The following is a 72,089-nucleotide window of genomic DNA, read 5'->3' as shown; positions in this document are numbered from 1 at the left end:
GACCTTGAATCACTTGTGTGTAGCAGTCATTGCCTTAGTGCCTGCTTCACACCAGGCAGGTGGCATGGATCACTCGGCCCCACCCTTCCATCTGAAAGGTGAAAAAATTGAGAGCCAGAGACATTCAGTTGGCCAGGATCATTCAGCAGACAGGCATAGAAGTCTTGAGCCCGTGAGTTCTGGGAGCGGTGATGGTACATTTCAATGAGCACAAGCACAAATTGGAAGGGTGGAGAAGGGTTCAATTTTGCTTGGATTAGAATCATGAGCTGCCTAGCAGGAGGAAATCCACACTCCCGAAGCTCCTTGGTCTCTGATTTCACAAGCACTCTCATGTAGGCTTGGAAATAGAGCACATATACTCTACTCTGATTTCCTTGCTAGAGTGTTAACGTATGCATATCTCTCTGTCCTGGGACACCAGCAGCACCCACATAAATCTGTCTGCTCTGCTAACAGTGCAGCGCTGGGTCTGTTTGTCTTCCAGACTTTATGTCTCCCAGTTCTTTCTGTCCCATGGTGACAGTACATCTTCTGCAGTCCTCCTGTGTACCCTGCAGCACCAAGCAGTGATTTTTGTCTAGCTTTTGCATTTCCATGTTGGCTATAAAGATGTGCATGACCCGTTGACTTGGGTCTTTTGACCTTTGACACATGCGCAGCCTTGAATATTTCGAAAGAATAAGAAACATTTCCAGTTCCCCATTAACAGGCAGAAGCTGAGTAAAAATGAAATGCCCGAGAACCCTGTTATTATCATTATTGGTTAGCCCATGCATGACTTTCTTCCCACCCCAAAGCTATTTGGACCTACCCATCCAAAATTTGAATGTCCATGCTTGTTTTGAACTGGAAGCTTTAAAAAGTACACCCAGGCCAGGCATGGTGGCTCTGTAATCCCAGCACTTTGGGAGACCGAGGCAGGTGGATCATTTGAGGTCAGGAGTTTGAGACCAACTGGCCAACATGGTGAAATCCATTTCTACTAAAAACACACACACACACAAAATTAGCTGGGTGTGGTGGCACATGCCTATAATCTCAGCTACTTGGGAGGCTGAAGCAGGAGAATCACTTGAACCCAGGAGGCAGAAGTTGCAGTGAGCCGAAATTGCACCACTGCACTCCAGCCTGGGTGACAGAGTGGGACTCCATCTCAAAAAAAAAAAAAAACAAGAAAAGAAAAAAGAAAGGAAAGGAGAGGAGAGGAGAGGAGAGGAGAGGAGAGGAGACCCAGCCCAGCCTCTAACTCTCTAAGGCTCTTTAAATAAGATACTTGCCCTCATTTTCTCACCTTTGTAGTAGGGATATTAAACCTGCCCTGCTAATATTCACAGTGATGGTGGTGATAAAGATGAAGATGGTGGCTAGCACCTATTGGGTGTTTATGTTTATATTGTGCTACTTCAGTCTTTACATATTTACATGTAATTCTCATCATTACCCTATGAGGTAGAACTTCAGCTTACAGAAGAGGAAACTGAATCACAGAGAAGTCAAGTCACAGAGCCTACAAAGGGCAAAAGCCGTAGATTTGATTCTAGGTGGGTCTTACTCTGAGCCTTTGTGGGTCAAATCAGAGAGTATATGCAGAAATGCTTTGGCAGACTGGAAAAATGCAACCAAGCACTGAGGGTTATAAAACATGTTTACTTTTTTGTTGCTAAGTTAAAATGTGACACTTTGGTTTGACCTGGGGAGCTGACTGAGCTTTGTCTCAAGTTACCACTGTGGGTCTTGTGAATTAGAAATCTCCAAGTTCCTTTCACCTCTGAGGTTCTAAGCTTTTGTATAAGAAAATGCTGTTATTGGTCCCTCAGTAACAGGGAGGGCAGAAAGAGGGTTGGAAAAAACTGAAATTCTCTTTCAGACCGTAAAGGACTTATTTGGGGCATTGATGCTAGAGTTTACTAACTATATTGGGAACCCTCATGCTGCTTCCAAAAATGTCTTTCTGGCTCCCAGGAGTCAAATGCCAATTTCTGAAACAGCACAGCTCTGCCTCGGCACTGACTGTGACATCGTAGCCACAGTGACCTTGGACAAGGACATGTCACCTCTCTCCCCTTAGCCTCAGACCCCTTATCTCTAAAGTGGAAATCTAAAATCACCCATCATGCCAACCTTACCGGATTGGATTCAGGACCGGGTGAAGTAGCAGATGGGAGAGGACTCGCCAAACCAGAGAGCATCCGAAACATTTGAGAGATTCATATGTTCGTTATTTGTTCTCGGCCTGTCTTTGGGCTGTCTTCACATTCCCATTGTCCTCCTTTCTTTGGTTCTCTATGAATTTCTTTTAGATTCTAGATGCCAAAAAGAAGGGTTTATGTTTGGACAGAGGATTTTTTTTTTTAATTTAAGGATACCTTCATCCTCTTGCTCTCTGTTGATGTTGGTCAGGTCATTCTTAAAATTGAGTCCTGCCCCTATCTCTCCTCACTTCCTATTAATAGTACACCTGCTAACCACCCCACCACTGCTACCCTCTGTCTTTGCACGTTTCAGAACAGAGCTGGAATTAGAAAAGTTCCAAAAGACAAGAGTGCATGCTTTCTTTCAGTGGCTAGTTTTGTATTCCTGATTACAATCCCACTGTGTTTCCGTGAAAAACAGCATTATCAGCCATCTGCACAGGGGAAAAAAAACTGAGTAGTCTATCACTTTTAGGTTTTAGGGTAATAGCGGCTTTTACCTTCTTACTTTGATTCATTACCTTTGCAAAAGCGTAAATCTGTCATTTTGGCACTAACTTCTATCATATGCATATTAATAAGAATAATAATCACAACATCAGTGATTTGGGATTTTATAACTGAGTTATTTTCTTTAAGTGCCAGGGCAGAGTTGGCTAGAAAGTAGCACAAATATTGCAAAGGATTTTTCCTTAGAAATGGATTTCTGAACTTTACAAATATTATTTTTGGGTAAAAGGGAGCTTGCGTCAAAGAAGCGGCCTTTTCTAAACCCAAAATTGTTTCTGCTAATAATTCTGTTTCCCCCTTTTCTGGTAGCCTTTATGAACCCAAGAACTTTCTGCTTAGGATGGAAGCAGTTCTTCTCCAGAACATAATTAGCCAGACACTGACTACAGGTCATATTTTGCAAAACAGGTCTGTTTCTTTTCATTTAACATGTTTACTAGGTGCCTATAATGTGCCCTGCAATAAACTAAGATTTATGGAGGCAAAGCTCTTGCTTCTGGTATGTTATGGTGCAAAATCATTTCAAGAGTATCACTCTTAAAATTTGTTTAATAATATGTATGAGTCTTTTTCTCAGGGCAATAAAACAATGTTTCATTAATGATAGAGACAAATTAGTGTGTGTGATCCCAGTAATTTTCACTTTAAACATTAGGCCTTCTCTTACAGAACATTTTCACAGCAAGTTGATCACAATTTGACATGCATACAATTTAGTAAGATTGATTCATTATACAATTTTAAAAATTCTTGAATTGCAATTGTCAAATAATGATTGTTCAGCTAAGGAGTTCTGATGTTCTGAGAGTAGCCTTGTAAATCTTCCCTACTGAATAAACTTGCAAAAATTTCAAAGCAAAACAAAGAAAACATTTGGCCCTGAGAAGCAATGGTGATTGTGGGGAGTTAATATAAACTCAGCATGAAGGAGTTACATTGAATACTGATCCCACTCGTCATGAAAACCAAAAAATATGAATTTGTCTTTCATGCATAAAGGGGTGATGAAAGGATAGAGTCAGGGCAAAATAAATTAATATTTGTTGAATGTCTGCTATGTACATTTGGGATGAAGCATTTTCATTATTTGTCAGCTATTTACCAAGCAAATAACCATTTCCCTGTTATATAAAGGAAAGGAATACTGACTCAGAGAGGTTCAGCTACTTGTTTGAGGTCACACAGCATTCAGCAGCCAAGTTGTTCATCAGACATGAATCAGTCTGACCCCAAAGCTTATGGTTATCCTCCCCTTTTCACCCCATGCTGCTGCTTATCCTAAATCAACTTTATTTTACTTTTCTAGTTATGATCACAGTAACATCAACGCATGATTGTAGTAGAAAACTGACCAAAAAAAAAAAAAAAGTCAAAAGGCAAAAAAGTTCACCCACAACCCCAATAGCCATCAATAGTCACATGTCTTTACAGTCTTTCTTTGATGCACTGTTATCATCATAATCATAGTACATGGAAGAATGAGGGTGAATTTACTCACAAAGCCTCCAGATAACCATAGTTGTCTGTTGTCTATGATTTTCAATAAAGAATTGTACATGTTAAGTTTTAAATCTCCAGACTTAATGGAGCAGCAGAGTCTAAAGCCCATTTGAAATCCTAGAACAGGTGGGCTCTGAAGGGCTGCAGCAGCTCTGTCTCCATGGCCTGGGCCATGCGGTTTTTTCTGGGTCTCTCTCCTGCTCATCCTATTCTATTTTTTTCACCATGCACCACCTACACCCCTAACATTTCACTGACAATCCTCTGCCTTTTCTCCCCCAAACACAATGGAAAGTTAATTGAATGTTTTATGCCTTCGAACTATCAAAGAAATGAAAAGAACGTAGGTTTCAACTATATTTCAATAATAACTGCATTAATTTTTACCTTTTAACTGACACTTGTACTAATTTCCTTAAATGCTCTCTCTGGTTCTTTTTTGATCTGTCTGGCTTTGTTGGGCTGATGATGAAGGCTTACTTCAAATGCAAAAAGATTAGGTCTCTTTTCCTTAATAGCACAATTACAGATTGTATGATGTCTCCATCATGAAAGAGAACAGGGACAGACTTATAAAGTCACACGAGTTTATTACAAAAGTGGCAGTAATAATTTTAATTACTATACTCTACAAAGGATATCAAAATTGCCCTAATTGTCTAATGTCATTTAGGAATTGTTGTGGGTAAAATGGGAGAAAAGCATTTAGTAGGGGTTCCCCCCACCTTTAATTTGATTTGGGTCATTGTTTTAGAAAAGTATTGTGATACATTATAACCTTGAACCCAAATTTTATAGAACCCAGGTATATGAAAGTCTGTGGGAATGCAGAATAAGTTTCTCCACATAATATTCAAAATTAACTAGAAACAATAACTCTAAGTACTATTTGTGGCTTACTATTTAAAGCCCAGGAGAAACAAAGAATAAGCTCCTTTAATTTTGTCAAACACGTATAATGTTTAAATTCAGCAGTGACTACAGTTCAAAAGACCAGATGTTCTTGTATATTTATATAATTATTTTGTACAATAGTTTACCACTGGCAAAAAAAAAAAAAAAATCAAAGTATATTGTTGTATTTGGCATTTCTATGATTGAAAAAAAGAAATCTAGAAATTGCATATATTGAATTAATTCTAATTTTATTAAAACCAAAGAGAGAGAGAGAAATAAATGGAGAGATAGTCATATTAGTCTTACACTAAATTAAGTCGAAGAATAAGAAGCAACATTGATCTGAGTATAAAAAGCCTCAACTCTAATGCATTTAGGTTAACTAAGGAGAAGCTGAAGCAGTTTGACCCACTGTCAGTCTATTTTAAGAAGAACATTTGTTAAATTGCAATGAAAAATGTTGCACTTAAACTCTGGCAAAGAGACAATTAGTACCTCCCCCCAACTCTACCACGACAAAAAAAAAAAAAAAAAAAAAAAAAAAAAAAACCTCAATTGAAAAGTAAAAGAAAAAAAAACTTTGAGGAATATACACTTTAAAAATACACTTTAAAAATATCAAAAATAATCTTCTGGAAGATGCTATATTGTAGTAAAATTAGGAGCTTCCAAGAAAATTACCTAAAAGTAAGGAGTTCCTGGTTTATATTACATCCCAGGTAGGAAATTACGCAGGTTCCCATAATGAAGGGCTTTTCTGACAGTAAATTTATTAACTAAAAAATATATATATAGACCCTTTCAATAAAAGCTACTCACCTAAAAGGAATGATTCGAGAATATAATAATAGAATGAATGTTGTATAATACAGTGCCTTTAAAAGATTCTGACATTTATATCTTTCTAATTCTTGGTTCACATTGATGATGAGTGTGGAAAATTTTATTGAGAGGTGGAGATTGATATAAATGAATATTACATCATGAAAGGAGAGTGAAAACTTCTTCTCATTTAATATTATACAGACTTTGTAACTATTTTTTCTCATAGAACCAGAAAAGACACATTTACTTTTGCTTAAGAGATATTAATATAAGAAATAAAGGCTCAAAGCAGCTATTTAATTGAAATAATAGCAACAGAAAATTGCCCTTCTCTTGGGTCCATCGTGCCCATGTGAAGGAGTAGACGGGCGGGGGTGCTGGTTCGGCCATGGAAGAAAGCTCCCTGTTGAGGAAGTGAGCATTTGGACCACGGTCTGGTAAGTTGGACATTCCCCTCGCCAGTTCTGCGTAACGGTTTCGGAACGGGCTCTTTCTCTCTGCCGTTTTGGTTCTTAGGTGCTGATTTTAGCTTCCATCAATGCTGCGTGGCGATCACTGTCATCCTCATACACTGCAGATGGTGATGCCACCCCATCAAGACCGGGATTACGTGATCCTCGGCCACTGCCGTGACCTACGTGCTGGGTACAAAGGAGGCTCAGTAAATAGTTGCCAATTAAATAACTGTAGGCACTACAAGGAAAGAGGTGAGCTATACATCATCCTATCTAGAAAATGTAATTCTCTAAAAATACTATGCATAAAATTAAAAGAGATGCGCTCCCTGGGATAGGTGAAATGAAATTCCATTTGAAAACCGTTTCAGCGTTTCAGTACAATTAAGAAGAAACTGGCCTTCTTCCCCGGCCTCATGAAGCCTCGCATGGGTCCCCCAGAGACGGTGTAACCCTGCAAGCATTTTGGTGACCCTGGACACTCAGTGGATCACCCTTTCCTGAATTAATAACTGCTCCAGCGACGTGCCTGTTCACACGAGCGCACTGTTCCGTTAGCAGTTTGCGCTTGGTGGGAAAAGATGGTGAGGCAACTTAGTCCTTGCCAAAATTTCAAATGTGTGACACCGCAAGAAAGACACCGTCAGGAGCAGTTGCTAATTTATTTTAAGTGCCCCCTGAGTTTTTAATTTATCTGGAAAAATAAATAGATAAATCCGAGGCTCTCCCTGCCAACCCAGCCCAGCACCGGGTCTGCCAGTGGCGGTGGAGGTTTGCGGGTGACAGCTACTGCCGCCAGGGAGAGGTGTCAGAGTGTTCAGCCAATAACGCAGGGTGAGCGTTGACTATTCTTGGTTGCATCAGAATCGGATAGATCACATTTGTATAGAGCTGACCTTTCCTTTTCCTGAATTGGCTGCCGACACACATGCTAAATATTTTTTTTTTTTCTCCAGATAGTCTGCAATTCCAAACAGTGCTGCAGACTTCTCCAAGCCCGGAGTCAGTGTAAGTTTGGAATGCAATCAGTCTAGTTTAGAAATTCATTATCCAAAGTGAGGAGCCCAGCGAATATTATAGTTTCATAAATATGCAGATTTTGTTTATTTAAACATTTTTTTATTACACTTTGTGTTTTCCTAAATTGGGTCATCATTTTAATATAATTGGAATCCGATGTGTGTCCTGTTTTCCTTAAAAGCCATCTGGTTCATTTTCGACTTTCAGAAACCAGATTATTTGTGGTAATATCAGGCCTTGCTCATGGCTCCTTTTGAGTCAACACGTGGCTTTGGGGTGCTGGACCAAGGAAGTCCAAGTATGCTTTGGGAAGGCTCCCAGCTCCTCACTTTCAGGACAGGTTTCCAAGCTGGGCAGCTAAGATGGGACTCATGCCAGGAAAATCTATGGGGAACTAGAGAAGGCAGCATTCAACTGAAGAGAATAAATGAATACAGTCCTCTTCATCTTGGATGAAGAGCAGCTGACCAAAAGTTAGACTGTGGTTAAGAACACAAAGTCCAGTTCTGACATCTTACTCTCTAACCAGATCGAATGCTCCCTGAGGGCAGGAAGCTTATACTCTGAATAGCTCCACTTTTCATAGGACTGAGCACCAAGTAGGTGCTGAAGATGTATTTGTTGATTGATGAGGATTCCAGAAACCCAAATCATAACAAAGTAGTGTGTTGTAATCATTATCTATTGCTGCATAACAAATTATTCCAAAACTGAGCAACTGGAAACAACACTTGTGTTATCTATAATACACTTGTATTTCTATAGGATCAGAAATGCAGGCATGGCTTGGCTGGATCCCCCCACTCAGGGCCTCTGCAAATGTTATGGGTCTCCCTCAGCCCCTTGCTACATGGGCCTTTCTGTAGGGTGATCACGATATGGCACTCACTTCATGTGAACGAGCAAGTGGCAGTCAGGAGAAAGTGTGAGCAAGACAGATGAGATAGTCTTCTGCAATGCACTCTCAAACATAATATCCCAGCACCTTCTCTGTATGATATTGGTGAGATAAGAGTCACTAGTGCCAACCCACACTCCACCGGAGGGCATCACTCAGGAACAGCAGTCATTGGGAGGCATGTCTGAAGCTCCTGGTCTAGCATCTGTGTGTATATTTCCATGCAGGAGGTCAGGTTTTGATAATGAATTCATCAAAATAGCCGAGCCTATATTGGTAATGAGAAATTAAACTGAAATGATTTTCTACATTGTATCCCCTTCAAAATGGTCATTGGTATCATTCCCTTATTCAGAGATGTGGTGGAAAACGAGGCCAACATTTCTTCCAAAGCCCACCAGCAAGAATTTTTTAAAAATTACAAATATAATTTGTGCAGCATTCCTTTGACCAACAAACATTTATTAAACTCCTCTCAGGAGAGGAGCAGAATTTTGTCTTAGTTAACTGCCACTGGCTCTGCTTCTAGGCTGACTTAGGTCAAACCCACTCTGATGCCAGCCAGTCACACGTCCCCAGGCAAGTTTCTTCCTCTGTTCCTCAGTTTGCTCACTTGTAAATGAAGATCACAATAGTACCTCCTTTAAAGGGCGATTGTCAAAATGAGATGAGCAAATATAGTGTTTTTCAAACCATACGTCACAACTCATTCATGAATCTAAAGTCAGTTTAATGCAAGTTTTGGCAAACTCTTTTTGTAAATGGCCAGATAGTATTTTAGACTTTGCATCCATGATGGTCTCTGTTGCAACTCTGCTTTTGTAATGCAAAAGCACCCATAGCTAATGCATAAACAAATGAGTATGGTATGGCTGTATTCCAATAAAACTTTATTAACAGAAACAGGTGGTAGACTGGATTTTGTCCAAGGGCCATAGTTTGATGACCCCTGGTTTGCTGGATTGCAATTAGCATTTTTTAAAAAAAAAATTAAATAGAATAAAAAATAGCAATGTGCACTGCGCATAGGAAAGATGAGAATATTGTCTTAAAATTTTGGTTTCAGCATTAGTATAGCTATAGATATGGCTATGGATATATATATATATATATATATATATATATATATATATATATATACACACACACACACATTTATATACACATACAGATACATGCATATCATTTACCAGATTGAAATGTAAAATGTATTTGTTTTCAGTTTATCTTTTTTAAAAAAAAAGGAACAAGAAAACCACTAATTTAATGCATGTAATGCATTTTATATGGCACCTGGCCCATAGCAAATGCTAAATAAATGCGAACTACCATTAAAACTTCATGCTAGATACAACAGGGATCATACAGAAATGAGCTGCAGCCATGTCTACACAGAAACATAATCAGAAAGAAATCAATACCTCTAGGTAGACCAACCCCCCAGGAGGCTAATTGTAAAGCAGTCCAATGGAAGAGTGGGATGGGAACATTTGTAGCACTGAGATGGCATAAATAGTGGTGACTGTCTATCACAGCTAGAGAGTGTCTTAAAGAAGGACCAGGTTTTCCTGACTGAGAAAGAGGTAGACTCCAAATTGGGTTTGAAAGATTGGAAGGATTTGGATGTTTAGACCTGGAAATGTGGTAAAATTAGTTGGCTGAAGTCAGTTTAATTCTCTCTGGGAATGATGCTTGTCAAAGCATTTACACATTCATCAACAAATATTTATTGAGCAACTAATATGTGCCAGGCACTCTTCTAACACTAGAGATATGGTAGTAACTGCAACAAAATCCTGACACCATGGAGTTTACATCCCAGTGGGAGAGACATAAAAAAAGAAGCGTGTGTGTGTGTGTGTGTGTGTAAATAGGGTCAGAAAAGAGTGGTGGGGACACGGGGGGACATTTGAGAGAGATGTGATTGAAGCAAAGGAGTTAACCTCAGAATTCCTGGAGGGACAGGATTTCAGGTAGGGAACAGCCCATGCAAAGGCTCTGAGGCGGGTACATATTTGATGTGAATGGAAACAGCAGGGTTCTGCCACCCAGTCCTGGGTGAAAACTCAAAGGTGGGAGTTAGGGCCTTTGACTTCCAGAATCAGGCAGTCTGCCCCAGAACAATGGCTTGTCACCTCTCTCTGTTCTTAGTCAAAGCTAATGTTCTTAGTCAAGGTCAAGGATTTACGCCCATTGTCTGGACAGCTGGATAGGCAGTCTCAAGAAAGGGAAGAAATGTAGACCAGATCAACAACCTTACTTTTCCTTTGCTTCTACTCTAGGAACCATAATGATAGATGATTAAATAAGTAAACATGGGAACACTGGCTATAGATTTTAGACCAATACATCCCTCCCTGCAGAAGCAGATTGAGAGTATCTCGGAAGTAGCTTTTCTGTATCCCAGTGGACATCTCAAAATTATGTGATTTTCTTTTTCTTTCTGCTTTTTGGGATGATTTACGGAAGCTTCTTTTTTCTTAAAATAAAATAAATGTGTGTCTTGATAATTAACACTTACACCATACGTGTTGTTCATGTTTTTTTCCTCATCCACTTCATTAATATCAGAATACGCTTTAACTTGAATGATACACTTTGAGAATTTCAGGGAGAGCTGGAGTTCTATTTGGAATCTCCTCTTCTCATGTTGCTTTTCCCTAGCACCATGCTCAAACACACATGTACACACATGTGCATCCAGGCCCATGTACTCATGTATGTATACACATGTCTGGTCATAAGGCCTCTCTTTGCACGCATCTTTGTCCTACTAAGTGATACACAGGGGAGAGTCACATAATGCCTAAAAGGAAACAAAGTATTTTGTCTGTCAGTCAACCAACTATGACCCAGGGTCTACCAAGTGCCAGGAAAAAACCCCTACTTTTAGGAAATTCACAACCTGACCGGGCAGTCCAGGCTAGAAGGGATATTGGACAGTCTTCCTTGGGCTTCAGCAGTTTATATGTCTCTTGGGAAGTGTGTTAGCATGTGGGACTCTTGAGTAACATCACAGTATGTGGCAGGGTGTTAAAAATCTGAAACTTCTGTTTATTGAGCATCTACTATGTTCAGTCAAGGTCTCAGATACAGCCAGGCACGGTGGCTCATGCCTGTAATCCCAGCACTTTGGGAGGCCAAGGTGGGTGGATCACAAGGTCAGAAGATCAAGACGATCCTGGCTAACATGGTGAAATCCCGTCTCTACTAAAAATACAAAACATTAGCCGGGCATGGTGGCGGGCACTTGTAGTCCCAGCTCCTAGGGAGGCTGAGGCAGGAGAATGGCGTGAACCCGGGAGGTGGGGCTTGCAGTGAGCCGAGATCCCGCCACTGCACTCCAGCCTGGACAACAGAGTGAGACTCTGTCTCAAAAAAAAAAGAGGTCTCAGATACTTCCTATTCATTATCTCAGTTAACCCTCCACAGCCCATGATGCAAGCACTCTTATCCCATTCTACACATGGGAAGTCAAGGAGTCAAAGCTGGATTTTTTGACTACCCATTGTCCTGTGTTTATGGAGCACACAGATTAGGATTTGGAGCTCCGGATCCAGCCTGATTTTGAATTTTAACTCTTGAACTTTAGATGACCTTAACAAGTTGCTTAACTTAGTTTCTTCATCTGTAAAGTTAGTATAAAAGTACCTTACTATGGCAGAAACTACTAGTTACCTATACAATATCCGCCCCCTCTTCATTCTCACTGAATGAACTCTGGCATTACTGAGAGCATCAATGTGCCCAGCCAAATACTGCTTTTCTCAGCCTCTCTTTCAGACAGGGATGGCCAAAGAGATTTAGATGGACATCATCCAAAGGAGTTTCTGGGAAAAACTTTTAAAGAGAGTCAACTAGTCTAGGAGGCTGACCTCTATGCCTCAGTCCTATTTTCTCTTTTGCTGCTTAGAATGTAGGCATGATGGCTAAGGGATGCAGCAGCCAATTTGCAACCATGAGGCAACCTTGAAGATGGAAGCAATGAGCTAAGGATGGCAGAGTAGAAAGTGGGAATGAATGATTTTGGGTCACTGATTCAATGTACAGTCACCATAGCAGCTGTGTGGAGGTTCATGTCATGTAAAAGAAAAATAACATCTAAATTATCTAAGCCACTGTTATTTTGGTTACTAACAATGAGCAAATTTCCTAGCTGATGAACCACTTTATGGATTTGTTGAGATAATGTATAAAAAATGCAGTTTTTTGTACCTGTGCTACACACTCCATAAACCTGAGATATAATTGTTGTTGTTATTGGGTACTTATATATGTGTAGAGTCTATTTAAGAAGCCTCTCAATAAATTATGTTTCACTTACTAATATTCCAACTTTACAAGTGAAACAAATAAGATATGGAGAGGTGAAGGGATTTGCCCAAGGACGCACAGCTAGAAAACTGATGTGAAACTGGTGCAAAACAGGATAAGGAAGGGTAGACTTTGATGCCAGTTTCTCAACCCCAGTGCAATGACTTTCTCGTCATATAGCTTCACCTTCATTTCTCCCCAATCCAAAAAGAAGAAGGACGTTGAGCTCAACTGTGGTGAAAAACTCGCTACACTGCAGAGCCATGACCTTCATCCATGCCATCAACCATGCCCTTTTCCTCTTGCAGTGTTGTGAGAAGCCAAAAAGTTCAGACTTGTGCAGAGCTGACAGGAAGGGGCCTGTGAGGGTGACGGATTTTGCTGCTATACAGTTATGGCTGTAGATTACAGTGCGGGGAATGAGAGCTCAAACTGGAGTGAAGAATTAATAGTTGAGTTCTCTGGCTTGTAAATTGGCATCTGTGGCATGCTGTGAGATCTGGAGTTGACATTGAGTGGCACAAATGAGAGGTGGAAGGCAAGTCCCTAGACACAGCCAAGAGACTGGTTAATTTTGGAAAGGCGAGGAATGGATAAAGGATGAAAGACAAAAACTGGGAACATGTCGGTTTTTCAAAAGGAGAACGTTAACTTGCTTAAGTTAATTTCATCTTTGTAGGAAAACAAAAACCAAAAACCCACAAACACCAGTCATATCACTAACTCCAAACTTACTAATTTAAAATTTAAACCAAAAAATACCTACAAACTAGTAATATTTGCATAACACATTACATTTACAAAAGTGTTTTATAAGATTTCATGCAGGCAGGGTAACAACATTACCCGCATTCTGCAAATGAGAAAAATTACCATCAGAGACCCCAGATGATTTTCTCCAGGTCTCCCAGATAGTAAGGGATGTAGACCTAGGTCTCTTAACTCACTGCTTGGCCTTGACAGTAGAAAAGGTTGTCCCAGAAACTGGCTTAAGACAATGATAACATCAAATAGGCAGAGAGGTCCCAAATAGTGCTGCAACGTCTGGCGACTGGATAAGGTGCAGAATAGTATGGAGGTATAAGATAGTGTAAGATTAGTCAAGTAAGGGAAGGCAATGGAGGGGAGGCAAGGTTTGCTTAAGGGATGGATGGCTTATTGTTTGGAGTAAAATGTCCTGTGGCAACTGTAATAAAGTGCAAGGAGGGTCAAAGTGTGACTTCATTGGCAATAAAACATGTGGAGTAAAGCTTTCCTTTCTGTGCACAGAGTTAACCCACTGTCATGGCGTGACTCAGTCCCCCACAGCTGAATGTTACAGTACATATCGCTCTTATTCCCTGAAGTAATCACACAATGATACCCATTTTATTACTTAATTGTGGGTGTCTTTCTCCATTGTGCAAGTTGCTATTAGGTCAATTGCCATCCTATGAGAAAGGACATAAATTTGAGTCTACCATGTTGGAGTTCCAACTCTGTTTCTTCCCCTTTGTGATCATGAGCTTGCACCTTGTTTGGTCTGTAACACGGCGATTTTTAAAGTTCAGCTAATGGAAACATTGTGGTCATTACATTAGAAAATAGAAAGTTCCCAACACTGCACCTCACAGGGAGCCAGCACTTGGAAATCGGTTCCATTCTTTAAGCCTCTTTCACTAGATACTTGTAAGGGCAAAATAAAAAATTGGTGTTTTAAAAATATCAGCTCCAACAAAAGGGTCTTACTGAAGGGAACCCTTGGAGACTTTTTTGCCAATTCTCAGCATCTGATAAGTTGTTTGTGATTTAATTCACTCACTTATTCATTCTTCAAAACGAACATTTTCCTTTAAAGATGTTATTAGTCAAGTGCCTTAAAATGTCTGTAAAATGTGATTTCATGATATTCCTCCTCAGACTCTAGCCCACTGAAAAACTGTAAGTGCCTTAAATAATTCTAAGTTTCTTAAAGTCTACTGAAGTATTATTTATGCTGGTAGAAGATTGGAAACTACCAAAATGGCAAAAAGATTAAGTATACTATTTAATATGCACAATAAAATACTAGATTCTCCATTGGAAACTTCATTTAGAGACAGTTTATAATCATACAGACAAATATGTATGCAATAATGTATGAAAATAAGTGAATGTACATACGTGTGTGTACATATTTTTATGTATGTACATGCACACATATTTAATCACAAAATATAAATAGAAAAAACTTAAATATAAAATAATTAGGAAATTGTGTAAAAACATAAGATGAAATACTGTGTGTGGTATATAAGAATACTTAACACTCTAAAAAACGGTACATGATATATTAAGTAGGAATAGTGGATTACAAAGCAGGAAGTACAATATGGTCCAAATATTCTTTAAAACATTCTTATTTTTATATAAGCACAGAAGAAAATCAATATAGCCCTCCACACCTGAAGGAGTGGTAAGTGAATGGTGGGACTATAAGTGGTTTTTATTTTCTTCATGCTTTACTGATTCTCAAATATTCTACTGTCAGCATGTATTTTTTTGGAATTAGAAAAACACCCCTCCAGTAATAATGTGTAGTTCTTAACATTGTTCATCAGATGTTTCTGACTCCCCCACTTCTGTCTAATTACATCACAGGTTGGCACTTCCTGGCCCCTTGTGGTTGTGTAGAGTCACATGACCAGTTCTGGCCAATGAAGTGGAAGTGCCACCTATCACTTCCTGATTGGATCATTTGGTGATCAGTGTTAGGCTCTAGAACTTTTCCCCTCCAGGACAGCAACCAAGTTGTATTGAAGTTGATTTCTTCTGCCAACTGTACACCCCTCAGTGGTCACCAGAGCTAGAGCCCCTGTACAGACTTGTGCTAGACTCAGAGCACAAATGAGAAATAAAATCATGTTGATTTAAACCTTGTATATCTGGGGATTTTTTGTTGTTGCTGCTGCTACGGCAGCATAACCTAGTCCATCCTGACCAATACAAATATGGCTAGAAAAAGTTCCTGGAAGTATATTCACCAAAACTGAACATTCATTTTCTTTAAGTAGTAAGACCAATTGATTCTCTTCTTCTTTCTACTTTTCCCAGTTGTCTATAATGAGTATGGCTTTCTTTTTAGTTGAAAAATAATCAAATAAACTCTATAAATAAAACAAGACATCACGGCAAGTCAATCTGATATGTTTGTTCTTTTCTTAGAAGATTCAGTGGATTTCCATTGATTCCATCGTATTCTTCCACTTCTTCCCTTAGGTTGGGTGGGCTGGCCTGAACCGAGGTGGGGGTGGAGTACTTATGGAGCCAGATGTTTCATCCCTGATGGCAGTAGATTACGCAGAGCATAGGGTGGAGTTCAGAAAAACTGAAAACCGCAGGTAATTGGGTGGGGTTTGTAGGTCTCAGTCAATGCTCAGAGCAAATGAATTGAGTAATCTCCTTCTCTGAATGTATTTTAAGGAACAAAACATTTTTTCTGGGTAAGTTTCTGTGCAACCATACATAGGAGCAAAGAGTATGAAGAGAAAAGGCATCTTTCAGTCCTTTCCTCAGCTTTTCTTTTCTATCTCCAGTCCATAACACAGAGTTTATGTTGCCATTTTGAATATGAGGTATGGCTTTGGGGACCTTGCTTACCGTTACTCTTTCTTTCACTTAGTTATATCCTCAATATCTTTGACTCTGCCATGAACCCTTCCTAAGATGTTCCTGAGATGCTCATCTTGGTACCTGATGGTGTTTATGCCTATGGTGATGCTAAGATATAGTAGAGACTGCAGGCAGGTGGGATTAGATGGGCCTCACTCAAATCCAGGCTCTGTCTGTTACCATTGGGGGATGAAGAGCTCAGAAGTGCCCTCTGAGCTCCCCACCTGTGGAATTAGTGTCAGAAGGCTGCCCCTTTTGGGGGTTCCCCAGAAGGTTAGCTTCTAGATGCAAATACCTAGGAGATCTCAGAACCTTGGAGAATGAGTAATTAACAGACAAAGAAACCGGTAAAGGCATTTCTGGTGGAGGAAGAAGCATGAGCAAGAGTTTCAAGTGCTTAAAGAAATGTAAGACAGAATAAGCCACATGAACAAATGTAAGAGGAAAGGCAGATTCCTGCACTCATAAGCTGCTGATCTTTTTTTTTTTTTTTTTTTTTTAGATGGAATCTCGCTCTGTCTCCCAGGCTGGAGTGCAGTGGCATGATCTCCGCTCACTGCAACCTCCGCCTCCCAAGTTCAAGCGATTCTCCTGCCTCAGCCTCCCGAGTAGCTGGGACTACAGGCACGTGCCACCATGCTTGACTAATTTTTGTATTTTTAGTAGAGACAGGGTCTCACCATGTTGGCCAGGCTGGTCTTGAGCTCCTGACCTCTAGTGATCCACCCGCCTCAGCCTCCCAAAGTGCTGGGATTACAGGCATGAGCCACCATGCCAGGCCAAAGCTGCTGATCTTAATAAAAATGATTCATTCAGTCTTTTGCATGTAAGAGAAAAGAATTACCTACATCAGTCACTGAGTTATTTTCCATATCTGCACAGTATTAAATACTTTTCTTATTCAACAAATATTTCTTGAGCATCTTCTGTGTACTAGAGAGTGTTGTAGTATTTGGGACACATTAGCAAACTACTCTCCTCTCCTCTCCCTTTTAATTTTATCTGAATTAAATTTATTTTATAAGGAAAATTTATATCACTGCCATAGAGAAAAAGCCACATCCTTGTCATTAGTAGAAGGCAATCACAAAAATAAATAAATACAATTAAAAAGGGAGAGTCAGGCAGATTAAGATGGCGGACAGGAGGCAGGACTAGCTTGCAGCTCCCACTCAGACAGACAAAGCAGTGTGTAGAGACTCACATCGTGAACTTTTGCTCCAAGAGCTACCACAGGAACGTACCAGGGAAGCTGAGATAATCCACAGACCCTTTGAAGGAGCTGGATCATCGCTGCAGGCTCCCTGAAATGACAAAAAAAAACATGAGTCTGCTTGCTTTCTCAATGCGGAGACTTGTGGTCTGGGGCAAGTTCTCAGCCCTGGTCACTGGCTGCCTGGAAATAGATTCAGTACTGTTGGGGTGGCAAGGTGGGAGTGAGACCGGCCTTTAGGACTGCCAGCTGCATGGGAGCAGAGTGAGACTGGTGACTGCTGGCTTTCCCTCACTTCCCTGGTGACCTGTATGACTCAGCAGAGGCAGCCATTAATCCGCCTGGGAATATAACTCCACTGGACTGGGAACCACACCTCCATCCCCCACAGCAGCTGCAAGGAGAGGCTGAGCTCAGACAAGCCTATCCCTGCCCACACCTGGTGGTCTTTCTCTACCCACCCAGGTAGCCAAAAACAAAGGTCATAATCGCTTGGGAGCTCTATGGCCCTGCCCACTGTCTGAGAATCCTGAATACTTAACCAGGTGTCTCTAAGGCAAGTTTGCATCCTCCCTGTAGGACCACAGCTGATGCACTCTTGAAAGAGTCACCTCCTGGGTGGAGGCCAACCAACACAAAACCAGCACACTAAACAAAAATACAACCAAGACTCTCATAGAGTCCACTTCACACCCCTGCTACCTCCAGAGCAGGTGTTGGTATCCATGGCTGCAAGACCTAAAGATGGATCACAGCACAGAACTCTTCGCAGACACTCCCCAATACCAGCCTGGAATCCAGTAGCCCCATTGGATGGCTAGACCCAGAAGAATAGAAACAGTCACTACAGTTTGGCTCTCAGGAAACCCCATTGCTAGGGAAAGGGGGAGAACACCACATCAAGGGAGCACCCCGTGGGACAAAACAATCTGAATAGCAGCCCTTGAATCCCAGATCTTCCCTCTGACATAGTCTACACAAAAGAGAAGGAACCAGAAAAATAATTCTGGTAACATGACAAAACAAGGTTCTTTAACACCCCCCAAAGATCATACCAGCTCACCAGCAATGGATCCAAACCAAGGTGAAATCTCTGAATTGCCAGAAAAAGAATTCAGAAAGTCTATTATTCAGCTAATCAAGAGACACCAGAGAAAGGAGAAGTCCAACTTAAAGAAAACAAAAACATGATACAGGATATGAAAGGAAAATTTGTCAGTGAAATAGAGAACATGAATAAAAAACAATCACAACTTCTGGAAATCAAGGACACACTTAGAGAAATGCAAGATGCACTGGAAAGTCTCAGCAATAGATTTGAAAAAGCAGAAGAAAGAACCTCAGAGCCAGAGCTTGAAGACGAAGCTTTCAAATTAACCCAATCTATCAAAGACAAAGAAAAAAGAATTGAGAAAAACGAACGAAGCCTCCAAGAAGTTTGGGACTATGTTAAACATCCAAACCTAAGAATAACTGGTACTTCCATGGAAGAAGAGAAATCTGAAAGTTTGGAAAACATATTTGAGGGGGTAATCAAGGAAAACTTCCCCAGCCTTGTTAGAGATCTAGACATCCAAATACAAGAAGCTCAAATAACACCTGGGAAATTCATCACAAAAAATTATTGCCTAGGCACATAGTCATCAGGTTATGTAAAGTCAAGACAAAGGAAAGAATCTTAAGAGCTGCGAGGCAAAAGCATCCGGTAACCTATAAAAGAAAACCTACCAGATTAACAGCAGATTTCTCAGCAGAAACCCTAAAAGCTGGAAGGGATTGGGGTCCTATTTTTAGCCTCCTTAAGCAAAACAATTATCAGCCAAGAATTTTGTATCCAGCAAAACTAAGCTTCATAAATGAAGGAAAGACACAATCTTTTCCACACAAATGCTGAGAGAATTCACCACTACCAAACCTACAAGAACTGCTAAAATGAGCTCTAAATCTTGAAACGAATTCTTGAAATGCATCAGAATAGAATCTCCTAAAGCATACATCTCACAGGACCTATATAACAATAACACAATTTAAAAAAAGGTATCCAGGCTACAAATCACACAATGAATAGAATAGTTCCTCACATCTCAATACTAACACTGAATGTAAATGGCCTAAATGCTCCACTTAAAAGATACAGAATGACAGAGTGGATAAGAATTCACCAATCAAGTTTCTGGTGTTTTCAGGAGACTCACCTAACACATCAGGACTCACCTAAACTTAAGGTAAAGGGGTGGAAAAAGATATTCCATGCAAATGGACACCAAAAGCAAGCAGGAGTAGCTATTCTTACATCAGACAAAACAAACTTTAAAGCAACAGCAGTTTAAAAAGACAAAGAGGGACATTATATAATGATAAAAGGACTAGTCCAACAGGAAAATATCACAATTCTAAATATATATGCACTCAACACTGGAGCTCCCAAATTTATAAAACAATTACTACTAGACCTAAGAAATGAGATAGATGGCAGCACAGTAATAGTGGGGGACTTCAATACTCCACTGACAGCACTAGACAGATCATTAACACAGAAAGTCAACCAAGAAACAATGGACTTCAAATATACCCTGCAATAAATGGACTTAATATGTATTTACAGAACATTCTACCCAACAACAGCAGAATATACTTTCTATTCATCAGCACATGGAACATTCTCCAAGAATATGATAGGCCGCAAAACAAGTCTCAGTAAATTTAAGAAATTTGAAATTATATCAAGCACTCTGTCAGACCACAGTGGAATAAAATTGGAAATCAACTCAAAAAAGAACCCTCAAAACCATGCAAATACATGGAAATTAAATAACCTGCTCCTGAATGATCATTGAGTCAACAATGATACCAAGATGAAAATTAAAATTTCTTTGAACTGAATGACAATAGTGACACAACCTATCAAAACCTTGGGGATACAGCAAAAGCAGTGCTAAGAGAAAAGTTCATAACATTAAATAGTTACACAAAAAGTCTAAAAAGCACAAATAGACAATCTAAGATCATACCTCATGCACCTGGAGAAACAAGGACAAACCAAACCCAAACCCAGCAAAAGAAAAGAAATAACAAAGATCAGAGCAGAACTAAATGAAATTGAAACAAAAAAAAAATACAAAAGATAAATGAAACAAAAACCTGGTTCTTTGAAAAGATACGTAAAATTGATAGACAATTAGCTGAGAGAAGATCCAAATAAGCTCATTTAGAAATAAAATGGGAGATGTTAGAACTGTTACCACAGAAACACAAAAGATTATTCAAGGCTACTATGAACAATGCACAAAAACTAGAAAACCTAGAGGAGATAGATAAATTCCTGGAAATATACAACCCTCTTAGATTAAACCAGTGAGATATAGAATCTCTGAACAACAACAAGCAGAAAGACTGAAATGGCAATAAAAAAAAGTTGTCAACCAAAAAAAGGACAGGACCAGATAGATTCACAATTGAATTCTATCAGACATTCAAAGAAGAGTTGGTACCAGTCCTATTGACACTTCCAAAAGATAGAGAAATAGAGAAGCCTCCCTAAATCATTCTATGTAGCCAGTATCACCCTAATACCAAAACCAGGGGAGGACATAACAAAAAAGAAAATTACAGACCAATATCTCTGATGAATGTAGATGCAAAAATCCTCAACAAAATACTTGTGAACTGAATCCAATAGTATATCAAAAAGGTAATCCACTATGATCAAGTGGATTTCATACCAGGTATGCAGGGATGGTTTAATATAGGCAAGCCAGTAAATGTGATACACCACATAAACAGAATTAAAAACAAAAATCACACGATCATCTCAATAGTCACAGAAAAAGCATTTGACAAAATCCAGCATCTCTTTATGATTAAAAATCTCAGCAAAATCAGCATACAAGTGATATACCTTAAGGTAATAAAAGCCATCTATGACAAACCCACAGCCAACATTATACTGAACAGGGAAAATTTGAAAGGATTACCACTGAGAACTGGAACAAGACAAGGATGCCCACTTTCACCACTTCTATTCAACTTAGTACTGAAAGTCCTAGCCATAGCAAGCAGACAAGAGAAAGAAATAAAGGGCATCTGAATTGGTAAAGAGGAAGTCAAACTGTTGCTGTTTCCTGACGATACGATTATATACCTAGAAAATCCTAAAGACTCATTCAGAAAGCTCCTAGAATTAAATGAATTCAGCAAAGTTTCAGAATACAAATTAATTAATGTACACAAATCAATAGCTTTGCTATACACCAACAGCAACTAAGCTGAGAATCAAATCAAGAACTCAATCCCTTTCACAATAGCTGCAAAAAAAAAAAAAAAAAAACTTAGAAATATCCCTAACTAAGGAGGTGAAAGACTTGTACAAGGAAAACTACAAAACACTGCTGAAAGAAAACATAGACAACACAAACAAATGGAAACACATCTCATGCTCATGGATGGGTAGAATCAATATTGTGAAGATGACCATACCGCCAAAAGCAATCTACAACTTCAATGCAATTCCCATCAAAATACCGCCATCATTCTTCACACAACTAGAAAAAAATGATACTAAAATTCATATGGAACCAAAAAAGAGCCTGCATAGCCAAAGCAAGACTAAGCAAAATGAGCAAATCTGGAGGCATCACATTACCTGAACTTAGACTGTACTATAAGACCATAGTCACCAAAACAGCATGGTATTTGTATAAAAACAAACACATACACCAATGGAACAGAATTGAGAATCCAGAAATAAAGCCAAATACAGCCAGCTGATATTCGACAAAGCAAACAAAAACATAGAGTGGGGAAAAGACACCCTGTTCAACAAATGGTGCTGGGATAGTTGGCAAGCCACATGTAGAAGAATGAAACTGGATCCTCCTCTCTCACCTTATACAAGAATTAACTCAAGATGGATCAAAGACTTAAAATCTAAGACCTGAAACCATAAAAATTCTAGAAGATTACATTGGAAAAACCCTTCTAGACATTGGCTCAGGCAAAGACTTCATAACCAAGAACCCAAAAATAAATGCAACAAAAACAAAGATCTATGGGACTTAATTAAACTAGAAAGCCTCTGCACAGCAAAAGAAATAATCAGCAGAGTTAACAGACAACCCACAGAGTGGGAGAAAATCTTCACAATCTATACATCTAACAAAGGACTAATATCCAGAATCTACAAAGAACTCAAACAAATCAGTAAGAAAAAAAACAAACAATCCCATCAAAAAGTGGGCTAAGGACATGAGTAGACAATTCTTAAAAGAAGATATACAAATGGCCAACAAACACATGAAAAAGTGTTCAACACCGCTAATGATCAGGGAAATACAAATCAAAACCACAATGTGATACCACCTTACTGCTGCAAGAATGGCCATAATCAAAAAATAGAAAAATAATAGATGTTGGCATGGCTGCAGTGAGCAGGGAACACTTCTACACTGCTGGTGGGAAAGTAAACTAGTAAAATCACTATGGTAAATAGTGTGGAGATTGATTGATTGATTGATTGATTTTTGAGGTGGAGTCTCGCTGTCATCCAGACTGGAGTGCAGTGGCAGTATCTTGGCTCACTGCAGCCTCCGCCTCCCAGATTCAAGTGATTCTCTTGCCTCAGCCTCCTGAATAGCTGGGACTACAGGTGTGTGCCACCACGCCTGACTAATTTTTGTTTTTTTTTTGTAAAGACAGGGTTTCACCATGTTATCCAGGTTGGTCTCGATCTCCTGACCTTGTGATCCACCCACCTCTGCCTCCCAAAGTGTTGGGATTACAGGTGTGAGCCACCACTTCCGGCCGGAGATTCTTTAAAAAACTAAAAGTAGATCTACTGTTTGAACCAGCAATCCCACTACTAGGTATGCTCTCAAACGAAAAAAAAAGTCATTATACGAAAAAGATACTTGCACATGTATATTTATAGCAGCACACTTTTCAATTTGCAAAATATGAAACCAGCCCAAATGCCCATCAATCAACAAGTGGATAAAGAAAATATGATATATATATGTACCATGGAACACTACTCAGCCATAAAAAGGAATGAAATAACGGCATTTGCAGCAACCTGGATGGAACTGGAGACTATTATTCTACGTCATGTAACTCAGGAATGGAAAACCAAACATTGTATGTTCTCACTCATATGTGGGAGCTAAGCTATGAGGACACAAAAGCATAAGAATAATACACTGGACTTTGGGGATTCGGGTGAAAGGGTTGGGGGTGACAAGGGTTAAAAGACTACACATTAGGTTCAGGGTACACTGCTCGGTGATGGGTGCACCAAAATCTCCGAAATCACCACTAAAGAACTTACTCATGTAACCAAATACCACCCGTTCCCCAAAAACCTATTGAAATAAAATTAAAAATTAAAAATAGAAAAAATACAATTAAAAAGATATCATCTTATTCTCCTGAGACTCCACTCCCTTAAGCAGGCTCCAAGCTCAAGACCTCACCCTCTTTATTAAAAAGTGAAACTTAACAAGTGCTAGAAAAGTGATAGAGACCTACTGGCACCATGTAGATCTTTTCTCTTTAATAAAATCAAAAAAGTGGGGAAAACATTGACAAAGAAATAGCACATCCCTACTGACGGTGTTCACATCCTGGTGCAACTTGCAATGATCTCAGACAGATATATGCCACTGTTCAGGGAAAATCAAAATAGAGAATCATAGTTCTTTGTACTTTTTCCATTTTATGCATGAAGTTTGAATATCCCATTGCACTAATTATGGAGACTGAGTACCTCTATTGCCTGACTGAAGGGCAGCCGTAAAAGCTAAGAGAAGCAAATATAATGATGTCCATTCAACAGATGAGAACAGTGAATCTGAACAAAGTTGTCCAATGTCACAAAGGTGGCAGGCAGCAGGGTCAAGATTTGAACTCTGATCCCTCTGACCCCAGCTCAAATTCTGGCCACGGACCCACAGGACCTTCTACACTTGTCATCATGGTCTTTTACTGGTTAATCATGTCATTGTGAGGCTGATTATAGATAGGCAATTTCATATTTTCTCTAGATAAAATCAATTTGCCTTAGAGGTACACAGTAGAGAGTACATCACTCCAGAAATGCAACACCTCTTACCTGAAAGAAAAGAAAAACAAGTCATTTTCCTTTTATTATCAACATTATGCATTCCCCAAACAGTCTGCATCGTAATATTTCTGTGCTTTCTCTGAGGTACTCGTGTTTTTCCATTAGGCATTAAAGAGAAAGAGTGAGATCAGGAGAGGAATCAGAAGGAAAAGGGTTAAACATTTTATTATTCTTGCTGCATTTGTAGTAAATTGTGTAATAGTTTTCATGTCTTAATTACTTAAATTTTATATTGAGCTATAGTGATATTATCTCTCTTTTTGTCTCCACACAATTGTATTTTATAATAGCTTTTATTAGAACCTACATGAATGGAATTTAAAATGAACACATCATTTCTGTTACTTGTGCAGTATAGAAAAGAGAGCACTTCTCTGATATTTGGCATGAAAAGTACTTTCCTTTGTATTTTATGACACATAGCAAGTTATATTAGGTGGGGACATATTTTGAACAGAATGGTAACTAAGGGAGACTACAGAACCTCTTTTTTTCTGCATTTGTAACTTCCTAGGTGAAGAAGGGTGTGGGTTATTTGGTGTTATCAAGAAAAACTCCCCCATAAAAGAGTCATCTAATTATAGTAAAATGCACATGATATATACATATATTTTTATCTTAGGTTTTCTTAAATTGGACGTGGTCTATGTATTAGAGAATTGTCAGAAAATTAGGTGTTAGATTACAATATTGCTGTTAATGTAGCAGCTACATTTATTTTTTAACCCAATAGTTGATATTATGTGTCGCAAATCGCATCAATCGTGCCCTACTCTGGCTCCTTTTCAACATGGACTTTTCAAAATGAACCAATAACTTGAATTTTGCATTTTTTTAAATGCAGCACAGGCTTCAGGACAGAGCTGGAAATTGTTTTTTTCTTGTCTTTTTTTCATTCATCTCCTGCTGTTTTTTGTAAACTAAGTATAGAGGAAATCCGTAAATCAAAAAGTCTCTTGCATGTAGAAGCTCAAATACAAAGGGGAGAAAATTCAACAAAGGATTCGGTGGGTACTTGAGAATGATGGCAATGGAAATAAATGTGAAGACATATTATAGATGCATATTTAATATTGTTGTGTTTATTGCTTCATTTGTAAAAGTCAACCAGCTAGAAACTGTGAATGAATAAACTCCTTACCAGATATAAGATAGACACAGTGGTAAGGTGTACCTTAACTCTTACCATTCCCAAGGCAAATTAATTTAGAAAACCATTGCTTCATTATAATGAATGTGGTTCTTCTGGCTGGAAGGAAAAAAAGCAAAAGTAATAGGCATCTCTTCTTCATCTATTCCTGCCTTTCCAGTTACTGCACTCCCCAAAATGCATCTTCTTCCAGGCTCAGCTCAAGTTACCTCCTCTGTGAAGCTCCTTGGGCTTCCCTGGAAATAATTGCTCTTTTCTTATTTTGGCTCTCAATGTGCTTTGAATCTCAAGCCAGCATGGCTCTAGATCCTTGTAATTATAGACAGATCCACCCCTCCTCACCAACTGGGAGGCCTTTGCAGGGAGAGACTTCCTCTTACCAAGTTTATGTTCACAGCACCTAGTCTACCTTCTCTATCATGCTGGAGGAATGGAACTGGCCCAAGGCAATGTCCCCTACTTGGTATTTAGGAGACTAGGTTTTGCAACCCCACACCAAAACACGATAGTCTCTGCCCTTAAGAAATGACAAAGGGCTAATATCCAGAATCTACAATTAACTCAGACAAATTTACAAGAAAAAAACAAACAACCCCATCAAAAAGTGGGTGAAGGATATGAACAGACACTTCTCAAAAGAAGACGTTTATGCAGCCAAAAGACATATGAAAAAATGCTCATCATCACTGGCCATCAGAGAAATGCAAATCAAAACCACAATGAGATACCATCTCACACCAGTTAGAATGGTGATCACTAAAAAGTCAGGAAACAACAGGCCCTGGAGAGGATGTGGAGAAATAGGAATACTTTTACACTGTTGGTGGGACTGTAAACTAGTTCAACCATTGTGGAAGTCAGTGTGGCAATTCCTCAGGGATCTAGAACTAGAAATACCATTTGACCCAGCCATCCCATTACTGGGTATATACCCAAAGGATTATAAATCATTCTACTATAAAGACACATGCACACGTATGTTTACTGCGGCACTATTCACAATAGCAAAGACTTGGAACCAACCCAAATGTCCAACAATGACAGACTGTATTAAGAAAATGTGGCACATATACACCATGGAATACTATGCAGCCATAAAAAAGGATGAGTTCATGTCCTTTGTAGGGACATGGATGAAGCTGGAAACCATCATTCTCAGCAAACTATCGCAAGGACAAAAAAACCAAACACCGCATGTTCTCACTCATAGGTGGGAATTGAACAATGAGAACACATGGACACAGGAAGGGGAGCATCACACGTCGGGGCCTGTTGTGGGGTGGGGGAAGGGGGGAGGGATAGCGTTAGGAGATATACCTAATGTTAAATGATGAGTTAATGGGTGCAGCACACCAACATGGCACATGTATATATATGTAACAAACCTGCACATTGTGCACATGTACCCTAAAACTTAAAGTATAATAAAAAAAGAAATAACAAATTATCTGCCCCAAAGTCTCTGCCTTTAAGAAATTGGAAATTCTACTGATTCGATAAAACATGAAACAATGAAAGAGACATGTAAGATGCTAAAGTGCAAATTTAGGGTGATAGACTAGACTTTTTATAATAATCAGAGGAGAAACTCAAAGAATTGGAGCCAGGATGGGGGCAGAGATACCAAGATGAGAAAAACAATCGTGTGTATTACTCCACAGAGCCTGGCCCAGCATAGAACTCTGAAGAAAGCTCTACTTTTTTCTTGTACAGAGTCACCATGTTTCCTATAAGACCATATTTTACAAGGAAGGAAGGGAGGGAGGGAGGGAACAAGGAAGGAAGGAAGGGAGAGAGGGAGGGAGGGAGGGAGGGGAAGGGAAAAGAAAGAGAGGGGAGGAGAGGGGAGGGGCAGATGGGAGGAGGGAGGGAGGAAAAAAAGAAAGGAAGGAAAGAAAGAAACAATGAGAAAGAGAGAGAGAGGAGAAAAAAGTACAAAACATCAGCTCCCTGTCTTCCTTACAAGTATCTTTCCATGATTTTCCAATTGCCAACTAAAGTTCATTTCCAGATGTGAGTTCTTTTTCATTTGCAATTCAACAACGCTCCTTTACCCGGATCAACTCTCTTTCCAAATTAGGGAAGCCCCAGGATGGCCAGAGCGGGTCCTCCTCATCTGTTCTGCACAGCACCACACTTCCTTTCCCATTCTCCAAAAATAAGTGTTCTGGAAGAGTTCATCTACTCTGAGGTTTGGTTTTCTTTCACTCACATCCCCGTGCCTTCCCTCTCCCCCCACCAGTCCACTTTTATTCCTCTCTTCTTTTTATTAACATGTCCACACTGTTACTAAACATAAAGGGCTTCTTGAGGAACTAATTTCAGCACATTTGTTTGGGTATTATATGGATGTTCAGAGTGGAGATCAAGAGGCACAAAAATAGATTTTGTTGATTTATGAGACCTCACTGTTTTCAATTCCCCATCAGTATGGGCAGGCACGATGCAGTCAAGAAGCGAAGCATCTGCTTCCCGCACGTTTCATTTGTGAACTTTAGCACCTGATGTAAATCATTCATAAAATCCCAAAGTGTTGGAAGGTACTCGTCTCTCGTTTTCATAAACATATACTCCACATACTGTACCTAGTGCTTTCTATCATTTGTTACAAATGGTAGGAGCAGAATTTTAATGACTACCAGAAATAAATTCTCAGCAGCAGGAAGGAAAAAAGAAAAGGAAACCTAGTTCTGGTAGTTCTGGAAACCCTAACATCCATTCATCACTTACCAGAGTTCTTCTAGAAACAAAAAGATGTCGCATTAGGTTATCGCCATCCTATATCTCCCCCTAAAAAGAACCTGAAGGAAGATGGAATATATTAGCTCAGTGCTGCTCTTTTAGATTCTTCTTAAGGGTGTCAGATCTGTGTTCATAGAGAATCTCTCAGAGATGGCTGGAAAAGACATTTGCATCTGGTAGGCAGTAGCCCTGTCTACCTTCTTTGGCCATACTCTTTGTATTACCTTGACACCATTGAGATGTTGACTCACATGAATTGAACATCTGAAGAAAACACAGTTCCTGCTTTCAAGATGTTCAGAGTCTTGCGGGGTTAGAGGACAAACACATATGTCAACAATTAACACCATGGGGGTGGGACTGTGAACCTCTCTCTCACTTTACCCATCCCCATCTTCTAGAAACAGCAGATAGATTTGGATGGGAGGGTCGGGTCAGTTGAGGAACTCTGCCATCTTCTGGCCAAGAAAAGGGCAGGTGGCGTACACAAGCTCAGACAATCCGGAGTGGAATGACACAGGAAAGAAAATGAACAAAACTTATGCATTCCGACAGTGGTGGTTGGTCCAGTTCTCATCCTCTCAAATTCTAATTGTTCAGCCTTCCTTCTGACTTTCAAACGTCCAAATTAACTTTTTTCTGCAAAAGTCATCCAGAGTTAGGTTCTGTTGTTTGCCACTGAGGGACCTTTATGGGTACCTCTGGAAAACACTGCAATTATTAAAGAATGTAGAGGGTTCAAGAAGGGTGCAGAGTAGAGAGTGATTATTTGATCTGGACAAAGGAAAGGAAGCTATCAGAGAAGGCTTCACGAAGGAGGTGACATTCAAAAGATTAAGAATTGGAGTGCACAAGATAAACTTCAAAACGCTTTTGCAAGATACCAAAGTTGTGAAGCTAAGGGCTCTGGCTCTAATGACTTGGAAGAACATAAGTCCTCCAATTAAAATCAACCAAGTATCTTCTTTGAGTGAGGAATCATTAAAAATATATATTATTTTCTTAAATCCTTTCACATAACTAGAGACTCCCAAGTCTTAGGCTTTTTGGACTGTACCAACCATTTTCCTTTTCTCTCTTCAGAAGGAAAGCTCTCTTCTGTTCCTTCCAAAAAAGAGATGCTATAATTCCACAAATCTCTCATATAATAATATAATAATTATGAGGGGGGTGAGGGGAGGCCCCTGGTTAGCTTATACTTGAAATTCTGTCTTAAAGAGACTAGAATGAGAAGAATAAGTGGAGAATGTGGATAGAATTTGGCATTTCTACAATAACATTTCCTCATTGCTTTGTAGGTCAGCTAGAAAGAGAGGACCCAGGGGATCCTGCATTTAATAGGTCAATTGAAATTTTAATGAGAATATCTATTTTATTTCTCCCAGAATTTAACCAATTCATTCATTTATGCAACCATTTGCTCATTTATCAATCAACTCATTCATTCTTGATTGTACCCTTTAAAGATTCATTAACTTATAGGAGGGTTATGCCATATAATCATAATGAAATGCACACAGAATTTTCTTTCTGAAATTCCAGAGGGGTGGTTATTCTAAGTAGAAACTATGTTGGTCTGGGTGTCCTGAGATCTGGATTCTAGTCCCAGCATTGCAACTTACTAGCTATGAGAACAAACCCCGCAGCTTTACTTTGCTCATAATTACACAGGAATAGTCATTGCTGTTCTATCTGCATCAGATAAGATGCAGAAAGATGCAGTCTTTCTGTCAGAAAGACTGAATGAACCCATGGAACCACAAATCCTTCGTAACCCAAATTCTCGATCAATGACATGATAGGATTCCCTGGGTTCTAGCCTCCTGCCATTAGGAGACGTGTATGCTTAACAAAGTCATTTCCACAGCCTGCACCCAATTTCCCGCCTCTGGGATATGGGATGGGAGCAGTTAACTACCCAATTTCAAATATTCTTTCCAGCTCAAAACATTTGTGACTCTCCAAAGTGACTTGTCATTGTATATTTAAAGTGATATGATTGAAGACTTCAGTCCTCCTTAAACTAGAAGTCTAGCTTAGGGTGTGTAGAATCTCGAGCAGGCCTTCCTCCCATGGGAAAGCAGCTTAGTCTCAACTGGGTCATTAAAGCCTAGCTACACCAGTGTTCCCCTTGCCTGGTGCACATCTACACCATCTGGAACTTCTGGTGGGACACATAGGAAAGCCCGTAGGCCTACCTGTGCTCCAGGGGCCTGCCACCTTGCTGATGTCACAGCAGGATAAAGAGATGGTGGCCCTGGTTGAAGGCCCAGGATGCTGAGATGCAGAATTCATGCCCACCACTAGAAGTGCTTCATTAATGCCCTTGCCCCATGTACTTTACCCTGCAGAACAGAACCCTGGATTTGACTTCCCTAAAGCTCTGATGTCTTGCTTGCCTTTGTCTTATTCTTTAACCTGAGATGGCTAAGACCATTCACATCCAGCCTTTGCCTGCATATTTCTTTCTCTCTCTGTCTCTGTCTCTCTCTCTCTCTCTCTCTCTAAATATCAGAAACAGTAGCTAACCTCTTTGAAGTGCTTACTCTGTACCTGCCACTGTATTAAAAGCTTTGCATGCCTTAGCTCACTAGACTCTCATGAGAACCTTATGATGAGGGTCCAACTACTTTTACTCTATTTTATGTGTGAGAGAGAAGCGGGTCCCAGAGGAGTGAGATGACCTGCTCAAGACTTCCTGGCTAGTTGGTGATGGAGCTGGAAAGCAGGCCAGGCCTGCCTGATACCAGGGTCTTAATCATGGAGCCCACTGCCATGTTTGAGATGATTTCTCCCTTGAATTCTTTTCCTCTCTGCTATTTCCATCTCTCTCTTTCCTTGCACACCCACGTGCACAGGGCAAATAAGAAAATAAGAGAGGTACCACCCAACCTATCTTGCAAACCTGACCAAGTTCTTTTCCCTCGCTTGGCCTTAATTATCAATGTCACATCTTTAAAACAAGGCCACTGTGTCCCCTTTAGGCCTGAACTCTTAGTTCTTTATTCAGCTTTAGAAATTTTCTCCAACATCTTTATTATAACTTATATTTCTACTGTCCTGATCTCTTCCTTAAAGTGTACAATATTTGCTCTTTTTTCTCTGTTCTCCATGTTTATCATGTACTCTCTCAACATTTTTACCTTTTTCTTTGCATCTTCAGTCTAGGAGGATTCTCAGGCTTCTCTTCCACATCCTGAGATCCTAAAGAAATTTCCACATGAAAATTTCTTTAACGTCAATTTTGCTGTTTTTCATCCTAAAACCTATGTAGATTTTATTATCTTGCTCTCTCTGTGTTTCCTTCCATTATTTTCTTATTTAAGCTTTCTATTTTTGCCTCTCTGTCATCATGTCAGCCTGCTTTTGTTTTTTTCTTGAGATTTTTTGCTCTTTTTCCAGAGACTTCATCTTCATTATGCTATTAAGGATTTTAAACATTTAAAAAATTTTAGAAAACAAGAAAGAAAGTTATCCTAGATGCCTTAAGGTGTGAAAGAGAAGCATCTATTCTATCAGATGCAAAATCTCTGGTAGAGATGTATGTGTGTATATGTGTGCGTGTGTGCAAGTGTGTGCTATACATGTATCTGTGTACTATATATGTATATGTGTGTACTGCATGTGTGGATATGTGTGTCTGTGTGTATTTATGTGTACTATGTGTGTGTACTCTATGTGTGTATTTGTGCATGTGTATGTGTGAGTACTGTGTGTACATGTGTGTACTGAGTGTATGTGTGTGTACTGCATGTGTGCACGTGTGTGTATTTGTGGATTTGCATGTATTTGTGCATATGTATGTGTACATGTGGGTACTGTGTGTGTATTGCATGTGTGTACACTGTGCATGTACATACAGAGTGTGTACTATGTGTATTTGTTCATATGTGTGTATGTGTACATGTGTGTAGTGTGTGTACTGCATGTGTGTACATACAGTGTGTATATTTGTGCATATGTGTGTATTTGTATATGTGGGTACTGTGGGTATACTGCATGTGTGTATGAGCATACTGTCTGTGTGTATTCATGCGTATGTGTGCATGTGTACACGTGGGTACCGTGTGTATACTGCATGTGTGTATGTGTGTGTACTGTGTGTGTATATATGCATATGCATACATGTGGGTACTATGTGTGTGTACTGTATGTGTGTCTGTGTGTGTACTGTGTGTGTATTTGTGCATATGTGTGTATGTGTACATGTGGGTACTGTGTATACTGCATGTGTGTATGTATGTGTACTGTGTGTGTATTTGTGTGGATGTGTGCATGTGTACATGTGGGTACTGTGTGTATACTGTGTGTGTGTGTGTGTGCTGTGTGTGTATATGTGCATATGCATACAGGTGGGTACTTTGTGTGTACCGCATGTGCGTGTGTACTGTGTGCATATTTGTGCATATGTGTGTATGTGTACATGTGGGTACTGTGTGTACTGCATGTGTGTATGTGTGTGTGCTGTGTGTGTATTTGTGTGTATGTGTGCATGTGTACATGTGGGTACTGTGTGTGCCGCATGTGTATGCACAGTGTGTACTGTGTGTATTTGTGCGTATATGTGCATGTGTACATGTGGCGTGTTTGTGTGTGTGTGTATGTGTGTGTGTGTGTGTGTTGCAGAATGGGTGAGAAGAAGCTAAATGACGTTCCACAGAAGAGGACACCCCTGCTTCCATGTCCTGTCTCAGGGAGCCAGGTTCCGAGAAGGCTGCCTTCGCCTTCCTCACCACCCACTCCTGTCGCACCAACCTTCCGGGATGATCCCGCTCTTCCATGACTGGCTGGCTCTGCGGGAGGAAGGGTGCGGAAGCTCAGCAGCGGGCGACTTCACAGGAAGCTTGCCAGGCTGCCGCGGAAGCCACAGAGCGGGAGCTTGGATGTCAAGGTTTGGGAACTAAAAATACGAAGTGAATCTGCAGTGGGCAGATGCAGAGGCCGTTGCTCCCGTGGACGGTGTGCTGCCCCCCACCAGAACCTTCCAGAGGAAAGGGGGTGCCCCATGCCTATCATCCATGGAGGCGCCGAGGCCGTGTGGGACACGCTTTTCCATGCTGGAGTCTTCACTGTGCTTCCTTCAGGAGCTGGAGGAAAAAGACGCGGAGTGTCCTTTGGAACTTCACTGAGTGTCCTTTGGAACTTCACTGAGTGTCCTGTCCACTCAGTGAAGGTGACCCAGGCCCCCCTCATTGGAGGGTCCACACATGGTCCCAGGAGGAGCCTTTGCCGCCCGGCTCCAGGGATGACTCAGGGAGCGCTTTTCCCGTTTTAGCTGCTGCCATGTGTCATCTGATGTGACTAACGTTTCTCCTTGTGATGAGTCACCCAGCCAAGCACAGGAAGACGTGCCTTCAGAAATGCAGGGTTTGAAAGAAGATCCGCTAGGTGGCATGGGCAGGGTGGGGGACGCTCTTCAGCAGCACTTCATTCCCTTTTCAAGGGCCCCTCAACCAACGTCAAGGTCCCTCTGAGTTGTTGGAGGGTGGGCTGGTGGTTCCTGTGACCATGGCCCCCAGGCTGTTTTGGGGAAGCTGGCAGGGGGAACATAGTAGAGTGTGTTCATGAAGGGAGCCAGATATTATGTGTGGGTCCTTTTTCTTAATATTGATAACTTGCAAAGATGTTGACTTCACAAGTAGACCTTAGATTCAGCAAACCCAAAATACTACAGTAGGAAAGACACTGGCTTTTTGTAGATTTCAGAATGTTCAAGGTTGTGGCCTTGGGAATCGGTGCATTCAAACTCTTGCTTTCTAGATGATGAAACCCTGATTCTCAAAACTGCATAAGGTATCCCACCTCCGAGCTTCCACTGCAGTCCTTATCAATGCATTAATGCAGTCCTACTGTCATTGAGGTAGTGTATTATTTCGTTCTCACACTGCTGTAAAGGACTGCCTGAGACTGGGTAATTTATAAAGGAAAGAGGTTTAAATGACTCACAGTTCTGTATGGCTGGGGAGGCCTCAGGAAACTTACAGTGGTCGTGGAAGGGGAAGCAAACACGTCCTTCTCCACAAGATGGCAGGAAGAAGTGCTGAGCAAAAGCAGGGAAAGCCCCTTATGAAACCATCACATCTTGTGAGAAGTCACTCACTGTCATGAGAACAGCAGCATGGGGTGACCTCTCCCATGATTCAGTTACCTCCCACCAGGTCCCTCCCATGACACATGTGGATTATGGAAACTACAATTCAAGATGACATTTGGGTTGGGACACAGCCAAACCATATCAGAAGAATGCCCCTCCAAAGATGTCCACGTCCCAATCCCTCAAACCTGTGACTATGTTACCTTAGATGGCAAAGGGAACTTTGTAGATGTGAGTAAGTTAAGGATGTTGAGATGGGAACATGATTCCAGATTATCTGGATGGCTTGATGTAATTACAGTGGTCCTTATAAGAGGGAGGCAGGGGTGTCAGACTGAAGGGACAAGAGGTGATAAAATAAACAGAGGTCATAGTGATGAAGGGCCATGAGCCAAGGAATATGGGCAGCCTCTAGAAGCTGGAAAAGACAAATAAGTGGATTCTCTCCTAGAACCTCCGGAGAGGAACACAGTCCCATTCTGGATTTCTGACCTGCAGAACAGTGAGATAAATTCACGTTGTTTCAAGCCACTAAGAAGGTGATGATTTGTTATAATGGCAACAGAAAACTCATACAGTCCGTTTCTCTGAATTATCAGTTTCTTCCATGAGGCTGAGAGCAAAGTTGAAAGCAAGAGCTGTGCCGCATTTGTATCTGTGACTGCAGATCTTGTAGGCTTGGCTCATAGTAGACGTTCAGTTAACATGCATGAGCCCACACGACCCTTAAAGGGAAGATGACTGTCCCTGAAGCCACATCCTGCTTCCTTCATCACCATTGTGTAGAATCGACCCTTAGTGTTTGGGAAAGGAGCCAGAGAACAGAGATTACACTCAACCCAGTCCTACCTCTATGTCATAATTTTGGCTGCAAATCACTGAATATTTCCCAATATGCCAGGAACAGAGCAAAGTTATTTCTCTGACTTAATTTAATCCTCACAAAACCACTATGTATGGTAGGTTTACTATGATTCCTATTTTTCAGTGTGAGAATGAGGCTTGGAGAGAAAAAGAGTAAGTAAAATGAAATAAAACCTTGCAGTTCCACCTGACTCTGAAGTCCTTGCTTCTAACCCCTGTGCTGTGCTCATCCTCTTTGAACTTCTGTTCCTAACCTGGTATTACAGAGATTAACACCCATCTGAAAGAGTGTGAGAGAACACATTTATTCATTCATTAGTTCAAGAAGTTCTACGGGGTATCAGCCTGATTCCAGACACCGGCACTGGGGAATATAGCGGCGAACAAAGTGAGCCCCTGTCCTGAGGAAGTGAGAAGAGAGACATCCTATGCAAATAACAAATGTATCATATAAAATAGCATCAGCTAAAGGCTATGAAGAACATTTTTAACTAAATAAAATAATGTTATAGAAGTTAACCTTCTGCCCAACACATAGTAGGTGCATGAAAAAATGTTTGCTGAGTTTCTGAATGGGCATAAGGGATACTGAATAGATTCCCTCACTCTGAAACATCTACTGTCCCCTGGTGCCAGGCCAGGTGGGCTGGGGGTGGACATCCAATGGGACCCTTGTCCTTAGAAGCAGATACTGAGCCAGAATCTTTGGTGTGATGACAGTACTGCACCAATGGCAATTAACTTATGCCTAACCCCACAAAGCCAGAGACAACACTGTTAATAACACTGCCTTCCTCTTCCCAGGGCTCTTCTCCGTGATTCAGCCTCTCATCCTCCAGTCTGTCTCAGCAGTGATTTTTGATCCCCAAACCAAGCCAAATCCATTTTATTTTTCATTATTCAAGGAAAAGCCACTGATATGGTTTGGGTTTGTGCCCACCCAAATCTCAGCTTGAATTGAAATCCCCATGATCCCCACATGTTGTGAGAGGGGCCCAGTGGGAGGTAATTGAATCATGAGGGTGGTTGCCCCATGCTGTTCTCATGATAGTGAGTGAGTGAGTCCCATGAGATCTGATGGTTTTACGTGTCTGGTATTTCCCCTGCTTGCCCTCACTCCGTCCTGCTGCCCTGTGAGGAAGGTACCTGCTTCCCCTTTACCTTCCGCCGTGATTGTCAGTTTCCTGAGGTCTCCCCAGCAATGCAGAACTGCGAGTCCATTAAACCTCTTTCCTTTATAAATTACCCAGTCTTCGACATTTCCTTATACCAATGTGAGAATGGACTAACACAACCACAAATTCACATATCTACACAACCAGGCACTGTGAAGGAGGTCAGAGGTAGAGGGCCTCAGAGAGGTGAGAACAGTGGCAAACTTATTTCTTCCCCAAGAGAAGTCAGTAGATTGTTTTCCTACGTGTCCAGCCTTTTTAAATGTTGGCAATTTGAAGCATCAGCCACAACAACTTGCCCCATGCAGGGTAATACTTAGGGGCCCAAAGTGCCTCCCTGTACTTGCCCCAGGAGCACCCAATACGTGGTAGATTATAGTGATGATGGTAGTAACAACAGTAATAATCACTGCAGTGATACAAAGCGTGTAAACCTGCCCGCAGGGTTTTAAGCCTTTCACAGTCTATGAGTTGCAGGTGTGCCCTCTCGTGGTTATAATTGTCCCTATTTTCAAGATGAGGAGACAGAGCTGCAGAGGGGTTAAGTCAGCTTCCTTAAAGCTTCACAGACAGGAGCAGCTGGTCTGGATTCGAATCCTGGTGGTTGGCTTCCTCGCCCAAGTCTCTAACCTGGGCATCCTCCTGCCTCTCAGAGAGAGGCTAAGTAGAGGTGCACTGATGGCTGCATGAAGTCTGAGAGAGCCAACTCGACTTGACACAGATGCTCAGGCTAGCCCTGACTGCTGGGTCAAGGTCAAGGATCTCCAGGGATGAAAGTCTCTGGTCCCTGGCGTATGCGACCTCCAGTCTCCTTATCAGGCATGCCGGGGACTGTTCAAGCCCCTATCGACTTTGCTTAATGCCTCACCCATTAGTTTTATTCAGAGCCCTTTATGTGTTTGAAAATATTCCTCTTCATTATTCATATTGTGCCACAAGAATGATATATTTGAAGAAATCATCATGAATAAAGTGGCCAATTTAGCAGTGAGATTTACTAGGAAAATACTCAGTAAAAAATAGTCAGCCACCACAGTTTCTGGGAGAGAAAAAAAATGCTGTTTGGGCCTTCGTAGTTATGGAACAATGCTCATAGCTGCGGGATCCTATTCAATAATGTTTCCTATAGCAATTCTCAGACAAAGAAAGAAAAAATTATTTTTAATAATGATAAAAGGGGAAAGAAAGTGGCTTCAATTCTAATCAAACCTCTCGTTACAGAAAAAAGAAATTATCCTCTTTCCCCCTATCGTTCTAAAATAGTTTGGGGGAGGGTAAACATGTGTGTACATTAAAAATAGAATTGCTAATAATCTTGCAAGTAAATGTTCTGGGTTTGGGAGGCCAGATGGCAGGGCAGTAAGAGCTAGAGTCAGAAGCTCGTCTCTACTCAACTCTCATTAGTTCTGCAGTCCAGGAGAAGGGTAGTTAGTTGGCATGACTGAGCCTCCACCTCATCGTCCTTAAAATGGGGTTAATTTTGTACCTAACAGAGAGGACCAGTGTCTCAAAATTCATGTTCTCCCTTTCTTTCAGTTGCATTGGCACTGGGAAGGTGCTGGTAAACCAGCTCACTGAAAACAAACAAAACAAAAACCTTGATGTGTAGCCTTTGTTAAATGCTGTGGTGTAAATACTCTCACCGTGGCTGGTGTTTAGCTTCCCACGACATCCTTGGACGTGGCGCTGGACAGAAATGCACAGAGTCGGCTCTTGATCCCTGGCAGGGAGCAGTGCCTATGCAGGACTAAAGGAGCTGCCCAACCCCAGTCCATGTTTCCCAGCACCCTTCTGCCCAGGTTTCAAGGTGTGGTCATTGATTTTCCTCACTGATCTTTGTTAATTTCAGTGCAAGCTTTTAGAAAACGCGGTTGCCTCTTCCCTGCCCACTCTCACCTTTCTGATGGAGCCACGCAAGGGGAGAAGCCTGAGTCCCTGAATCACTGTATGGAGGAAGCTGTCCCTGGGCACAGACACCCACATGAAACTCTTAGGTGATTTGAAAATATCCTTTTGGGGTCTTTTCTAGCATTACTCTAATGAATGAACCAGCATATGGGATGTTAATAAGAGTGCTTATCTCATAGGATTCTTTGAAAAGCACTTAGCTCAGTGCCAGGCACCCAGGGACACTAAATGTCCTCCCTATTATAGAAGTGCAACAGAAATAGAATAATTAGACTTCTACATTATTATACAGAGAGAAACCTTCTACGTTCCTCAAATACAGATACACTACCGTTAGGGGATACCTATTTATTCATTAAGCACACTTATTGAACATCTACTATTTGTAAACTTATATAAGTCATCTTTTCCTTCGACGAGGCACCTGAACTCCACTGGGGAGAGAAGCCATGTACGTCAGTGGCTATCTGTGTATAAGGCAGAATGGGATGAGTGCCCAGTGAAATCTATAGTGAGCACTGAGTAGTTTCCAGGCACAGGGTAAGCACGGACACCTTGCATAAGTACTTACACTAAGGGCAGGTTTTATTATTATCCCCATTTTACAGATAAAGAAACTGAGTCTCGGAAAAGTCAGAACTGGGATTTGAACCAAGGCAACCTGACTCCAGATCCCACACTCCTACGCAGTGCATGGAACCACTCCCTGCAGTAGTTCAAGGAAAGTGCAGGGGTTACCAACAGACGGGGCTTTTGAGAAGGTCCCTGAAGGAGAGGTGGGCCAGGTCATGTGAAGCCAAGGGCAGAGCTGGTCCAGGCCACCGGAATTTGGAAAGAAAGTGGGTTCCTGAATATGGCGGGCCCCACATGCCTGGTTAAAGAGTTTGGGCTTAGCTCCAAAAATCAAAAAACTTGAAAATAAATTCAAAAACCAGACAGGGCTTGGATTATTCGGCTTCTTCCCTGCAAATGACTACCTGGCTTTAACTCCAAGTCGGAGCTATTTCACTCATTAGCTCAGATTCCATACACTAGCAGTTTCTCTCCAGAACTCAGATTTATTTAAGTTCACCATTAAAATGCAAGCTGGAATCTACTCTAACATCTCCATAGCAATGAATGTCCTAAAAACCAGCGCCAACTTTAATGATTAAATTATCTTTATTTTATTTTCGATTCTTATATCTCGACATTTCCCCAAACTTTATTAGACTTTCACTAATTCAATTATACTTTGCCAAACACCAGGGAGGAGACATGCTCCCCAAAGAGATCTATTCCAGCTGTGAAATATACATAGTGCGGACATCTCTTCAAACACCATCATTTTAACAATGTTTATGGGGCCTCTTATTGCAATTGTTTTAAGTCACAATTTATAATCCTGAATTAGAGAGAAAAAACTCTTCAACCCAAGGCAGTTCTATGTTAAGGATCTTATTGCAAGGAGTGGTAGAGGGCATCATTATAAGGGAAAGTTGTGTGTGTGTGTGTGTGTGTGTGTGTGTGTGTGTGTGTGTGTGTGTTTTTAATGTTCTTCAAGACATTTAACAGGAATTAGTGCTATTTTGACTGTGGTCATTGAATGGGGAACAACTTTAGGGCGTACAAATCATGGAGTGAGCCTAATGTTATAATTAACATAAAGAGTAGATTATAAAAAATAAAAGACACCGATGAGGCTGTGCCAAGTATCAGTTAGCAATGACTTTTCCATTCCTCAGAGAGTTTTCACCCATTCCCAACCTAGGCAAGGCCAGAAGCCAGCCTTTCTCTGTAGAATCATAAGGAGGAGGCCACCCAGAGGAGTACAGAAACATGTGGAAAGTTTTTTTAAGTTGGTTTATTCACCTGCTCAAAACTTTCAGGTTGACCTGACCAGGCCATGTCCCATTCACTCCTTCTGCGAGCAGGGTAGATATTACCTCCTCCAGGAAGCCTTCCATGCACCCTAGCACAGGGACGAGCCTGTCTTCTCAGTGTTCCCAGCATTTATCCCTGCAGTGCACCCTGGCTGGGATGATTCTGGAGTACATACTTCCCATGATTGGTGGTAGCCATCTCCTGAGCTGTCTGGCTTTCCTCTTCACCACTGACCAGGGCCTCATCAGGGGTAAGTCTGACACCCAGCTCAGTAAACACTGTGCAGGTGTGGCTGGCTCCTGAGGTCTGTGGCTCCTAAGGGTCCCAGGTCCATCCAAGCTGTGGGAGAAAGGCCAGGTTGGGGAGGGGTGTTGGAAACCCACCAGTCTCTCTTGCTGCTCAAACCCCAATGCCAATTCTGCGTCCCTCTTCCTCCCAGCAGGCTTCGTAGGAGTCTGCTGCTTTTCCCATTCATTGAGGCCCTGCTTCCCCAGAGATCTCAGCACTTGCTAGGCTGAGGGATGATTCCTTTGTCAGCAGGACATTGAGTTGGATCTGGGTAGTGAGGCAGTCACCACCACCTTGCCCCCAGGTGGGTAGGGAGAACTCAGAAGGAAGGAAGGCGTCTATGCAGAGGCATGAGCAGCTCCTTCCTCTTCAAAAAGGCCTCTCCTCCTGGGCCTGGGGGTGGGATGGAGGCTGTGTTTTGTTATTGGAAGGAAAGGGTAAGGACTAAGTCCTAAAATAAACACAATTCCCTGGGGGAGAGAATCACACTTCACATAATCCAACTCTCTCATTCAATTATTCATTCTACCATCATTTGCTAAAATTTTACTAAGTGTCCTCAGGAAAAGACAAGAGAATCTGGGTAAACATAATAGACACCCCATCCTAACAAGTCAAGGGAAAGACAAGTGATTAAAAACAGAGCTAACATTTGTGCAGAGCTTGTTATATGCCAGGTAATATACTAAACACTAAATGTGTTTACTCTGCCATCCTCTTATGCAGGGGGTACTTTTGTTATCCCATTTTGCAGATGCAGAAACTAAGGCACAGACATTCAGTACTCTACCAAAAGTCATGTGACTACTAAGTGGCAGTACTGAGCTTCAAGTCTGGGAAGACTAGACTCTTAACTTCTCCTCCAAGTAAAACCTGTTGCTCACCACAGTACAATGGGCTCATTGCGCCAGTGAAGTTTATACAACTATTGATTCCACGGGTACACTAAACAAGAATAATAAAGAGTAAATTATCATATGTGGGAGTGGGGAGATCAAGAATGTTTCCTCAGAAAAAGGAGTCGTTTCATTGGAGTTGTAAAGGATGAGGAGCAGTTGGCCTGGACAAGAAGTGGAGGAAAGGGCATTTCATGTCTGAAGAACAGAGGAGTTTTATATGACTGATGTGTGGGGGATGGAAGGAGCAGGGGAAATGGTGGAAGAGAAGAGGCTTAAGAACTAATTTGTGGTTAGACTGAGAAATGCCTTGTATAAAATGGTAAGAAACCAATTATTTTACCACACTCAATAGGAAATGGTGGCAATCTGTGCTTGCATTTTTACCTCAATTCCTTTCCTTTGCCATTCACCTCTCATGTACCTCTCAGCACTAAAGAAAGAGCTCTGGAAAGCTGTGGTTATTCGGCAGGTCCACTTAGCAAACCCTCACCATGTGGGGGCAGAGAGGGCAGCAAAGTGGTTTCAGATAGAAAGCCTCAGTCTGCTCATTGGTGATAATCAGGAGACTCCGGAAGCTCAAGTAATCTGTAACCTAGATCATGAATCCCGAAATAGCACAAAGTGTTATTCCTCCATGATGTTATTTTTAAAATGTACTCATCAGATGTATTTATACTCTGCATCTTTCAATTTAAAAAAAAAAAAAAGAATTTGAGGCAACTTAAAGAGCCAATGTAAAATACGATTAATAAAATGGCACTAAAAATAAGAAAACACACAAGGGTCAGCTCAGTTGCTGTGACTGAGTTTAGAACCAGGATCTGAGCTTCCTAGTGGCCAAAGCAATGAGGGAAACTCAATGTTATATAACTTGGATTGTCCGAAAGCAACAAACCACAACAGCTCCCCAGGGGAGACAGACTTTCCTAGTTCTAAAGTCTGAATGAAATATCTCAAGTTCAATGTTGCACAGGAAACACAGAAATAGCATCATATGGCTTGTAGGAACCTTAAATAAAAGTTAAGAGACATGACATTTAAAGCAGTGTGTGGGAGGAAAGGGATGTGTCCACATATGGGAATTTCCTGGGATCCCAGTGTTTATCCTGCATTCATTCATTCGTTCATTTTTTTATCCCTCCGCTAACAGCTACTAATGACTCTTAAATGTTGGATTGTCTTCTAGGCCCTAAAGTCAGAGAACCAGACACAGGAGGAAGAAGAAACTTCAGAGAGGTGAAGCATGGGCCAGTGCTTGAGAAAAGCATTAACTGATGCCAGGCAGAAGCGAGTATAAAGTCACCAAGGTGGGCAAGGGCTTAGCACGCTCCGGGGATGGGGCTAGGATGAAAGTGGGCCCATTCTAATGTCCAGCTGTAGCAGTGGGCATCGGCAGACACTTGGTTTTCTTACATAAAAATCTCTTCAGGACAGGTCTGGAAGGCTGGACTGCAGCCCTGGGTCTGACCCCAGCCCCCTGTGGGACCTCGGGTGAGCCTTTTAACCTCTCTGTGCTGACTTTCCTGCACTTACAAAAAAAAAACAAACAGACTCCAACCTTAGGATGTTCATCTCTGTCTTGTCCAGTAGAAAATTCTGACTCCATGTATGTATCTTTGAGCCAAAGACAGGATTATTTGTGTCAATAATAAGTAAAAGTAAATAAATCTCTGGTGTTTAAAAGGTACAAAGGTGTTGATCACAGAGGGCTTGGGAATCTGTCAAGTCCTGCCCTTCTCTTCAAACCTCATAACCATCCTTGTGGGGTATTTTCCTTCCCATATTAGACATAAACACCCAGCAACTAAATCCTTAGAGAAAAATAGTTCAAGAACCAAAATATAAATTTTACATGATTACGGGGTGACTTAATATTGAATCTAACCCACATATAATTACATTGTTCAACTCTGGGGTTATTTTCCCTGCTGCTATTATAACCATCTATCTTCCTAACAGGATAATTTGATCAGTTACCAGTTAGTGTTTTTTCGGTTGTACATTTAGGGACTAAGTGACCTGAAGTGCAATCAGAGGAACACAACCGAGTTCCCTTGCTCTCGACTAAACAAGGGCTCTTCACCAGCCCAGAAAAGTTCCACTTTGGTTTTACAGTCGTGAAAGCATCGGTGCATTTCCAGACAGGGGAGCCATAAGATTCAGCAAAATGGGGAAAATGCGATTGTGAGGATGAGATGGGACAATGTGCCTGAAGCTTATGGCACACAGTAGGCATTCAATAAATGATGCTCCCTCCTTATCCTTGTTATGATTATTCTTCAGTGTCTCAGATGTGTCCTCCGGTTTAACTTCCTTGTGTTTTAATTTTTTTTTTTAATGAAGATGAGAGATCTTCAAGGTCACACAGCCCCTGAGGAACTAAAGCCACACAAAAACAAAAGCCTCCAGTGCCATTGCCCAGGGCTCTTCCAATCTGCCCTGCAGCTCCTGTTTGGAATGCAGCCTGACCCTTTGCAGACTGACAGTGGGGGATGCTGACCTACTGGGTGTTCCTGCTGTCAGCAATGGGCTCTGTGTGGCATCCAGGCCCATGTCTCTGAGGCCTCAGCGTTCTTGACACTTGGAAGAGGTAACAAATAGGAAGCTGCAATCCTGAAGATTACAGGGTGCATCACAGTGCTCTGCAGACCCCAGCTGTGCTGTAGCCTCCACCACACAGTTAGCACGTGACTGTTCTTGGGGTGTCCTGCATCTTGGTTACATCTTCCTCACCAGGCTCTGCAGGGGAGACAAGGAGGTCACTGTTCCTGGCAGAGCAGGACACTGGGGGTGACCCTAACGTAGCTCATTTGGGGGTCCAGCAGGTACAAAAGATGTCTAGAAAATGGGCCAATAGTCAACAGGCCCAGAATGAAATATACAAGATGGACATTAGAAGGAGCAGGGAATCCAGGGATGGCAAGATGGGAAGCGCACAGGCAGCAGGACCTGCAATATACAACAGCAAGTGTAAGTGGCCCTGGCTGGTCACTTGTCTCTGTCCTACAAAGCCAAGGCAGGTCTGTGAAGAACTGAGGTTCCAGGAAGGTTATAAGGACCCAAGGAAATGTCTTGGACAGTTTGGTGAGCAATGGGTTTTGTTATGGAGATGAACGTGGAGGTATCAGAACTGAGGACAATAGTTGCATCCATGTGGGATGCATTGGGAGGTAAGACTAGGGACCTGGGCTGGGGCTACTCAAGCCTTCTGTGCACTGGGGAGGGTCAGTACCCTGGGATGCAGGGAAAACCGGGATGGAGGTGCTCAGAGACAGATAGAGCATCCTTGCACAATGCTGGTCACATAGAGGTCCTCAGATGGATTCAGTGATCAACTGGCTGTTCAACCAATCGATTGATGTATGTATATGAGTTCTTGTTAAAGTTAGTGGAAACCTACTCTGCCTGCTTTTTGCAACAAAGGGAGTGGGGGCAGGCTATTGGAAGAAGGCAAGGGGTGGACAGATTTGATGGGAGGCTGAGGACCAGGCTTGTGTAGGACTACGCTGGCACAGGAGCAGAGACAGCATTGGCAACCTAGCATGGCCCACTCCAACTGCCACCAAGTCCACAAAGCTGGCATCTGGGAGTTTGCGTCTCATGGGCTGAGCCAAGGTCATGAGCCTGTCCCCTTGCTGTACCACCAAGCTGGTGGGAGAAGGACCTGAGCTCCTTGGTGTGGGAGGACAGGCAGCAGAAGGAGGGGGTCACCCAGGACTGGTCTCCTCCTGGGTCCGTGTAGAAGCCAGAATTTTTCCCAAAGGGAGAGAAGGGTGAGATGATGCCAAGCGGCTAAAAGATAAAGAATATTCCTCTAATCTGCCCCCTCTGACACTCCTATGGCCCTTTTGATTTTGTGTACTTGGTATCTACCCTAAATAAAGAAGGCCTCGTAGGAAAAAGAAATGGGGGCACCACTGAGAATGTATAGGATCTCATCCATGAGTTAACCCTGCGGTCTTTAGCAGTTGAAGCTTGACTGCCCCAGAAATCCGTAAAAGGCAGCTGCTGCTACAGGCATTCAACTTTATGGCTCTGGCCTCGTAAGTGTGGGACCACTGTCACTTTTCCTTGCTTCTGCAATGAGATTCTTCCCTTTACTCAGTAATCTTTAAAGTATGTATATAATATTGCATAAAAGCCATTATATGTGCACAACTTAGAGTCTGAAACCTTTTGTGGAATATTACATCAAAAATGTTTTACTGAGTCACTGAAACTCTCTTTAACACCGTCATTCATTCATTGATTCTTCCATTGGCCTGCTCATTCACTAGGTTAGTAGTCAGTCATTTGGCAAACACACTCTGAGCACCTGCTCTGTACCAGCCTCTGCTAGGTGCTGGGACATGGTGAAGGACAAGGGGGATCCCCTGCTCTGAAGGAGCTGAAAGTCTAGGAAAAGATGCAGACATGCCATTTGTGAAATGATAACACAGGGTGGCAGAAGCCCTGATGGGAGGTTCTAAGGTGCCCTGAAGGTGCACAGGAGGGCTTCTAACCCTTGGGCTTTTTGCCGGGAGGTGGGTTCAGGTGGGTTAGGATGAGAAAATCCTTCCTAGAGGAAAGGGCATCTCAGCTGAGACCTAAAGGACAATAAGAGCTTGCCAGGTGAGTCATGTCTTTTTTTTTTAATTATACTTTAAGTTTTAGGGTACATGTGCACTACGTGCAGGTTTGTTACATATGTATACATGTGCCATGTTGGTGTGCTGCACCCATTAACTAGTCATTTACATTAGGTATATCTCCTAATGCTATCCCTCCCCCTCCCTCTCCCCCCACCCCACAACAGGCCTCAGTGTGTGATATTCCCCTTCTTGTGTCCATGTGTTCTCATTGTTCAATTCCCACCTATGAGTGAGAATATGCGGTGTTTGGTTTTTTGTCCTTGTGATAGTTTGCTGAGAATGATGGTTTCCAGCTTCATCCATGTCCCTACAAAGGACATGAACTCATCCTTTTTTATGGCTGCATAGTATTCCATGGTGTATATGTGCCACATTTTCTTAATCCAGTCTATCATTGATGGACATTTGGGTCGGTTCCAAGTCTTTGCTATTGTGAATAATGCTGCAATAAACATACGTGTGCATGTGTCTTTATTTTTTTTTATTTTTTATTTTTTTGTTAAAACTAAAGGATACTACAATTTTTTTAATTTATTATTATTATACTTTAAGTTTTAGGGTACATGTGCACAATGTGCAGGCTAGTTACATATGTATACATGTGCCATGCTGGTGCGCTGCACCCACTAACTCGTCATCTAGCATTAGGTATATCTCCTAATGCTATCCCTCCCCCCTCCCCCCACCCCACAACAGTCCCCAGAGTGTGATGTTCCCCTTCCTGTGTCCATGTGTTCTCATTGTTCAGTTCCCACCTATGAGTGAGAATATGCGGTGTTTGGTTTTTTGTTCTTGCCATAGTTTACTGAGAATGATGATTTCCAATTTCATCCATGTCCCTACAAAGGACATGAACTCATCATTTTTTATGGCTGCATAGTATTCCATGGTGTATATGAGCCACATTTTCTTAATCCAGTCTATCATTGTTGGACATTTGGGTTGGTTCCAAGTCTTTGCTATTGTGAATAATGCCTCAATAAACATACGTGTGCATGTGTCTTTATAGCAGCATGATTTATAGTCCTTTGGGTATATACCCAGTAATGGGATGGCTGGGTCAAGTGGTATTTCTAGTTCTAGATCCCTGAGGAATCACCACACTGATTTCCACAATGGTTGAACTAGTTTACAGTCCCACCAACAGTGTAAAAGTGTTCCTATTTCTCCACATCCTCTCAAGCACCTGATGTTTCCTGACTTTTTAATGATCACCATTCTAACTGGTGTGAGATGGTATCTCATTGTGGTTTTGATTTGCATTTCTCTGATGGCCAGTAATGATGAGCATTTTTTCATATGTCTTTTGGCTGCATAAATGTCTTCTCCAGGTGAGTCATTTCTAGTGACAGCAACGTCATCTCCTGGCGAGGGTTTGCAAGCAGAGGTGTGATGCGATCACCATGGCCGTTTATAAAGATGACTCTGCCGCCAGCGGCGTCTGCTATAAGCAGGGGAGTCACCACAAATGGGGATTAACTGGCCTGAGTGAGACTAAAAGCACATTTGATTAAAGCCAGTAAGGCTCCAGAATTTCTACATGGGAGGGGCTGGGGGTGCCTATCTGCTTGGAAGAGAGGACTGGGGACCTGGTTTTAAAGCTGAAGTGCTGTAATCAACTCACAGTGTATTCTTATATCTTTTTCTGGGGTGGCCTGGGGGCTACAGTACTGAGAGAGTTGGAAGAGGAAAGAAAAGCCCCCCAAGCCACGCCTTCCAATTAAAATAGATTCTTCCGTCATCACTAAAAAAAAATTAAATAAATGAATACGGCCAGACGTGGTGGCTCACGCCTGTAATCTCAGCACTTTGGGAAGCTGAGGCGGGCAGATCACGAGGTCAAGAGATCGAGACCATTCTGGCCAACATGGTGAAACCCCGTCTCTACTAAAAATTCAAAAATTAGCTGGGTGTGATGGTGTGCGCCTGTAGTCCCAGCTACTCGGGAGGGTGAGGCAGGAGAATCGCTTGAACCCGGGAGGCAGAGGTTGTAGTGAACCAAGACCATGCCACTGCACTCCAGCCTGGCAACAGAGTGAGACTCCGTCTCAAAAATAATAATAATAATACTATAATAAAAATAAAAAATAAATGAATACAAGGGATGAGTTAGCTCCTTTGCACCAGAACAGAGAACAGTTAGGACATGGCCAGTGAAGCAGAGTGTACCCTTCTGATAGGGCTACCAGGTTAAATTCAGGAGGCCCAGTTAAATTTGAATTTCAGATACACACAAATAATGTTTATAAGTATGTCCCAAATGTCATATTATTTGTTGTCTATCTGAAATTCTAATTTAACTGGGAGTCCTATAGCTTTCTTTGCTAAATCTGGCCACCCTACCTTCTGAACTGTCTCCAGATGGAACATTTCTGCTCCCCAGGATGCCACTCTGCAACTAGAAGGCATGGCTTTCTGTCCATGGAGGTCTCTCCGTCTCCAGCTCAGCCAGAACCAGCTTTGGACATTTTCTGGCTAAGGCATTCCAGGGGAGTTATTCATGGAACTGCACTTCCCTGGAGCTTGAGTCCTTCTGGGGGCTTCATTTTTCCTTCAAGGCATTGAAAAGCTGGGCGAGGGGACCTCCCATTGCTTTTGAGACTGTTTGGTTGACAGAGCCAAGAAGAAAAGAAAGGGAAATAATCTGCAAAAGGAATTTTGGAAGAAATAAAATGTCGGTAGGGGAAGGTTTTCCATGGCAATCTAGAATGACCCAGGAGCTGACCCAGCACGTCCTGCAGCCCTGCCACCACCACCACCAACCTGGTGATGAGCTTAAGGACAATTGCAAAGCATAGGACAAACCATTCGCCCACCTCCCTGCCTCCAGGGACCCCAGCTCCCATCATTACCATGGCCTGACATGATTTTTCCTCCCTACTCCCACTCATTGCTCCTCGACCGGGTCCTCAGCAAGGAAAAACTGGATTCAGACAACCTGGAGTCTAACTCCCCACTCTCTCACTGACTACAGTGGGGGCAAGTTAATTGTCCTTCCTAGTGCAGGCAACAAACAGGCTTAAACAAGCTAATGCAGACAAGCCCTAAAGGACAACGGTGTGTGCCTTGTTCCTCCTGGCAGGGCCATGCCTAGCAGGGTGTCCAATTCATAGTAGATGCTCAATAAATCTTCCCTGTGTCTGAACCTGGAATGAGGAAATGCTGGGCTCCGTGGTCTGTGCTATTCTGATTATAAGGAGAAATAAATGGGCTTTTCTGAAACAGCAGACACTATTCACTACTAAATTCACTTTAAAGCCCACCAGGAAAAAAAAAGGGGGCCTCTCCATCCCTTATCACCACTGAGGAAAGAGATAAGGCTTATACCCAGAATGAATTCAGGCTTATATTTATGTAGAGAAGTAATCACACCATCAAAGCTGAACAAGAAAGTGAAAGGGTGTTAAGACAAATGAATTTAAAAGCACACAATACCAGTCCCTGATTTGCTTTCCCAGGCAATGAAATATTTCAGAAGATTAAAAATGGTTATGTAACACCCAGAATCCACATTGTCAAAAAGATTTGTAACTCAATGTTTTCCTACCCAGGTACCAAATGAAAGAGTTTCATCTTGGGTTTGATCCTGGCAATTTTTTTTAAAGATATAAAATATATTGAAATATTTAAATTGTTTGTCAGATGTAAACTTGCCCATGTCCTGACACTTTTAAAATATATCGTGGCTTCAAACATCACTTCTCCTGATAGGATTTTTTAAGTTGTTTTATAATGCATTAATAGTGAAGATCAGAATCCGAAAGACTACTGTATTTGTAATGTTCACTTTTTTTTTTTTTCCCCTCATCCCCTATAATTTCCAGAATGTAATTCTGCCCCCAGCTGGTTAAAACATCTCTGACATCAGAGAGAAATGGGAAACTTCTAAATGTCTCCATTCATCGGGGACCTTCATCGGGGGAGGACAAGGGCATTTGGCTTGCACAGCTAACAATCGCCTTCGGGAATGAGGTTCCCTCAACTCTGGAAGGCTGTGTTTGTTTGTCAGAGGCAAGTACGCACTATTTCTCTTTATACAAGCAAGGAAACCTAAAAAGAGGGGAATGCATTTCAGAAAGACCCAGGTTTGCTCTCTTCCTCCTCTGGAGCCTTACCCTTAATGAGGTATCGATTGCCTGGCTATGATAATTGTGCCGTCACTGGAGATCAGTCCAGGATGGAAAGTTAATAAAGATGACTATCACACCACAGTCTGCGTCTGAAGGCACGCCAAGGCACTCGGATTTGTTTTCTTAATGTGGGTGTTTTCTCCTTTTCCATTAAGTTTTCTAAAATGTATTCCGGCTTGCTCACACTGCTGCAAGAGCTGCGGAACCAGCATCTCTAGTACTGCAGTGAGCTCTGCTCTCAGTAAGGTGGGTCGTCTTTCTCCCCCATGTCAGCAAGGAGCAGCCAGGGGTGTGGAGCCCAGGCCAGGGTCCGTACGTTTGTAAAGGCTACATCTTTGACCGCCTACACCCCACAGCGACCGTCAGCCACCTTTGTGGTGGAGGAGGGAATTTTGGAGCTCACAAGGGCCGGCCGGATGCGGTGGCTCACGCCTGTAATCCCAGCACTTTGGGAGGCCGAGGCGGGCGGATCACAAGGTCAGGAGATCGAAACCATCCTGGCTAACACGGTGAAACCCCGTCTCTACTAAAAAATAGAAAATAGAAAAAATTAGCCGGGCATGGTGGCGGGCGCCTGTAGTCCCAGCTACTCGGGAGGCTGAGGCAGGAGAATGGTGTGAACCCAGGAGGCGGAGCTTGCAGTGAGCCGAGATCACACCTGAGGCAGGAGAAATGTGTGAACCCGGGAGGTGGAGCTTTCAGGGAGCTGAGATCGCACCACTGCACTCCAGCCTGGGTGACAGAGCAAGACTCTGTCTCAAAAAAGAAAAGAAAAAAAAAAAAAAAAACAAAAAAAAAAGAACTCACAGGGGCCTCTACAGAGAACTCAGAAAATGGCGTTGAAGTCTAAGCTGCCAATCCCCCAGTTCAAGAGAGCAACTGGAGACCTGAGAGGCCCAGGGATTTTTAGTCAGAATGGCTCTTTTAAGATTTTAAGAAGAGGCTCAATGGAATGAGTGAAAGAATAGTGGCATTCCTTATCTGCCTGTCTTAAAATTACCTGGTGCTGACCCTTGGTGATCTAACAGGGCGTAGTCGACAGAAAGGTGACTCTGGAACAAGAAGGTCTGGGTTCAAATCCCGCTTCTGTCAACTCCTATCTTGTGACTTTTGAAGGCCGTTTGACTTCACAGGACCTCCTTTCATTGTTTGTGAAATTTGCAAAGTCATGATCAAGATTTAAAAAATAGCAGTGCGTCTGAAAGTGCTGGTACATTCCTAGGAGTGCCGAGGCACTCAGTGAATAGAAATAGTTCTTCTCTTCCCAGAGTTTAAGATGAGAGTGGCACACTTTTTCTGTAAAAAGCCACATCTAATACATAGTTTAGGCTTTTCAGTTTGTCCTTCCTAGTGCAGGCAACAAACAGGCTTAAATGAGCTAATGCAGACTAAGAGGCAAAATCAAGAGTATGACATACTTATACAATAAGAGGGAAAACATTTTTTCTCAAAATTTTTATTGATGAAATTAAACATGGAATGGTTGGGTGTATTTATTTTTTATCATACAGGTCTGCACGTAAGAAAAATGAATTTTTTGAGATAATATTTTATTTAACATTTGATAGTGTTTCCTATCTTCAAATCAACTGCAAATGTTCATTGTAAAAACTGTTCTCAGCTTGCAAGCCATACACAAACAGGCTCAGGCTGGATGTGACTACAGGCTGTAATTTGCCAACCCTTGGTTTCTGAACAGAAAGCCTTCCCTCCCACACGTGCATCTCGGTTCACGTCCTCTGGCCCCTTTAGGTTCTTGAATCAAACTGCTTGCCTTCCCTTCTGCTGCACTCTGAGTGTTTGTGCCCCCTAAATTCCTGCATTGAAACCTGTCCCCAGTGTGATGGTATTAAGAGGTGAGCCTTTAAGGAGCTCTCACAAATGGGATTGGTGTCCTTGTAAAAGAAGTTCGAGGGAGCTTGTTTATCCCTTCCGCCATGTGAGGACACAGTGAGAAGGCACCGTATGTAAACCAGAAAGTGGTCCCAGACACTGACTTTGCTGGCTCCTTAATCTTGGACTTCCCAGCCTCCAGAACTGTGACAAATAAATGCTCATTGTTTATAAATTGTCCAGTCTATAATATCTTTGTTATAGCAGCCTGAACTAAGATACTTTCACTTACCATAAGACCATGCTCCTCTGTCACCTCTTCTGAGAAGCCTTCCCTGATTCTGCCTTGTCCATACAGAATGAATAGCACCATCTCTTCTTTTATTTATTTATTTATTATTCATTTATTTATTATATTTTAAGTTCTAGGGTACATGTGCACAACGTGCAGGTTTGTTACATATGTATACATGTGCCATGTTGGTGTGCTGCACCCGTTAACTCGTCATCCACATTAGGCATATCTCCTAATGCTATCCCTCCCCCCTCCCCTCACCCCATGACAGGCCCTGGTGTGTGATGTTCCCCACCCTGTGTCCAAGTGTTCTCATTGTTCAATTCCCACCTATGAGTGAGAAATGCAGTGTTTGGTTTTCAGTCCTTGTGATAGTTTGCTCAGAATGATGGTTTCTAGCTTCATCCATGTCCCTACAAAGGACATGAACTCATTCTTTTTTATGGCTGCATAGTATTCCATGGTGTATATGTGCCACATTTTCTTAATCCAGTCTATCATTGTTGGACATTTGGGTTGGTTCCAAGTCTTTGCTATTGTGAACAGTGCCAAAATAAACATACATGTGCATGTGTCTTTATAACAGCATGATTTATAATCCTTTGGGTATATACCCAGTAATGGGATGGCTGGGTAAAATGGTATTTCTAGTTCTAGATCCTTGAGGAATTGCCACACTGTCTTCCACAATGGTTGAACTAGTTGACAGTCCCACCAACAGTGTAAAAGTGTTCCTATTTCTCTACATCTTCTCCAGCACCCATTGTTTCCTGACTTTTTAATGATCACCATTCTAACTGAATAGCACCATCTCTTCTTAACACAGTCTCCTTTGGCTGACTCTGCAGGGAGACAGACAGCCCCTTGAGGGCAGCCCTGGGTTTTCTTATTCAGTGTATTCAGTAGATATAGCCCCAGCACCTACAGAGCTAAGCACATGTCTTTGGGGAAGGAAAGGAGGTAGGGGTTAAATCTGGGCCGCACCAGGGACAAAGATCTTGCCTCCTCCCAGCTATAGAGTAGGAGCCATGGGTGATCAATAACAATAATAAGTGCTAGCACAGACCCAGTGTTCACCACTAACTGGGCATTTCATTGTCATTGTATTATCTCACTTAATCCTTACCCATAGTATAAGGTAGATACTGTTATCTCTCCATTTTACAGATGAGAAAAATTGAGGTCAAATTGCTTGGGTGAGGTCTATGGTAGTGTGCGGTCAAGCCAGGAGTCAAACCTGTGGACATCTCACTCCTGGGCCCATTCAATTGCCCCAGCCCCTGCCTGTGCAGGCTGCTCCTCACACGGCATCCTGTCCCATCTCTACAGCCCAGTGAGCTTCCCTAATATCACCATTTCATTACCATTTTCCTTTTAATCCTCCAATGTTATGAACTTGAAGCCAGACCCCCGAAAGTTCCATATTATATATTGAAGACATTTCCCCAGATGTCCCAATGCTGCTGCTTGTCCCTTTGCCTGTGGTCCAGGCAGAAGAGGTGAAACCAGGTGGGGGAGTCATTGAATGGCCATCCTAAAGGTGCCCTTGGCAATCACATGGGGAAACTGAGGCTCAGAAAGGTGAAGGGCCCTTTCCCAAGTGTCACAGCTCTATGATGATAGAAGCAGAGCCTAGAATAGCAGCAACAGCTATGGAGGCAAAAAAGATGAGGTTACACTGAGCACCAACCATGTGTCAGGCAGTATGCAAAAGAGCTTCCCTGGATGAGCTCCGGCAAATACCCAGTGCCACAGCACTGGGCACCATCATAATGTCCTGGAGAATGAGGTTAGTTCACACATTGGTAAATGAAGGAGCTGAGCCAGCTGGACCTCGCCCAGCCCCATCCCTGTGTTCCTCGGGAAGGTGGATGTGGTGCAGGGGCCACCTCGGACCAAAGGGCCATGCCAGAGTCCCCCTGGCAGGACTGGGTCTGCAGCATCAGGAGTGACCTGATGGTCTCCCCTCAAACTATGTCAAGGCTTTGTGGTTCTGGTATTTCCACCAAGCTGAATAAGTGCCACCAGGAGATCCAAGTTCTGTCTCAGCTGTGCCTCTTCCTGCCCCTATGACTTTGAGAAGGCCACTTCATCTCTCAGAGACTCAAGTTTCCTTCTCAGTGAAACAGAGCTCCTGGTGGCTTCTCAATGGCTCTTGAGTTGGTCTTCAGTCCAAGAGTTCCATTGGCTGTTCAGTTTCATTTCCACCATGCTCCCGTGAATCACCGACCAGTGCCCTGCTCTGCTGAAATCAACCAAGTCCCAATTTCTCTCGCTTCCACACCTAACCCTGTGCCTCCTTCCATCACCTCCTGGGAGTCACCTGCTCTTATGGTTTGGCTGTGTCCCCACCCAAATCTCATCTTGAATTCCCACATGTTGTGGGAGGGACCTGGTTGGGGGGTAACTGAATCATGGGGGCAGGTGTCTCCCATGCTGTTCTCATGATAGTGAGCAAGTCTCATGAGATCTGACGGTATGATAAGGGGGAGTTCCCCTGCACAAGCACTGTTCATCTGCTGCCATCCATGTAAGATGTGATTTGCTCCTCCTTGCCTTCCACCGTGATTGTGAGGCTGCCCCAGCCACGTGGAACTGTAAGTCCAATTCGACCTCTTTCTTTTGTAAATTTCCCAGTCTTGGGTATGTCTTTATCAGCAATGTGACAACAGACTAATACATCTGTCCTCTACCACATCTCCACTCACAGGCCCTGCTGGTGCTGGAATGCAAGGATGGAATGGGTGCAATCTCTGCCCTCAAGGAGCTCACCATCTGCAGAGGAGATGCCACACCCATTCACATGGGTCTAATCTTGGAGGACAGTGACCAGTGCCATAGACAGGGAGGTGTACACTGCTATGGAAGTTTAGAGGTGGAGATTTCTTTAAAAAGAAGAGGATAGGAGGATAGGCAGGCTTCCTGAAGGGGCAGCATCTTAACCTGGAGGGGGACAAGTAGATCTGACTTGGAGATTTGGGTGTTGAGGGAAGGGTCAAGGAGCGAAATAAAAGCAAGCACAGTAGGCCGGAAAGAACCCATTTTACAGATCTGCAAATTGGCTCCACCAAAAGCTTTTCCATCTGCTTTCCCATTTGTCTCCTCTCCCAGAGGGGCTTCCGCTTGTGAGCACCTCCAAGTGGGGATGCTTTCCATCCGAGTCCCAGAGCTCTGCCCAAGCCTTCTGCTCTGCTTTCCCCTATCTTTATACTTTTTTCAGAGCCTTTTAATGGGGTCAAGGCACTGCAAAAAAAAAAAAAAAAAGGCAACTTGCAAAACTATGAATTAGGATAACTTGGGGCACTCCCTTCATCACACACCAGCTGTGGGGCTCTGGCCAAGTGGCCTCCCTGCCGAGCCCTCTTGTCCTAATCAGTAAAGTCAGTGTCTATTACCTGTCCTAGAGAGCCTCTTACTGGGTCACCAAGTACCAAGAGAGAAAAACAGACAGAAGAGCTTTTGGAAGTATAAATTATTAGAGAAAACATGAGCCCATATTATTAGCAGTAACTATTATTACTAATATTAATTAATTACTGTTATTTTAGTAATTAAGTATTATTACTAATGATTTAGTACTAATTACTTATTATTAATTGGCTGCTTATTCTGTGCTCAACCCCATCTGACACTGGGGTCAGGGGCAGGGAGCAGAAGGAATAAAATCCAGGTGAGCCCCTCATGTGTGCCCAGCATGGTGACTTGCCCCTCTCCATTCTTCATAATAGACCTTGTTTTTTTTTTTTTTTTTTTTTTTAAGATGGAGTCTTGCTGTGTCACCAGCCTGGAGTGCAGTGGCACGATCTCTGCTAACTGCAACATCTGCCTCCCGGGTTCGAGTGATTCTCCTGCCTCAGCTTCTTGAGTAGCTGGGACTACAGGCGCCCACCACCACGCCCAGCTAAGTTTTTTGTATTTTTAGTAGAGACAAGGATTCACCGTGTTAGCCAGGATGGCCTCAATCTCCTGACCTCGTGATCCACCCACCTCAGCCTCTCAAAGTGCTGGGATTACAGGAGTGAGCCACCACGCCCGGCCGACCTTGTTTTACAAACAGAGAAACTAAAGTCAGTGAGGTGGCATGCACTGCCCAAGGTGGCACAGCCAGGAAGTAGCAGAAATGGGATTTGAAACTAGGTCCTTCTTCTTACTAGCTGATGCTTCCCAACTGGGGCACAAGCTGCTTAGGATGTCTTTTCCACTGCCCTTAATGTGCTCACAAGTGACATCGGAAAGTCAACATATGCCTCATTCATTCATTCCTATTATCAATGCATTCATTCAGTGACTCACTCAACAATTGAGCATCTACTCGAGGCAGGCCTCTGTGCTAGGCACTGGGTATGCAGGGTGATACCAAGACAGGTATAATAAGGAATGCAGTTTTTACTAAAGTCACAGTCAGCGGTGCAAACAGGCTGAAAAATTGCAGTCCAGAGGAGAGAAATATCAATGTAGGCACTCCCCAGTCATATGACACTTAGGCTACATTGAATGGTCCTAGGAGCCACTTCTTCCCTGTTTTATATTTTTCCCCAGGTAATCTCCTTCGAAGCTATGTCCTTAGATACTATCTCTTTAGAGATGACTCCCAATTTTGAATCTCCCATGACCTCAGATCCTTAAATCCAGCTACCTCCTCAACACCATCACTTGGCTGCATAAAAGGAAGCTTAAATTAAATACGAATGAAACAGAAATCCAGATCTTCAAACAATGCAAACAAATAAAATGAAAAAAAAACTTGTTCAGTCTTTCTCATCTCTGTAAATGGCACTCTAAAGACAAAAACCTTGGTGTCATCCTTGATGGATCTCACTCCCTTCCCCATGATTCACACACAATCACTCAGCGGAGTCTCCGGCTCTGCCTTGAACATACATTCAGAATTTGACACCCTTGCTATCACCTCTGCCACCACACTCAGTCACTGGGACCATTGAAGCCACACCCTACATAATGGTCCCGCCTGTCCCTTGCCTCGCAAACTGTTTTCATTTGGCAACCAGCTGATGTCATTTGCCTCCTTACAAACCTACTTTAGCTTCCCAGCTCAGGGTAAACACCAATTCATGACAGCAGCTCCTATGACCAAACGCAGTCTGCACCTCAACCTCTGACAGCAGCCCCCATCACTCTAGCCTTCTTTCCTCCTGCTCCAGCCACTCTGGCTTCTTGACTGTTCTTGAACACAGCAAGCAATCGCCTGCCTCGGGTCTTTGCACCTGCCCTTCCCTCTGCCTGGAATGACGTTTTCCCTTACTTCCTTCTGAACTCCATTCAACTATCACCTTATCAGAGAAGCCCCCAGTAAAATAACACCTCCAATCACTCATGCCACATTGGTGGTTCTCTTGTTTGGCTTTATTTTCCTCCACTGTCATATTATACACACTTGTCATAGTGTAAATGCATCCATTGCTTGTTAACAGTCTTCCCCCATGAGAATGGAACATCCATGAGGGCAGAAAAGTTGTCTGTTTGCTGCTATTTATGCAGTGCTTAGAACAGTGCCTGGCACAGAGCGGGGTATATGCTCCAGGAGTATGTGCTGAGAGGAAGAAAGGAAGGAGGGAGGAAGGGAGGGAGGAAGGGAGGGAAGAAGCAAAAAAGGAAGGAAGGAGGGGAGAAAGAAAAAGAAGGAAAGGAAGAAACAAAGGAGGGAGTGAGAGAGAGAGGAAAGAAAGGAGAGGGAGGGAGGGAGGGAAGGAGGAAGGAAGGAAGACACTGGACTCCTTGCTAGCCCACAAGCCCACCCTCCTCTTGCCTCCACATCTTGGTCTGATGCTGTTCTCTATGCCTGAAAGCTGCTCTCCCAGCCCTCTCTGCCTGCCGACGTCTTTCTTGTATTTGGAGACAAGCGTCAGCTCCTCCTGGTCTATCCCAGAAGGGAGTCTCTGCTCCCACCTCTCTCCTCCTCCAGCAGTTTGTTTTAGGCACCATCGTAGTCAGGGTCCCAGCAGGAAGCAGAATTTGCCACAGATGGTTCAAATGAAGAATCTTTAATGAAAAGACTCTTAACAGAGGTGAGCAGGGTTAAGAGGACAAAGATAGGATGGCAAGGGCTCAGAGACAGGAAGCATCAGGGAGTGGTTGTCACCCCTAGGACTGAAGGGACAAGAGCAGGAAACTGGAGGCAAACTGTACAGGAGGAGACATCAGGTAGGACCCAAGTTGTGAAGGATGCAGCTCTTGCAAAAGATGCAAAGATAGAAGGAGTGGGAAGAAAAACCTAACCTCCTTTCCCTTCTTGGAAGCCAGGTGGCCAGAAAGCCTGGGCATGAATGGGAGGCTACAGGGCCAAGGTTCAGGCAGCAAAAACAGCATGTGCAAAGGCCCTGTGGCAAGAGAGAGCTTTCAGGGGGTAGGAGGAACTAAAAAGAAACTCAGTGCTGCTGGCCAGCTGAGAGCTGGGGAGGAGACAAATGGGAGAAGGGGTGAAAAAAAGAGGCCGCAGGCGGACCATGTGGGCCTTAAGGATACAAGCCCCACCTCCTGGTTTTCCTGGGGCAGTCCTCAAGGACACCTGTTGTCCCAGAGGAGGCATTAGTAATAAGCTCCACCCCCTAAAGATCCCTGCCATCCCCCCAACACACACACACACACACACACACACACACACACACACACACACACACTTCACTCCCACAAATGGTCCTGATTTGAACAGTAACTTACCTGGCCAGCCTTTCCACAGGGTGTATTGAAGAGCTCTGTCTTCACTGTAAGAGTCGGGATCCCTGAGGGTTGCAGGCAGTGTGCTCATTGCTCGGATTTGCATTTGTAAAGGGTATTCGGGTAGCAATAAAGCAAATGAGTTTTAGGGGCCATGGCATCAGGCCTGATAAAGATGCTATGGAAGTCCTCCAGGGTACCCTCGGACCTGCCTTTTAACATTCATGAGCTTTGGGATAAAATCCAGATGCCTGGGCCAGCTTCCCCCTTCCCTGTGATCTGCCCCACTTCCTTCCAGCCCCACCTCCTGCCACCCGGGCAGCTAGGAGCCCATCCTGCTGCAACACAGGTGCTCATCCTGCATCACAGGCATCACAAGCGCTCATCCTGCTGCAACACAGGTGCTCATCCTGCATCACAGGCATCACAGGCGCCCATCCTGCTGCATCACAGGTGCTCATCCTGCATCACAGGCTTCACAGGCGCCCATCCTGCTGCATCACAGGCACCCATCCTGCTGCACTTCTCGCCACTCCCTCATGGCCCCAAATCCTTGCTGTGCCCAGGTCTCTGCAAAAGCTGTGCCCACACACTGCACCACTCTCCTCTCCTCTCCTCCCCATTGCAGGCAAGCTCCCATTCTTCAAGTGAGAATCTGCTGATACACGCAGGTATTCTGTTAAAGGATCTCGTCACATCATTCTGTTGATGTGACATTTTCCATCTCTCCCCTATTATACCATGAACCACACGAGGATAGAGGGCTTGTCTTTTCCATGACAATATTTAATGTATTTAGTCCAGTGTCAATAAATTAGTAGAAATGAGGGAAAGAAAAGAAAGGGGGAGGGAGAAAGGAATAATGGGAGGAGAGGAGGAAAGGAGAGAGGGAGAGAGGGAAGGAAGAAAGGAAGGAAGGAAGGAAGGAAGGAAGGAAGGAAGGAAGGAAGGAAGGAAGGAAGGAAGGAAAGAAGGAAGGAGGGAAGGAAGGAAGGAAGGAGGGAAGGAGGGAGAGAGTGAGGAAGGGAGGGAGGGAGGGAGGAAGAGAGGAACTCTCAGGTGACTCTAAGCTATTTGTGATTCATCTTTGTTTGCAACTTATCTGGAATCTTGAAGTGAACTTCGGGGACCTGTTAACTTCTTCTTACACAATGCTTTCTGTGATACTTCTTTCCCTTTGTTCTAATTTTTTCCAAATCTCTCAAACTTTCAACGTCCCACACTTCGAGTTACATCGAAGCCCACTCCACTGCAAAAACTTCAACTTGTGATCTTGTTGTCTCAAACATCCTAAGGTTGTATAATAACCAAATGTCTTTGTTCTCACGATGAGAGTATGCATCAAGAATCAAAGAAGCAAGAGGAAAAGGAACGTTCCAGGCTATTACTGTAACAATCCAATTACAATGCCTATCAAACTTAACTTCACAGGTTATAGCTCCTAATTGCCTGACAAAAATTGACACTTCAGTCGCAACAGCATAATATAATCAGAGTCCAAATTAAATTTGATCGTGGGCAGAAAACGATGCTATCATTTGAAGGCATGGAAACAGGAGATCAACTAGCATGATACCAGGGATCAGAAATGAAAATTATTCATTAATGGCAATGCGTTTCTGATAATGGAAATGACACAGTTCAGACGGCTTCGTAAAAACACTATTAATTAAAAAGATGATAGACCTAACAAGCCGTAGAAACCAGAGGACTTTTTTTGGGGTGTGCTTGTTAAGGTGAAAGACGACAATGTGTAAGAACAGAAGTTGATGCACTTTCGTTGGAAGTGTTTCGCTGACGCATGAGCCAAGTTTACTGGCCATTGCTTTGTGAAGTGACATTCTCCAGGGGGCCATGTTCCAGGACTATAAGAAATAAAAAAAAATAAAAAGAGTCTTTGGCCATAATACAGCTCTGCAGTAAGTGCAAATGGTGCTGGCTGTAAAATAGAAGGGCCCAATTCATAAAACAAAAGGCTCAAGGGAGTTTGGGGTACAGTAAAAGAAAAATAGGCCTGGACAACTCTTGAAAGGGTGTGTGTACGTGTGTGTGTTGTTTTCCACCTTGCAAGTTCTGTGTGATTTGTCCCAGAGGGTGGCATTAGTGATAAGCTCCACCCCCCAGACCTCCCTGCCCTCCCCCCAACACACACACACACACACACACACACACACACACACATACACTTCACTCTCACAAATGGTCCTGATCTGAACAGTAACTTACCTGGCCAGTCTTTCCACAATCCCTAATTTAGGGGATTGAAATACACAAAACGACAGGCAAATCTCAGAGCCCATCAGGGTTTGGGTACAGAAATTTAAAGTTCCTTTTTTTTGTTTGTTTAAAACACATCATAAGAAAATAATATCCTTTGAGAATGAGTTATGTGTTCATGTTTTGAGCTGTCTACTCATTCAAACAATATTTTTTGAGTGCCTTTGATATATTAAGCCTCATCTTATGATCAGGGGGGAATTGCACTGAACCAGACAGACACTGTTTCCTTCCTTAGTCTGGCCAAAAAATGGGTGTTGGCCAAGTGCTTAGCCTTGAAGAAGAATTACAGAGAGCGAGACCAGAAGTACTAACTGTGTAGAGGCCAAGAGGGCTTCTTGGAAGAAGTGACATTGAAGGTGAGACCTGAAGTGGAAGATTGGTGAACGATAAGGGGATGAGAGTGAGGGAAGAGTCACAGCTTAGGAAATGACATATTGGCACCTCCAGTTATAACTGTGGGCACAGCAAGGCTATGAGGCTTCCCAAAATACTAACAAATACTACTATTGCATTCATCGAAGGAAACGGTTCAACTTAACTTGATGCTGTAATTAGCTTTTAACAGGGTGAAGGGTCTCCGTTATGGGATTCTTGCATTAAAGGCATGAGACGCAGAAGACAAGAGAGGACAATGCTTTCCCCCACCCTGTTAGATTCAGGTGCAGCCGTGTGACTGACTGTGTTGATCACACGTGGGCAGGATGGCTGTAGGCCGCTTACAAACAGAATCCTTGAGAGTCATCTCACAGCTCCACTGAGTTCTCTTTTCCTTCCCTCCTAAGGACTGGTGAAGTCCCAGGCTGGGTCCCCTCCCTCAACCTGAACCCCATGGTGAAAATGATGCAGCACCCCCTACCAGGGAGGGGTAGCACAGGCAAGAAATGTGTCCTTATCTAGGTCAGCCACTGTGGCTTTGGGGCTCCTGTGAGGGCAGCTCAGCCTAGCCTGTCTTCATCAGTGTAATAGCCAGGCGGGCGTGCAGGGAAGAAGGAGCCAGGGACTAAGGGGTGTCCTTAGCATCTTATCAGAACCCAATGGGTTAAAGAAGCAGGGAAATTGGGGCCTGAAGGAGAAAGGATCTGAATGGGTGCTGCTTCAGAGAGGGAGATTCCAGTTCCACCGAAAGAAAAACCTTCCCGTGAGATTGGCACCTGGTCTTTGGCAATGGTTTGTGAGGTCACTTGAAACCCTGAGACTCAGTGATTTTCTGATTCTGGACAGGAAGACAGATGTCACCAATCCAGGGACCACCAGTGACAAAATATGAAGAACAACCAGTAGCCTGGGTTGTTCTGTCCAATTTGTTTCAGTCTAGGCCAACATCATTCAGTGCAAACTCTATTTTGAGCCAAAAAAAGTGACCTAAAATGTTGTAAAATATGCATACTGCAACCCCAGCATTTCCACCTTCTATTCTTCCCCTCTCCTCTCTCTCCTTTCATCCCTCTCTCCTTCCTCTCTCAATCTTTAAAGAATAAGGAGGCTGGCGAAAGACACAAACCTTATGCGGGGAAGGACATCTGACTGCCATGCAGAATTTTCACAATTCCGGACCCAGGGTAGCCCTGCAGCAGAATCGGGTTCTCTCAACTCAGAGCTCCACACCGCTGGCAGCTGAGTGTCTGGGCCCTTATTAACAGATTCCTAGTGAGTGGGTTGGAGGCCAGGATCTAGCCTGGGCCTGGGCTCATCCAAACCCCCAACAGTGAGGCTCATGGCTGTGTCCATGGCCTGTGACAGGAAGTTGATAGTCCGTGTTCTATGAATGGCCTCCACTCCACAGCTGTGTGCATCCTCCTTCCTGCTGAAACTCACTCGCAGAGTGAAACAGGTTGGCAGCCTCATGCCAGAGAGAGCTTCTGCAGGCAGCAAATCCCCCTGGTCCACGCTCCCCAGAACATTCTACAAAAACAGAAGCAGTACCGGAGATGGGGGTGGACCTCAGATCAGATCGTGAGACCTCATGAGGTCCTTGTAAGAAACATTTTATCCCCGTTTCACAGATGAAGACACTGACTTCCATGAAGTCATGGAATTGGCCCAAAGTCATCCAGTTAATAAGAGGTGGAGCCAGGATTCAAAACCAGGCATGTTCTTCCGAGCTGATGCCTTCCCTATGAGGGATGAGAGGCCAGGCCAATACTGCTGTTATCTCTCCCTTCTATCCTCCCTCTCTCTCTTGGACTTGTGCTCACTCCTCTTGCTCCACAAATCCGCCCGCTTCTCATCTCTGCTTCTCTCCGCAGACTGGCTTCCTCTGCTGGGCTTTCGGTTCCCGCACCCCTGTGACCTCAGCTGACACCTGGTTCTGGCTGATTGTGGTCCAACCCTGGCCCAGACACATCCATGAACTTGCAAATGTCTCCCAACAGCCAATGGAATCAGCATTTCCATGTCATAACCCTAAAATGCCCAGCAGACAGTATCTGGCTGGCCCAAGGGAATGAGGTCACCTGGTAACTGAGATAGCTGCACAGGCCCATTCCTGTGGCAGGCCTCGGGATAGGAGTGGATATTTCTAGAAGCCTAGGAATAAGGAGGTGGTTCCTTACAGCTCCATTACACATCCAAGCACTGGATCTGACAGTTCCAAGCCTCTGGGGCTCTTTGACTCATTTTGCTCCTCTCCAGCCACCATGTGCTCTTTCACTCATTCAGTAAATATTTGCTAAGCACCTACTAAGGGCCAGGCTATGCTCGTTGCTGGGGGTACAGTGGTAAACAACGCAGGCACAGTCCTTCCCTGTATGGAGCTTCTGTTCCTAGTGGGCAGACAGACCCTAAACCAATACATAAATGACAATGAGAGGCCACTTCAGTGGGACCTGTTCTCTGAATGAGATAAACAGAGGATGTGTGGGAGAGTAACTGAGGGTGTGGGGGAGGGAAATAGGGGAGTGGCCTCCTGAAGAAAGGATGTCCTACAGGAGTCAGCATCGGAACTGAGACCTGTGCTTGGGGACCTAGAGGCTGCCAGGACAAAAGGGTAGAAAAGAAAGACCTGGCTGTGCTTGAGAAATGCAGAGGCTTCCAGCTGGGCTGGGGTGGATGCCTGGAGAGAGAGGCCTTCCTATACCCGAAACCCAAAGGAGTTTTCTCTCCAAGCCCAGGATTCTGCAGCTCAACATCCTACTTGAATTCTTCAATGCATTTGTCACGATGTGCAATTATGTTCCAGCTTGTCTCTTTTTTAGTATCTTTTTCCTCCATTAAGTTCTTCTAAGTGCCACGAAGCCAGGGATCTTCTCCATTTTCTCTCCATAATATCCCTCTGCCTAGAAAGACACACAGAATGGATGAGAAAATGAATGAGAGAGAGAAGTGCAAGCCATTGGAAAAGGATCTTGTCTAGGGATGGGTTGGAGCCCAGGCTGAAACAAACATTCCCCACGCAGGCTCAGGGGTGCTGGGCAGCAGCTGGGCCCACAGTGGTCTCTTTCCTTCCTTCCTTTGTTGTGCATTATCCAGAAATAAAGCGGTGTTGATATGGTGCTTTCAGATGGCAGTGATCACGGGAAACGGCCTCTCATTATCCTGCCTGCCCATTGTTTGTTCCAGGTAGAAGTACTCATCCAAGAACACACCTAGCACATGTTCACAGAGAAAAGGATGGCTCCCCTGGCTGTCCCTGTAAGGACAGACACTGGAAATAAACAACTGGCAAGTTCCAAAAAGAGCTTAATGGTCCCCCAGCAGCCTGTGCTCCTGCCGTGCTGGAATCGAAGCATTTATTCTCCTCTTATATGCAGTGGTATGTGGAAGGCTTTGACTTGTTTTCCATTGTAGGAACTGCACTTGTTGGCCCCAGATGCCGGGAAAATAGCAACACCTGTGTTAAAATGGCAAGGAGCTCTTGGCAGCAAAAGCCTCACCTTTGTGATTTAAAAAAAACAAAAATTTAAGGTTATGTACCCAAATCATGTGCTCCAGAGAGTGTAACATCAAGAGGCTCAGTGCAAGCTACTAAAATAATGGGGAAAAGAATGAGGAGATGACTAACTTCTCCCTATAACTAAAATAAAATTCAAAATGGATTAAAGAGTTAAATGTTCAAATGGAAAATAGAAAAGCATTAGTAAATATTTCTCTAACTAGAGGTGAGAAAAATCTTATTAACCATAGTAGCCACAAAACCTAGGAAGAAACCATAAGAGAAAATACTGACATAATCTACACAGAAAAGATAAGATCCTGGCTGTAAAATATAAGATTAAACAGTAAGCCTCAAACCAGGACAAAATATTTTTGACATGGATATAAATAGTAACTTTAACATGAAGAAATCTTTTACAAATAAAGAAGATGATGCCCCCCAACCACAGAAAAATGAGCAAATAATATGAACAGGCAATTTACAAAAAGAGAACTCTAAATGATTAAAGATCTTTTAGAAAAAAATCTACATAACAAGTAATCAAAGAAATAAAAATTAACAAAATAATCAGATACAATCTTTTAGCTATTTAAATTGGCAATGATTTTAATTTTTTTTTTAAGAGACAGGGGGGTCTTACTCTTTCACCCAGGCTGGAGTGCAGTGGCACAATCATCATTCACTTCAGCCTGAAACTCCTGGGCTTAAGTGATCCTCCCACCTCAGCCTCTTGAGTAGCTGAGACCACAGGAGTGAGCCATCATGCCAGGCTAATTTATTTATTTATTTATTTATTTATTTATTTATTTATTTATTTATTTTGTAGAGGCAGAGTCTTGCTTTGTTGCCTATGCTGGTCTCAAACTTCTGGCATCAAGCAATCCTCCCACCTCAACCTCCCAAAGTGCTGAGATTACAGGTGTGAGCCACTACACCCAGCTGGCCATAATTTTTTTTAAGTAATAATACTCCATGTTGATATCATGAGGTGGAATAGACAATTACATGTACTGCTAGGAGAGACTATAATAGTCACATCATTGAGGAGGCCAACTTTCACTGAAACCCTAACTTTTAAGCCCACACCTGTGGTAGACAGAATAACAGCCTCTCAAAGATGCTCACATTCTAATCTCCAGAAGCTGTGAATATGAATATGTTAAATTATATTCAAAAGGAAATCAAGGCAGCAGATGAAATTAACTTTGCTAATCAGCTGACCTTAAAATAAGAAGATTATTCTGGATTGACTGGGTGGGCCCAATATAACCCTAAGGGTTCTTAAAAGTGGAAGTGGGAGGCGGAAGGGTAGTATCAGAATGATGGGATGTGGGGAGGACTGGACCAGCCATGGCTGACTTTGAAGATGGAGGAAGAGGCTGTGAGCCTAGGAATTGCAGGCAGCCTCTAGAAGCTGAAAAAGGAAGGAAACAGAGTCTCCCCTAGAACCTACAAAACGAACGCAGCCTGCCACACCTTGACTTTAGCCCAGTGAGACCTATTTTAGACATTGGACCTCCCGAATTGTAACATAATAAATTGATGTTGTTTTAAGCCACTAAATTTTCTACTGTATGGCAGCCACAGAAAACTAATACAGTACCCTTCCCCTAACAAAAAAAATAGGATCTCTAGTTATTTCTTCTATTAGAAATATTCTAAAATGTAACCAAAGATATATATTCAATGACGATATACAATAGTGACATTTTGGGATCAATTTCATTACACATATATGCAATGGCTGAAAAATTACATATGCCCACAACATGGAATACTATGCAACCATTAAAGTCATTATGATTTTTAATCATAATGGGATGTGGGAAGGACTTAATCATAATCATAATCATTATCATAATCATAATCAAAAAATCATAAAATCATAATGATTTTAATCATAATGATTTTAATGGCTACATAGTATTCCGTGTTGTGGGTATATGTAATTTCTTTTCATGGGAAGATTTCTGATATATCAGTTTAAAGGCAAGTTACAAGACAATATATACAGTAGCCTACAATCTTTGAAAAACTACACGTCTTTAACATGTCTATGCCAAGATCTTTGCCATGCTCATTGGGTGGCAGGACTAAAAATAACTTTATTTTTCTTTTTGTGATTATATTTTTCAAGTATCCAGCATAAAGCCTATATGACCTAAGCAATTTTGAAAAGAGCATTATAAAAGTATATTATAGCACATTCATATGATGAAATAACATGCCACCATTTAAAAAAATAATCAGCCAGGCGCAGTGGCTCACGCCTGCAATCCCAGCCCTTTGGGAGGCCAAGGCAGGCAGATCACAAGGTCAGGAGATCGAGACCATCCTGGCTAACACGGTGAAATCCCGTCTCTACTAAAAATACAAAAAATTAGCCGGGGATGGTGGCGGGCCCCTGTAGTCCCAGCTACTGGGGAGGCTGAGGCAGGAGAATGGCGTGAACCCGGGAGGTGGAGCTTTCAGTGAGCCGAGATTGTGCCACTGCACTCCAGCCTGGGTGAAAGAGCAAGACTCCATCTCAAAGATAAATAAATAAATAAATAAATAAATAAATAAATAAATAATCAAATTATAGAAGGATATTTCATGGCACTGGAAACTATTAATGACATATTACTAATTGAATGTTTCCATGATAGTAAATACATTATGATCCATATTGAGTTTAAAAGAAAAATATGCATAGATGCAGAAAAAAGATTGACTGGAACTACACCAAAATATTACCTGTGATGGGACTATGAGAGGTTTTGATTGTCTGTATAGGTTTTCTGTAATTGGAAGCACATGGGTAATTTTTGTTGCTGCCAATGTTTTCAGAAAGCACTTGGCACTGGTCTCCTGGACAGAGGTCCCGAATGGCCACCTGGTAGTCACAGCTACAAGCTCAGGGGAGCCCTTCCTGCCTCCCTGGTGGACACATTCCACCCTTGGGGATGGCATGCACCAGCCCAGCAGAGGCCAAGGGCCTGGCACAGAGGACACAAATTCTGATTGTGACAGAGTCTGCTTTTCACATAAGGTGCCTTCCCTGTGGACCATTTTTCCTAATGCTTTCCGTCCTCAAATGCCTGGCACCTCTCAACTGTGAGCTCACATGGATGAGCAGTGCATCCAAGAATATTCTGGAAGCTCCATTCCAGGGCAGCCCAACTGGGCAAACTCCTCTCAGAAGCCCCAACATCAACACCTTCTGTTCTCTTTGGGATCGATCAGCAGCCCCAGTGAAGAATCCTCCCAACTCCCAGCAGAAGGGAGTCCTGGAGCCCCAGTAGGAGGACCAGGCTGGGGCTCTGGTGTTTCCTGTGCAAAATTTCACTTCCTTCCTCTTTTCCATCCAGTGCCCCCTCTGCCCCTCTATCTATGGATGCTCAGCTCTGGTTTTTCTCAGAGATGGCGTGAAGAGGATCTACCTGCTTCTGAAGTCATTCTTAAGTCATCCTTGAACAGACAATTATTTTCAGTTGCATCATCATCATCCAGAGGCGGTGCCCCTGTTTCCTGGGGCCTTCAGAGCCTGCAGCGCAAATGGGCAGCTCTAGCTGACCCCACTCTCACCCAAGGCTCCCTTAGGGTACGCATCCTTGGGTTTGCAGAAAGCATCACCCTCCCTGTCTGCTTTCTACCTTACACAGGCTGTTGCTCTTCTCACCCCACATCTTACGTGCCCTTATGGGGTTACATATGCCCACGTCTCCACGTACTGTTTTTGGGTGGATTTGAGGAAGGTGATAAGCCAAATGTGCATGTTCAATCCATTCTCCTTAAACAGAAGTCCAAGTTCTGAATGAATACTGACTTTATTAAACTTCGTATCAGTGACATGGAGTGTGTAGGAATTATTACTATTCTCTCCATTTACCATTGAGAAAAGTGGAATCACAGGAGAGTTATGTAATTTACTAATTTCTCAGCTGGGGGATTCTGGGCTGAAGTCATACAGAATTCTAGGAGAAAGGTTTTGTGCATTACTTGGAAGTACACAGACAGGAGAACATGGGTGGAGAGAAGATGTCAGACCAGGGACTGGCTCATGCAAGGTATGTGAGCAGCGTGGCTGAGCTGGGAACCACGGGAAGACCGCAGTGCTCAATTCTAGATTTTATGGAAGGGCTAACCATGCCTACTTCTGTGCACCAGGGGGAATTTGACTTACAAGACACATGGGATGTTTCCACATCCACTTTGCTCCTGCATCAAGTCTGCCATCCTCACCCCTCCTGGTATTGGGGTTTGAGCTTGGGGAGCTAGCTTTGTGAATGGGCTGTACCTCTCCAGTCCCAGCCTGAGCCCAGGCTGGGCTCCAGGAAATCTCTCTCAGCAGAGAAGACCAATGGGGAAGTGACCAGTGGCTGAGCTGAGAGAAGGTCACACACGTGGAACACTCCGTGGGAAGGAGATTCTGCAACCCCATCTCCCGGCCAATCACATGGAAATCTCAAGCCCACGTAACCCTGATCATCGGGCCATGCTTGGGGGAGATCAGATAAAGGGCCACTTGTGGGTTCCCAGGATGCAGGACAGTGTCTTCCTGAGTGGCAGGTCCAGCAGGCCAGGCTGAGCTGAGATGGGCCTTGTGCTCATTCCCGCAGAGGCCATCTGATCCCTGGGGATCTAGGTGATAGTCAAGCACCAAGGGGATTTTGTAGTCCCAGTGCAAACACCAGGAGATGCCAACTTTACTCAGCAAGAGCTACCTTTCAGGCCGGCCTGGAGATCGGCCAAGGAACCAGGGGCAACCAGGGACTCCACCCCAGGTTTGAACTTTTCCAGAGGTTTGGTTTTCAAGTCAGAGGTGGAAATCCATGTGGGAGGGCAGGCTGGTCCCTCCTCCCATACTCTGCCCAATCCATCGTCACCTAGGCAGGTGGCTATAAGCCTCTTTCCACCACCTTCCTAGCACCCTCCGCTCTGTGCTAAGAAGAACTACAGAGGCAGAGGTTCTGGAGCAGGCCCAGTCCTACTGGTAGGATCTAGCCAGAAGCTGGGTTCACAGTGTTCCTTATGTCAAGCAGCAGTGGCAAAAGTTGCACTCACAGGTGTCAACTGTGAAGCCAGGCTTCTCCTCACCTGGGCTTAAGAAATGTTCTGGAAAGTGACGTGGGTGGTCTTGAAAGTGAACCCCTACTCCAGTGTTACCAAGCTTAGAGGCCATGTTACTTTCCAACTCTCTCATCTTAGCACTTCATGGGGACTCCAATAAGCAGGACTGAAGGTTCTAAACCTCCAAAACCCCTGTCAAAGCTGCAGCATTGCAAGTCAGCTCTCATGCCCAGCAGCCAAGACTGTCTGCCTTTTGCACACAGCATCCTTGATGCACAGTGTGAACACCCACGTGGGATACGGCCTCGATCTGGGGGCACATACCCTCACATGCTGTGCCTTTGGGGGAAAGGCAGGGCTGAAGATGCCCACATTTTTTAAATTTACATTTCCATTGTTTAATCTTCAATTCTGATCTGCAGTTGAGAAATTCTAAATCAATTAGGATTGCCTTCTTTTCGTTCCTAAAAATAGATTCTGTTTCAAAGATCAAATAGAGAACTTTAGGAGAGAACTATTTTGGATTTTCAGAGTACTCATCTTAACTTCCACAGGCTGTTTTATAAAAGTACTTGTTTAAAGGAACAGAAAAAAGAATAAAACAATGTAGGATCTTAGTGCATTGGAGAGTGCACTGCAGCATCAGCTTAGGATATTCTGCCAGTTTAAAAAGTATTCACACTCCCCCTTTCTCTGCTTGGCAAACTCCTATTCATCCCTTCATACCCTAACTCAATTGTCCTATCATCTGTGGAATGTTTTCTGACCGCACTGTCCATTTTCATCCCTAGAAACAATTAATGCTTTTTGTGTGATGCAACCACACAGCTCTTAGTATGTAATCTCTGTGTAGTTTGTATTTTAATCTGCTCTGTATAAAAATTCACATCTGTAAAATGCCTGTCTTCCAAACTCACAAAGGCAGAGACTAAGTCTTATATAGTTCACAGTGATTGTAAAAAAGTGTTGAAAATTCACATGCCACCCCTGCAAAGGCTTCCCAGACTCCCTGGGCAGCAGGAAAATCTACAGACAAGTGATTTAGACTTCTCCCCTCACCACCCACGGCCCACCATGGGTAGTGCGCAGTGGATCTCACTCCTTCCCTTAGGTTATGTAAAAGTCAAAAACGAATTAAAATCCTTCTCTGTAGTCCTCTCATAAGATGTATGAAGAAGGCCATCTGCATTCTTTCCTTCTAGCAAATGAGCTTTAAGAATCAGTTGTGGCCGGGTGCGATGGCTTACGCCTGTAATCCCAACACTTTGGGAGGTGGAGGTGGGCAGATCACTTAAGGTCAGGAGTTCAAAACTAGCCTGCCCAACACAGTGAAACCCCGTCTCTAATGAAAATACAAAAATTTGCCAGACATGGTGGCACACACCTGTAATCCCAGCTACTTGGGAGGCTGAGGCAGGAGAATTGCTTGAACCCAGGGGGCAGAGGTTACAGTGAGCCGAGATTGCACCAGTGCACTCCAGCCTTAGTGACAGAACGAGACTCCATCTCAAAAAAAAAAAAACAATCAGTTGTATCTTGTGCAGACCATCGTGTGGCATGTACCTCAATTGTGGTCAGGTCAATCCTGCACTGACCCCAGGCAGGGAGCCCCAACCTCAGGGTCCTGGGAGAGGTGGGACTGCAGGCTCTGGAGCCAGAACGCTGGGGTCCAAATTCTAACTCTACTGCTTCTAAGCTGTGGGACCTCAGGTAAGTGACTTGATGTCTTGAAGCCTCAATTTTCTTATCTGTGAAATGGGCA

General features: G+C 42.9%; 1 long non-coding RNA gene across 1 annotated transcript, besides 3 other annotated features; it reads right to left on the bottom strand.

Annotated features, from left to right (window-relative positions):
• Positions 33,348 to 34,547: an enhancer, noted in NCBI's record as "CDK7 strongly-dependent group 2 enhancer chr14:97646084-97647283 (GRCh37/hg19 assembly coordinates)". NCBI's record gives its function as "activates an origin of replication core promoter dependent on BRD2, BRD4, P300/CBP, MED14 and CDK7 cofactors, with strong dependence on CDK7, by STARR-seq in HCT116 cells {active_cell/tissue: HCT116}" and the evidence as "EXISTENCE:reporter gene assay evidence [ECO:0000049][PMID:35650434]".
• Positions 33,648 to 33,942: an enhancer, noted in NCBI's record as "tiled region #9177; HepG2 Activating non-DNase unmatched - State 13:Ctcf, and K562 Activating DNase unmatched - State 12:CtcfO". NCBI's record gives its function as "activates a minimal TATA promoter and a strong SV40 promoter by Sharpr-MPRA in HepG2 and K562 cells {active_cell/tissue: HepG2 | K562}" and the evidence as "EXISTENCE:reporter gene assay evidence [ECO:0000049][PMID:27701403]".
• On the bottom strand, positions 55,558 to 59,437 carry LINC02304 (long intergenic non-protein coding RNA 2304). The gene is made up of 2 exons (NR_146554.1): positions 59,125 to 59,437; positions 55,558 to 55,689 (listed from the first exon to the last, which is right to left on the bottom strand). It is a non-coding gene; the product is annotated as a long intergenic non-protein coding RNA 2304 (long non-coding RNA).
• Positions 59,704 to 59,873: an enhancer, noted in NCBI's record as "experimental_38968 CRE fragment used in MPRA reporter constructs". NCBI's record gives its function as "activates a minimal promoter by MPRAs in K562 erythroleukemia cells, with activity observed for both the introgressed and non-introgressed 14:97620843 variant alleles {active_cell/tissue: K562}" and the evidence as "EXISTENCE:reporter gene assay evidence [ECO:0000049][PMID:34662402]".

Source organism: Homo sapiens, chromosome 14 (genome assembly GCF_000001405.40).
Source record: "Homo sapiens chromosome 14, GRCh38.p14 Primary Assembly".
Taxonomy (NCBI): domain Eukaryota; kingdom Metazoa; phylum Chordata; class Mammalia; order Primates; family Hominidae; genus Homo; species Homo sapiens.
Note: the sequence above shows the minus strand (reverse complement) of the source record. Positions and strands in the feature narration are given on the sequence as shown.